At 36.4% G+C, this 67,672-nt stretch overlaps 1 protein-coding gene across 1 annotated transcript; it reads left to right on the forward strand.

Moving 5' to 3' along the window:
* The first annotated feature begins 39,311 nt into the window (after nt 1–39,311).
* Nucleotides 39,312–42,284, forward strand: LOC128555752 (uncharacterized). The gene is made up of 2 exons (XM_053539106.1): nt 39,312–39,464; nt 39,623–42,284. Exons 1-2 carry the CDS (start codon nt 39,461–39,463, stop codon nt 41,260–41,262), a joined length of 1,644 nt encoding a protein of 547 aa, XP_053395081.1. The 5' UTR covers nt 39,312–39,460; the 3' UTR covers nt 41,263–42,284.
* Nucleotides 42,285–67,672: the final 25,388 nt, after the last annotated feature.

Consider the following 67,672-nt stretch of genomic DNA (forward strand, 5'->3'; position numbering starts at 1 on the left):
TGACCTAGTGACCTAGTTCTTGATCCCACCTGACCCAGATTTGAACTTGACCTATAAATAATCAAGATTAAGGTACAGACCAAGTTTCATTAAGATATGGTCATAAATGTGACCTCTACAGTGTAAGCTAACTTTACCTTTGATTTGACCTGGCGACCTAGTTTTTGATCCTACATGACCCAGATTCAAACTGAATTTTGAGATCATTAAGATCAACATTCTGACCAAGTTTCATGAAGATATAGTCATAAATATGGCCTCTAGAATGTTAACAAGTTTTTTTCTTTGATTTGATCTATTGACCTAGTTTTTGACCCCATCTAACCAAGATTTAAAGTTGACCTATAGATCATCAAGATTAACAATCTGACTAAGTTTCATGAAGATATAGTCAAAAATCTGGCCTCTACAGTGTTAACTAGCTTTTCCTTTGATTTGACCTGGTGATCTAGTTTTTGACCCCGGTTGACCCAATATCAAACTCGTCCAAGCTTTTATTGAGGGTAACATTCTGACCAAGTTCCATTAAGATTGGGCTCAAAATGTGATCTCTAGAGTGTTAACAAGCTTTTCCTTTGATTTGAACTGGTGACCTAGTTTTTAACCCCAGATAATCCAATATCAAACTCGTCCAAAATTTTATTAAGGGTAACATTCTGACCAAGTTTCATCAAGATTGAGCCAAAATTGTGACCTTTAGAGTGTTAACAAGCTTTTCCTTCGTTTTGACCTGGTGACCTAGTTTTTGACCCCAGATGACCCAATATCAAACTCATCCAAGATTTTATTGAGGGTAACATTCTCACCAAGTTTCATTAAGTTTGGGCCAGAATTGTGACCTCTAGAGTGTTAACAGTCAAAATGTTGACGACGGACGACTGATGACGGACGACGACGAACGACGGACACAGGGCGATCACAAAAGCTCATCTTTGAGCACTTCGTGCTCAGGTGAGCTAAAAATATATAAACCACGGGATCTACCATTGCTTTTTTTATCGTTACATTTGTTTTATCAGTTGACAGAAGTCCAAACGAAGATGGAATGGAGACCGAGGGTACTTGCTCGGATGATCGTCGTGCCGTGTTTATGAAACTTAAATACGCCTTTCCTTGAATATAGCAAATATATAATACCTTAGATGCAGCCATTGATCCCATCTTATCTGTAAATACACTTTATGTGGTTACTGTCATCATGTTTCCTTAAAAACGTCCTACTTTCGATTTTGTTAATGCACGGGATCCCTCTCGGTCAGCGCAAGTTTGCCTCACAGGATCCCTCTTGACTCTCTGCAGCATGGCAGCTGGCACGGGAATACTCTCGGACAAATTTTCTATCGGCATCGGTGCCGTCTCAATTTAACGTTACTTCAGTATAAGAATAATATGAGATTGTATTCGTATTTAAAAAAGCAGCACAATAACACAGACTTGTGTGTCCGGGCGGACGGGGGTTCCTATATTTGTCATGGTACAGATTTGCCGATGGAATGCCCCTTTAGGCTATTTGATTTGGTGTATTGGTAGCTGACACAAGGAGTACTACTAAGAATAAAACTCTTAGCTTTACATTTACTGACAAGTGTGCAATTCGGGGGTGCATACATCGTTTTTAACGATAGCCCTTGTTACATAGACTAAGGCATATTGTATGTCCGTTCGTATTCACTAAATAAGTGCAATTATAGTGATCACCTTTAAATAACGGGAATAACGATTTAAAATGGACTAATTATTTCATTGTTTTTGTACTTAATATTATAATGGTATTACTGATTGCAATATATACAGTATAACAATGGAATAATCAGTCAATTTTTGCAGAATACTGTTTAAATATGAGTTCATTATAACTGACTTTTAAATTAAAAAAAAATGACATTCCAACACAGTTGGGTGTGCTTTCTAAGTCATTATTCTGTGTCATTAGCTGACGTGGAAGATTGACCTCTCAATTTGTGTCATTAGATGAAGGCATTGCCAAATTGTAGGATAATGTAGTGTGGAAACTCAACTTGATATCAGTTTTCAGTTACTTTGATCAATTTATGGTCTGTTCTAGACGTCTGGGTCGCAAGATTTGCTCGCCCCATATGGTACGTGAAGTTCACATTTGTCTGTACATGCCTTCGTTTTACAGTGCAGACCTATCTTCGGTAAATTAGTTACATCCCAGGAGTAAAATGTACCGATATATCCTGTATGTCACTGTCCCCCGCACCTTTCCTATATACGATGCATTTGTTTATGATGAGCAGCGTTATTTCAAATTAAAATCATAAACACTGGTATATAGAGTGTATATATATAATGCATTTACATGTATTTTGGTATAATATTCTTCTGCTCCCACATTTTGCAAAGTTTGGCATTGCAATCATACTAAATAGTTAAAAAAGAATGATAGTCATATAATATTGTCATATGAGCCGCTTATTATTTATAGATTTCAACTTAATAGTTATAATTTATCAGTCATAATTTATTAGTTAAACATATGTAACCGGCTATATGCACCCAACGCATTTTGGTGGGAAATTGAGTGAGGGAGACGCAAAAAAAGGATGAGTAAGAAGGACGAAAAGCTGTTACATCAGGTTTGTATGGTAGTTTTCCCAAATTATTTTTTACATGTTTTCTTAAGGCTACAGTAGCAATTTCAAGGATCTTTAACCTTTAGCCTGCTGGCGGCAAGTGATTTAGCCTTTGCGACCAGTGCAGACCAAGATAAGCTGATCATGGTCTGCACTGTTCGCTGTTCAGTCAGTAAATTTTCAGAGAACACCCCTTCGAATGATAAATAGTATTGCCCAAATTGAATGATGGGCCAGTCAATTTTAGAAATTTAGCAGGGTAAATGTTAATTACAAGCACTAGGAATGAGACAAAGTGTGAAGACTTTTTATATTTTCTTCGCGCCGTTTCTTCAACAGTATTTCAGTTGTAACGGCGGGTAGTTAAACTAAGCAGTGTTCCTGGATTCTGTAACAGAACAAACCTTTTCTCCGCAAGTAACTGCCAACTTTCCCACATGAATCAGAGGTGGAGGACGAATTATTTCAGACAGAATGTCTTTTCATGATCAAATCGTCTTGCCCGGGGATCGAACTCACTATCCCGCTATCCGTGGATCTGCTCTCTGCCTACGGAGTTAAGCGGGCGGGTCTTTTCTCCACATACTGAGCTGTCTTTAACATTTTCGAAAAATTGAATGGAAACATATCATAAATATTAATCAATTTATATCCCCGTTTGTACCTTTTGTATAATTTTTACTCATAAATCAGATCTCAAGCTTGAAGTTAAATAACCTTTTACTGGTAAATGTAACGAAGCACTTAAAACTATATAATGCATCTGTAAAAATAACTGACTCACATACCATTTCATATTTCATTGTTTTTTTTTTTTTGTTGTTTTTTTTTTTTTTGTTTTTTTTTTTTTGGTTTTGGTGTTGTTGTTATTCTTCTATGTATTGGCGCACTGCCTCTCTCCAGGTTATGTTATAGAGCATACATCAGTTGACTGATAGCTCTTGATGTATACTGCGACGTTCGCCAATATTTGCCAGATTCGGGCTGTCGCAAACTATAAATGACTAGCCTTAAATAACACTGCAATGGGCTGCTGAAAAAGTTCTCACCCTAAATCACAGTACAAGTCCAAATACACAATCATATAGAGTGCGCAAAATTGATGATCAACCCGGTGAAACATTGATGTTACTCAGAAATGCCATGGGCCTTCAGTTTCCATTAAAAAAAATCTGCATGCCGAGACCAACACTATTGGCCATCAGCGACATAGCGCCGTGAACACATTACTATTACCATATGTCAAACAGATGATGTTCACAAGGTTTACGAATCGACAAAGTCAAAATACATTTACATTAAGAACCCTACTTTTCTGACATATTTTTATGTATGTTTTCTACTGCAGGGATACGTTATATTCCTAAATGCTTCATTTCCAAAACATAGCCTTCATCAGCCCAAAATAACACGCAACCATTCTTTATTCGTGTTGATCGACTGGTCCAATAAAACTACATAACTCACACACTCATTATTGAATCATTATTATTTAAACAGGTTTGGGACATAATTATTCTTTGCAGCAATATTGAAAGAGTAAAGCCACTTCCTTCGTTTTAAAATGTGACACAAATTATCTTTACAGTTGTGAGTAAACGTTTATATGATGCCATAAATACCAAAGTCTATTTAAACGAAGGATACACAAATCATTATCTCCACAACATGTCTGCCCTAACTGAATGATAGACCGGTTCATTTTGGAAATAAAGTATGGTAAAGGTTAAGGTATGACAACTATATTCACGATGTTTGCTTGCTGGTTTTTAATTCCTAAAAATATCCTTGCTTGCTATCTTTTAACTCCTAAATATACCCTGCTTGTACTTCTTAGAGCTTCATACATCACATGAATATGAGATAAGACTTCTGACACAGACTTTAAAAAAGATAAAAGGTAAGGGTAGATTTTCCGGAAGCACAGAGCACCCCCAAACACATAGAGCCATGCATCGCAAAGTAGGCCCGCAACATAAAGAAACTGCAACAGGAAATTATAGTAGACGGGTTGCTTCAAAACCCTAAAACTACGCTGCCTTACAGTGTGTGTAGGTTTGAAATAAGGCTTACATACATTACATTTGAACTCAACCAGCATGTCCTTTGTAATCGATACATCTACAATGACCAAAAAAGCAATAAAAACTGCGCCAATTCTAAATGAATGAGACATGTAATTATGATGATCAAAGCTTTATTACCTGTACTTCCTTAAAGAAAATTGAGTCGTAACGTATGGAGCATCACTAAAATAACAAAAGAGAGATCCATTACTCTTAGGTCAAGACCGCAACTAGTGTTTTAGCTTATTCAATGGACAATTCAACTATAATTTGAAATATGACTGCAGTAGCTATAGACAAATAGGTAACCTGTATCTTAATATCTGATATTTTAACTATCTACCAGAAATGAAGCCTATTCGGTTCAGCAAGAACTGATCTTGAAAGATTAAATACATCTCTGAAAGCCGGTATCATATGTCAGAATAGTACAAGCAACTCGGCAACTAGTGTTTTAGCTTATTCAATGGACAATTCAACTATAATTTGAAATATGACTGCAGTAGCTATAGACAAATAGGTAACCTGTATCTTAATATCTGATATTTTAACTATCTACCAGAAATGAAGCCTATTCGGTTCAGCAAGAACTGATCTTGAAAGATTAAATACATCTCTGAAAGCCGGTATCATATGTCAGAATAGTACAAGCAACGCGGGAATCCCCTATTATTCTGCAAGTATCGCTCTATAAAGAACGGACAGGGATTTTAGGGGAACACTCTATAGCATCGAACAAAGACTACTGAATGGCATTATCACGATTTATTGACAAAATCACAAATTGTCTGACAAACATCAAGATTCATTTGGATCTAGAAGTATTTGAAGTAAACCTCTTTTTTTTTCAGAAAAGTAAATTCCGTTACAAAAATTCCGTTACGAAATTCTTCGAAACCAGCATTATCGGTATACGCAGTGTTGTTTTGCATATCAAATTTTCTCTTTAACTCTAATGTAAATTCCTCCATAAATGAATTCCAAGAAAGCGGACCCACAGAAACATATTCTCTCCTGCCGAAATAGAATCAAATCTATAAGAAAACAGCTCACATATATTCGTTTCGGTTTTGCCATTGTCTGAGAAAGTCGCGCTAAAAGGCTGTTGTTGATCTGATAACCTTAGCAAAATGAAATAAAATTATCATCTAAGCACTCGCTAGATATATCCATTTTTTTTACTAGAATAAGCTGCAGTAGGATTTCATTAAATTTATTAACTTTATTTTGTGACATACGAAAAAGTGTTGCCAGACTCTGCAACACCTGTTAGGGGTAATTAATTAATAAAACACTTTTTCTAGTCTATAAGTCCATTTCCTTCCATTAACAATTCATCCGTTGTTAAGTATTTACACAATAAATATAGTCCTCCACAATTTTTTTATAACTTATTTATTGAAAGTTGATATTCCTCACTTTATTGAAATGTTCATTATTTTCTGACATTAATTTCACAGCATTCGTCGTATATTAATTATTTCCTGGAAACGATGTCTTCCAAAGTTAATTATTATACATAAAATGCCGCATTAAAAGAGATGAGTGCCCAAATTAATAACGTTCTTCAGTAGATTTTCAAATTTTGTGGTTAAACACTCTCCCATCCAAATTAAGCCTTATTCCGTTCTTATGTAGCTGGACACTGTACACTTAATATAGACTTCCGTTCTCTCTTTTATGATCTTTAACGATCCTTAAGACGATAATGACAGGTCCTTAGATGGCCTGTTCAATGATAAGACAGTAATAAGTCAGGTGACATCTGACCGTTCTTTCTATGGCTCAAGCATAATAAAATATTCACGTGGACTTTATATTGGAAACGCCCCAAAATACGGTTTGGGGAATAACAAAATAAGTATGATAATTATAAAAGGTTATTTGACTTCTCATTAAAGACAGTTGTTTGAAGTGGTCGGCAAATGCTAAAGCAATTATAGTACTACAGTTATAAAATGAGCATTAATGGCTACTTTATCAATAAATCTTTCAGAAGAATCATTCTAATGATGAAATGAATAAGTTAAACAATGTTAAATAAATCATATATATTTAATTTGTATTTACTTCTCCCCTTTGTACATACATAACATTATGCATTGTATTCATAACTACATATGAATAAAAGCAATTTCTATTTATAGAAATTTCATGTAAATCTGGAGGCGTTCAGCTTTAGAATCTAATGCATATAGCCATTCTGAGAGTAAGAATTATCAGATAGCACTTCCAGTAAGAAACTTAAGCTCTGTAAATGAGCCGTGCCATGGGAAAACCAACATAGTGGCTTTGCGACCAGCATGGATCCAGACCAGCCTGCGCATCCACGCAGTCTGGTCAGGATCCATGCTGTTCAATTTCAAAGCCTATTGGAATTAGAGAAACTGTTAGCGAACAGCATGGATCCTGACCAGACTGCGCGGATGCGCAGGCTGGTCTGGATCCATGCTGGTCGCAAAGCCATTATGTTGGTTTTCTCATGGCGCGGCTCAAATATTGCTTTTCATAATAAGTAAACCTATTTATACATTTAAAAACAATAAAATTAAGAAACTGGAAGATAAAAAGCACTATGTGCGCCTTAAAATACTTTATATCAAGAAATCAAAACCAGCTTTGATAAAATCAAAGAATAAGAAGCAAAGTATTGGCAATATTTACACAACAAAAAAAAAACAAACATTTTTATAAAGAAGCACGTGTGCATTATGTACATGATTTATAAGAAAAAAAAAGGCATTGCTTTAATATATTAAAACAGGGTTTTAGCACATAAGCGATTAGTAAACAATGTAATAAGTTGGTTTGTTTTAGACATTAGAAACACCAGAGACTCCTTCTAGTAAAGGACGCTTTATATCATCAAGGAACAAGTTTTGCATGACCTTCATCCTCAACTACCCGTATGCCACAAAATGGACAAGTACGATTTTCTACACTTCCATTATCGTATGTCCAGTTTCAACGCTAACACCACATCGAAATTTACTGAAAGCTGACCTGTGATTAAAAGGTATTATCATTTTAAAGTAACTTCAAGCTTCGATATTATACGATGTAGTGCGAAGTTAATAGTAAAAACTATTTCATAACATACATACATGTAGGGGGCCTCCGTGGCTGAGTGGTTAAGGCCGCTGACTTCAAATCACTTGCTCCTCACCGATGCAGAGCCTCACTCGAGGCGTTGAATTCTGCATGTGAGGCAGCCATTCAGCTGGCTTACGGAAGGTTGGTGGTTCTACCTAGGTACCCGCTCGTGATGAAATAATGCACGGAGGGGCATCCAGGGTCTTCCTCCTCCATCAAAGCTGGAAAGTCGCCATATGACCTATAATTGTGCCGGTGCGACGTTAAACCCAACAAAAATATACATGTAGTCTGTAAAGATCCTTACATAAAATGGCGGATTACTTTTATAACGTTTATAAATAATATTACAACAGAAACTGAATAGTTTAAGATAAAAAGTAAATGTTCTATCAAGTATGAAAATATTACACGACATATTCTATTTTATACATGCATACTAGTATACAATTTCAATGACATGGTACTATAAAATATAAGTATTTGGTAATATACATAATTTTATGAAGTGTTAATTAAATAGAAAATGATTTGTTAATTTGTTGGGCCATCAAGAGATGTTATCATCCGGAGACACTACAAGCACTTAATTTATTTGGCTTGTAATGAAACTATACATTAAATTTAACATATACACCTTGTGGAGTTGTGATCAGGTATGTAAAGCACCTCGATTTGTGTTGAATAACATATTTGAGCCGCACCACGAGAAAACCAACATAGTGCTTTTGCGATCAGCATGTATCAAGACCAGCCTGCGCATTCGCGCATTCTGGTCAGGATCCATGCTGTTCGCTTTCAAAGCCTATTGCAATTAGAGAAACCATTAGCGAACAGCATGGATCTTGACCAGACTGCGCGGAAGCGCAGGCTGGTCTGGATCCATGCTGGTTGCAAACGCACTATGTTGGTTTTCTCATTGTGCGGCTCATTTGTTGAATTTAGCAATAAAACATATATACAAGTAATGGTATCACTATATGGACTAAAGAGAGACATCATACTGTGTCTACGTATCACAACTTGTTCGTTTTGCAAGAGCTTGCTCAACGTTAGAGGAATTTACTCATAGAAATTTTCATATTACCAAAACAATCACAACAGGTTTACCGGTTTCATAAATTACGGTAAGCTTTTACTAAATTTTACTACAGAGCGTGCAAACGTTTATAGAAATATAATACAAACTTTAAAACACTTCTAAACCTTGGTCTTACACACTCCGTATTCTATGGGGATGTAGTTTATAAAAAAGGTCGAAAGTCTGAGTGTAGTTTGAGTCGTTTAAAGCAGTAAGAAACGAATACAATTTCGAAATCAATCGATCGTCAAAGAGAAACACACTCAGTGAAGAGAGGGCGAGGTGATTCCAATACTTTGTATGGATTCAGTGTTTGAGCTAACTGGTACCAATCGGAAAACCCATTGCCTAAAGGAGAGTCTAATACTTCATTCGCCGTTAAATTTGTTGACTTTTTAAATGCCAAAAATCTCAAATATACGGCAATCCTTATGTGAATACCAAAACTTTTAACCTCAAGTAAGGGATGGACAAAAGTTAGACAACTTTGCTGAACTGGTTGAGTGAAGTGGAAAAAAAGATCAGTAAATTGAACACTACATCTTCAGAGCTGGATATTGTGCCCATTCTTATTTTCAAATCATAGTGCACGAGCTTCTACCTACACTATCACTAAACTGGCGAATCTCTCTTTGCAACAAAGTATGTTTTCCCGTGAAATACAAACAAGCTGTTGTTAGACCTCTTCTAAAAAGCAAGTCTTGAACTAGAGCTTTCCAACTATCGTCTGTGAGTAACTTATCATTTCTGTCAAAACTTATTGAAAAAGCTTTTTCATTACAGATCAAACGAACCTATAACAGTCTTTTGCCTAAGAACTAGTCTGCTTATAGAAAAAAAACACTTCTGGGACTCTTCGCTACTTTGGTTGGCTAACGATCTTCAAAGTAGTATGAAAAGACAGGAAGTCAGGGCCATTATTGCAATTGACTTAAGTGCGGCATTTGACACCATCGACAATATTTTGCTTGTTGACCTTAAAGCAAAGTATGGTGTCTGTGAAACGCGTAGACTCCTACTTCAGGCCTCATCTCATCTACGCTGGAACTCTTTTTGATGTCATCCCCAAATCCATATCAGTCTACGGGTTCGCTGATGACCATAGAAAATAAAAGCTTTCGTCTCACATCTGCTTCCGTAAAATCACAAGCGATCGAAGACCTCGAACGACAAACTGCACATGGACACTTCAAAAATTGAATTTATTATGTTTGGTAGCAGGCCTCAAATGAACAAATGTTTTACAAATTTGATTAATATTGCTGGTGATGATAACAAATGTGTAAGCACCATTAGATGTTTTGGTGAATTTCTTGATGAAACCGTGAACTTTTAAGATCGAAAATGCTGTATAGCCATGTTGAGTTACCTACGAATTAAGAACATCCGAAAATATCTAACCAAAAGCAGCCGATGAAATGTTAGTATTGTCTGAGGCCGCGATCATTTTGAATAGGACAAGTATATAAGTGCTGCGGAAAATTTTTCATGATGGACCTGTGAATTCTTTACTTGTGGGTGAAACAGGTCTCATAAGCGTAAATACGACTAGCTTCTACTGATTATAAAACATACCGTACGATTTGTTGTGAATTAACTGTTGTTGTACTTTAAGTAGTTCAACCGCCACCCTTGTTTAAGAGCAACATTTAAAAAACACGTTTTTTTTCATCCTCAAGTAATAGGTAAGTAGACTCGCCCAGTATAATCTAGACGCATACATAGAGCGCTTACTTCACCCGATTTACATTCGGAACATTTTCACGCGTTTCGGGCTTTATCGTATGTTTAACATGGGATTTTTGAACCGTCCTAAGATGTTGGAAATGTTTGTCTCATTGTTTATTTTTTTTAATAAAAATGTTACTGCTTTCATTTTCTACCACTTTTTTCCACCCTTGCCTGAAAAAACAGTAATGAGTTTGTACACTGTTCAGACAATTGTGCTCTGTTGCAATTTAACCAAACACAAGTTTACCTGCATAAACAGAAGGAAGTGTCTAGGGGTACGGATCCGTACCTCTAGACAAGCCTGTTAGGGGTTTTCTAGGGGTACGGACCTCCTTCTTTTAGAGATTTAGGGTTATTTACATCTTAAATTTTGTTGAAAATGAAATATCAAATAAGATGTTTGAAATTCAGCAGAAAAAAATTAATTAGGCATAATAATAAGCACCTATTTATTTTGTTATTTAACAAAATATAATGATAATCGGCACGGAACTGATTGTTTAATAATCATTTAATAACCGACATTAAGTGAAAGAAACTGTTTGTGAAAACGTTCCTTGTATCTCGTAACGGCTACCAAATGTGTGGAAAACATAAATACCCTAACGGTTAATTATTATTAAAAAATAGGTTTTTTTTTTCACAACATAATTTAACATTATTTTGTTTAATCTTTAACCTTTTTTTCTGCCAATTCGAATCCTCGTGATTTATTTGGTGTTCCTCGGTTATTTACGTTTCGAAAAGAAAATGTAACCAGTCAGGTGACGTTGGTATCTATAAACAATTTAGATCCTAGTTCAAGGTGAATACTGATAAAGTCTTACTTGTTACTCTGGAAAATCTTTAAAAAAGGAAAGAAGACAAGAAGGAAAGAAAATGTTTTTCGAAAAAGGCAACATTAGGACTGCATGTAAAGTATATGCGGCTGCTGCTACATACGACCCCGACATAATTCATATTATTTATCTAAAAGAAACTAAGAATTTTACCTTCAAGAAAGCTTGATTTTATCATTTTCCCCAAATTTAACAGGTTAGTCCATAAAACTGCCCCAGAATGCAAAAAATGAAGTGCTAAATTTCAAAATTTCCAGGGTGGGAAGGTGTGTGTGTGTGGGGGGGGGGGGGGGGGGGGGGGGGGGGCAGGGGATCGGACCCCCTCTGAGAAAATTGGCTGTGTCCGTGCATGGTCACTATACCCGTCCAGTACTGGACATTATGGTAAACGCTTCTTTCCTGCACAAATGACAATTTCGCAACTTCTGTCCGGTTTGTACAAATTTCTGGCCGCGATAAACCATTTGACTTGTTTCACATGTGGATTACTGCAATGTCATTCTGTACGGTGTAGCTAACGGTGAAGTAAATAAGACGCGACGTATTCAAAATATGTGTGTAAAACTTGTCCTTAACAGGAGGAAGCCTTACAGTTTCAAAAAAGCATTGTGTGACCTACATCATGGTATTTGAATTAACAGACAGCTTACAGAGCATGTTCCTAGTAAGCAAGGATTGAGATCGTCAGAAATGAATGTCGTTATCATATGTTGCTCCATCTGCTACACATTTAAATTGCTCGATGTGTAAGAAAAAAAATTTTTTAAATGACATTTGGCAAGATAGGCTCTTAATACTTTCGTCTGGAAGGGAATATAGTAATAACAATCCAGCGACAAATTAAATCATTAACATTCCAGCTAAGATGAAACATCATCATTTTTGATAATTGACTGACGTCACACGCATCATGCATTCGGTCGCAGGAACAGGCTAAATCAAACCAAGTGTGTGAAGTTGGCGAGAAGTTCGACATTGAACATTGGATAAGAGAACGACATCGGACATTTAAAGCGTGAAGTTGGCGAGAAATTAAACATTCGACATTGGACATTCGATTTCAGAACGACATTGGACATTCGGATCCAAAACGACATTGGACAATCGTAGCCAGAATGACATTGAACATTCGAACCCAGAACGACATTGGACATTCGATACCAGAACGACATTGGGCATTCGAAACCAAAACGACATGTCCAATGTCGTTTTGGGTTCAAATGTCCAATGTCGTTCTAGTTTCGAATGTCCAATGTCGTTCTGAAATCGAATGTCCAATGTCGTTATGGTATCGAATGTCCAATATCGTTTTGGTTTCGAATGTCCAATGTCGTTCAAGGTTAGAATGTCCAATGTCATTCTGAAATCGAATGTCCAATGTCGTTCTGGTATCGAATGTCCAATGTCGTTCTGAAATAGAATGTCCAATGTCGTTCTAGGTTCGAATGTCCAATGTCGTTCTGAAATCAAATGTCAAATGTCGTTCTGGTATCGAATGTCCGATGTCGTTCTGGGTTCGAATGTCCAATGTCGTTCTGAAATCGAGTGTCCAATGTCGTTTTGGTATCGAATGTCCAATGTCGTTCTGGGTTCGAATGTCCAATGTTGTTTTGGATTTAAAAGTCCAATGTCGTTCTGGGTTCGAATGTCCAATGTCGTTCTGGGTTCGAATGTCCAATGTCGCTTTGGATTCGAAAGTCCAATGTCGTTCTGGGTTCGAATGTCCAATGTCGTTCTGGTATCGAATGTCCAATGTCGTTTTGGTTTCGAATGTCCAATGTCGTTCTAGGTTCGAATGTCCAATGTCGTTCTGAAATCGTACGTCCAATGTCGTTCTGGTATCGAATGTTCAATGTCGTTTTGGATTCGAATGTCCAATGTCGTTCTGAAATCGAATGTCCAATGTCGTTTTGGTTTCGAATGTCCAATGTCGTTTTATGTTCGAATGTCCAATGTAGTTTTGGATTCGAATGTCCAATGTCGTTCTGGGTTCGAATGTCCAATGTCGTTCTGGGTTTGAATGTCTAATGTCGTTCTAGTATTGAATGTCCAATGTCATTCTGGGTTCGGATGTCCAATGTCGTTCTGGGTTTGAATGTTCAATGTCGTTCTGGGTTCGAATGTCCAATGTCGTTCTAGTTCCGAATGTCCAATGTCGTTCTGGGTTCAAATGTCCAATGTTGTTTTGTTTTCGAATGTCCAATGTCGTTCTAGGTTCGAATGTCCAATGTTGTTTTGGATTCAAAAGTCCAGTGTCGTTCTGATTTCGAATGTCCAATGTCGTTCTGGGTTCGAATGTCCAATGTCGTCCTGAAATCGAATGTCCAATGTCGTTCTGGTATCGAACGTACAATGTCGTTTTGAATTCAAATGTCCAATGCCGTTCTGGATTCCAATGTCCAATGTCGTTCTGGTTTCGAATGTCCAATGTCGTTCTGGTTTCGAATGTCTAATGTCATTCTGGGTTCGAATGTCCAGTGTCGTTCTGCTTCCAATGTCCAATGTCCAATGTCGTTCTGGGTTCGAATGTCCAAAGTAGTTCTGAAATCGAATGTCCAATGTCGAATGTTTAACTTCTCGCCAACTTCACGCTTTAAATGTCCATTGTCGTTCTCTTATCCAATGTTCAATGTCGAATGTCGAACTTTTCGCCAACTTCACACACTGGTTGGCGAGAAGTTCGACATTCGACATTGAACATTGGATATGGTTTTCAACTTTTCTATTTTCATACTATAGTATAGCAATAAAATTATCCAGAACTTTTTTCTCCAGATGTACTTCAAGCTACACTAGAGAGACAAATGACCCGCTGCAGCTCTCATGTAAAAGAATACTAATGCATGTCGAATCGAATCAAGCGTTTGATTTAGGCCTAATTGTGGCAACGTTAAATGTCGCAACGCCGCTAAATGTCGCAACCACCGCTAAATGTCGCAAAATCGTCTGCCGCTAAATGTCGCACCTTTAACGTTAAATGTCGCAAAAATTTGCTCACCGTTATATGTCGCAACACCAACGCTAAATGTCGCACTTCCTATTTGACACTATGATTATCAATTCCTTGTGTATATTTACTTTTTTGAGTGAAGAAAAATGAACAGGTTTATGTAATACAAATAGTTATCTTAATGATAAGTGATGTTACGTATAGCAACAAGAGGGCCCTAGATCGCTCACCTGAGTTCCACACCTTGCTTGAACAATCACGCAAGAAATATATTTGTGAAATTATTTTGTAATAGGGCCAGTGTTTTAGGACAGTAATATTCTGAGGTTTCTTCTAACTAAATACGATTTGGTAATAGTGTTGTATGTTTGTGGGGGTTAGGTATGGGTGGGGAACGGGGTTAATAACGACACAGAAATCTAAGACACAAACACACAGCACCAAGACAATTAATAGAAAATACAAATATTTACATTTCTGAAGTGTGTGTGTGGTGGATGGGGGAAGGGGGGGGGGGGGGGGGGGGGGGTGGCGGGAAAGCAGAGAGAGAGGGTTATGTGTGGGTAGGCGGAAAAAGTAGGATAAAGAGGGGAATGAGACTAAACCAAACAATTTTAAGAGACTAAAAGTAAAATAATATCAAAATTCCCGCTTTACCTGAAAGAATGTACAGAGGGCCACATAGGATCTTTCTCCGCCATTGAAGCTTGATAGTCGCCTTATGACTTTAAATGTAAACCTCCAAACAAAGAAATAGAACCCATGGCTGATTAATAGGAAACTTCCGTTTTCTACAGCTACAAAATACAGTCTTCGTGTCGCGTTGTGTAACAGGCCTGGATTGTTGCCCGAGCCGATTCCCCCACCCCAAACCCCACCCTTGTTGGCTTAATAGTGACTTATACTCATCAAAGTTGCACCCAACTATTTTGGAAATAATATTTTCTCAAAATGTAGACCCAAAACGCCCCAGAGGCGAACATTTTAGCGAAACTGTTAGGCAAAACCTTATTCCTTATTGGATAAAGTCCAGTTCCTTATTTGAATTTTATACCTCTATTTTGACCCTCTCATATCCGTGAAAATTACCGTTTACATACTTAGATTGACTTTTCATTAAAGTAAAGTATACCTGCTTTTAAAAAAAGATTTTATTGCATTTCGAGTATTTTCATTGTTTGTGTTCTATTCCTTATTCGACTTCTGAAAAAAAGGAATAGGGAACCAGTTCCTTATTCCTTATTCGATGTCACAACTTTAATTATCTAACCTATGTAATATTTTCTATATGGATTTTCAGTCATGGTATATATATTTAATTAATGGCATACACTTTCAACACGAAGAACAAAACACCGCTTTATCGTTTCAAACAACAATACTTGCATATCTTAAAGGAGATTTTCATGACAAGCATTTGTTTTAATTTTTGTTATTTTCACTCCTACTTCCGACTGTTGATAAAATGAAACAGGGAACCAGTTCCTTATTCCTTATTCCAGTTTAGGATATTTGTTATTTATTTATTGTCACATTTTCACCAATATGTCCTTTGGTATTCGTATATTACATAGATCAATTCAGTGGCTACTCGATGTTTCGCATCTACATTATGAATTTTTGGACTTCGTATTTATAATTTAAGGGATATATTTTTAGCATCTATAGGTAAACGTATTTGCTTTTCGAAAGCTGTTACTCTTGCATGTTTAAAAAAGGTTTACATGACAAGTAATTGTTCTTACTTTTTTATTTTTCTATTCCTTATTGAACTTTTCAAACAAGGAATGGGGAACCAGTTCCTTATCTCTTTTTCGGTTTTTCGATCTTATTTAAACGTGTTTTGATCTAACGTGTTTATTTTATGCTGTGGAACGTTTGTAACCGCAAGTAAGGATTATTTTCTCACTGCTTTTACCTAGTAGTCTCCGAATAGGGAAAAAGGATTTACGGTAGTTCCTTATTCCATATTTGAAAAGGGAATAAGGATCCATCCTACTTGTCATCCTTTATGATTGGACACGGGGTTTCAGTCCTTCAGGCTAGATCTTACCTAGTTCACATTTGGCCTGCAGAGCGTCTGCAGAGCGTCTGCGGAACCCGTAGACTGGCCTTATCCTCCTTTCCGTGCGGAGACAGGAGGCGGCAGTGCGATTTTCGTACGAATTCACGGGCTCCACAGCCTCTACAATTTTGTTTAGCGATAAGTTATACAAATTTGAAAAAAATCATAAGCCCGTAGCAATTCCACAATTCCCGCACGGGTATCGTTAGGAGGCCGCGCGCTGATCGTGCAGCCAACGCACTAAATTCCTTGAACATGGTGCCCAACGAAATCGCACGGAGATTGTAGACTCGATCTGCTACAAGGTTGCCGCTCGTTGCCCGTGCAGTACCCGTGAAATCGCACGGATATTGAGCAATCATTGCACGGCAACCCGATAGCGGCCGCAACCATTGCCGTGCGGAGGCCTTGATATGGGCAAAACATTTTTCAGCTGCACAATCACTGTATCTTCTCCTCGCAGCCTCTGCACGAAAGCCATAGGGGTGCCGTACGATTTTTGTGGTAAGCTAGCGGAGACTGCACGACAACTGCACAGAAACTGCTCGATTTCCGTATAATCTCCGTGCAGCGTCCATACGGAATTCTCCCGGCCTTTCCCCGACAGCTCGTATATAATGTGAGCCCGTAGCCACCTACGATGCCCCAAAAACCGCAAGGAAAATTGTAGACTAATTTACCGCATGACGCCCGGGTCAAATGTGAATTAGGCAAGACAAATGTTCTTTACAAAATTCAGGAGACAGCATAAACAAAATTTAAAAGTAACATTTTTCTTTAAAAAACTAATTTAAATTTATACATATTTAAAACAAATATTCACCAGATAATGATTTGAATTCAATCTGAATAATGTTGACAAAACTGAAAGAAAAATCATTCTTAGAGGCTTAAAGTTTTTAACAAACGAGGGGTGGTCGGAAAATATCTGGACCTTTTCCTTTTTCTCAAGGACCGTCCAATATTTTTTCAAAATTCTTTTTTTTTTTTAATTATTTTTCAGAGTATTCCCCACCTACGTCTATACAGCATTTTCCATCTTAGTCGGAATTTTTGTATTCCCTCTACAAACCATGAAATGGACCTACTGCTGAGGTACCGATTTACGGCTGAAACCATAGCCGCCCTAGTCTCATATTTGTTTCCTGTGAGCCTTTTTCAGTTCTGTAAACAAATAAAAGTCGCAGGAGGCAGGGTATGGACTGTACGGAGGGTGGAATAACAATTGTCTCCTGAAGCAGTTGATAAGTGGCAGTATGAGAGGTAGCATTGTCATGCGAAAGAAAGACTTTTTTCTGGGATAGCCTGGGACGCAACTTCTGTAGTTTTTCTTTGAGTCTTTGTTTTTCAAAATTACTACTGCATAGTATCTAGCAATCAAAGTTTGACCTTTTAGTATAAAATGAACGAGTATTATTTCAAAACTCAACAAGCATAACATTGCCAGTAAAGTAAGACGGCTTAAACATCTTGGGAAGTGGGGAACCAGCTCGTCTCCACTGCTTTGACTGAACTTCCGTTTTAGCTTGAGCATAATGAATAAACATCTCATCCACAGTGACTTTTCCGATCCTAAACTTATCAGTTACATCTTACAACTTCGTTCGGCCATCTTTGTTGCCAAAAAAACTCAACATTCGCCACCATTGTAGAGGTCACTGCCTCAGCGGGACTTCCTGACCTAAGCTTGTCCCTTATGCTTGTCCTGCCCTCCCTAAACTGTAAAACCCAGCTATAAAAGGTTAAATGGGATATGCAGGCTTTAGAAAAACATTTCTGCAACCTTGTAAACATGTGGTAAGATTTTTTCACCCTCTAAAAGCAGAAATTTTATTACAGATCTCTGTTTCTCGAACTTAGAGTCCTTTGTAGAACTAACACATACCTTGTATAAATGCTCAAAACTTCATGTATACGTACTTCTCAATGAAAATAAAAAATTGACCGATTTATAGACGATAAAATGTAGTTTTCGCTCATTATAATATGTGCAGGTAGCTGCACGTGGAAAGGCAAGAGCATGAAAAGTCTGGATATTTTCTGACTGCCCCTCGTAAAACAGACAACCAGGCAGAATTTAAAATGTTAAAACAAGCTTTTCTTTCTAAACACACGGTAACACTTGTTATATATTCCTAAATATATTTTCTACTTCTTTTATTATCATGTCTGAGCAGCAACATTTTTTCTTTTAATTGTAAAGTAAGGAAAATAAGTATCATATTAAAGTTGATAGTAAAAAAGTACGCTGTGTTCTTTTCTAACTTTTTGATACAGTTATTAGGTTGACTAACAGGTCCGTGCTTATGAAGGGCAGAACTCTCTTGATTAGAGACGCCAACTTTGATTTAGTTTGCAAATCTGGAAATTGCACAAACTTAGCAATCTTTTTTTCTGTTTAATTTTCCTTGATATATATTTTTTTTAATTTCACAGTAGTTTTGACAACTTTTAGAAATCCCACATACGTTTACTTCACCGGTTTGATATTTACACCCCCGTCCCACCCCACCCCCCATCCCCGCCCCCCGACCCCACGTGGGAGGTCCAACTGGAGGTTAAAACATTTATAAAATAATACAAAATGAGGTTGATCCCTGTTCGGCTTTTGAGTACTTTTCCTCCCATTTTTTTTTGTATCTTATAACTAATGTTTTATCATTATTTTGAGTTTAAAACATTTTTTGAGAGAAAAAATATCCGTACTTTTATAAGGCGAATTTGGTGTAATCGTTTTTTTATAACATTTATAATTGTTTCTGTATTAACTTAAAGAGAATTCCTAAAGTATTTTCCTTTCATAGATTTTTTTTCAAATTCACATATATGATAAATGTGCAGGCGTCCAAACAATTTCTAAAACAGCCTTTTTCTGTTCTCACATTTGTTCGTACGTACGAACAAATCTTGAAACTGTATGCATTTGAAAAATGTTTAAACATTCGAACAATTTCTAAAACAGCCTAGGCTGTTCATGCTGAAAAATAATCTTTATGCAAGTTGGAATATTGTTCGTACGTACGAACAAATCTTGGGACTGTATGCAAGAATTCTGAACAATTTCTAGAACATCCTGAGCTGTTCATACGTACGAACAAATGTGAGAACTAAAAAAAAAAAACTGTATGCATTTGGAATATTGTTCGTACGTACGAACAAATCTGGGGACTGTATGTATTTGAAAAAATGTTCAGATGTCCAAACAAATTCTAAAGCGTTTTCAGTTCTCACATTTGTTCGTACGTACGAACAAAATTCGAACCAAATTGCACTAAGATTTTTTTTTCAGTTCTCACAATTGTTCGTACGTACGAACAGCCTAGGCTGTTTTAGAAATTGTTCGGATGGCTGAACACTTTTCTAATGCATACAGTCCGCAGATATGTTCGTATGTACGAACAATATTCTAATTTGCATAAAGATTATTCAGTTTTCAGTTCTCACATTTGTTCGTACGTACGAACAAATCTGGGGACTGTATGCATTTGAAAAATGTTCAAGACGTCCAAACAATTTCTATAACAGCCTGGGCTGTTCGTACGTACGAACAACTGTGAGAACTGAAAAAGATTCTATGCAAATTGGAATATTGTTCGTACGTACGAACAAATCTGGGGACTGTCTGCGTTTGAAAAATGCTCATGATCTGAACAGTTTCTGTAAAAGCCTCACATTTGTTCGTACGTACGAACAGCCCAGGCTGTTATAGAAATTGTTTGGACGTCTTGACCATATTTCAAATGCATAGAGTCCCCATGTTTGTTCGTACGTACGAACAATATTCCAATTTGCATAAAGATACTTTTTCAGTTCTCACATTTGTTCATACGTACGAACAAATCTGGGGACTGACTGTATTCATTTAAAAAATGTTCAAGACGTCCGATTTCGAATTTTTGGGGATTTTGCAACTGACGTATAGACCGGTAATAGATCATTATTTTATCAATTATGACATCAGGGCTCAGTTGTTCGAAACTTTAACCGACTGTTAAACTAACTACCGGTTAAATTTTGTTTCAAAGTATTAAAAGTATAAAACTCTAGTACGATATTTTGATTTTACTGTATGTTCATAATCCTTAACTCTAACATTTGTTTTTCTAAGTCTTTCAAAATGTTGAAATAAAAACGTAAAAGTTTATCGAGCGTAAGCTTAATCGCCTTTTAAAGTTTCGAACAACTCAGTCCTGGACTGCTACATGACGTTCGATTCGTTACTACTCGGATAAATGAAGTCCGGTAGGATTTGTAACAAAATAGTTGAATGAGTGTGCAAGAATGAAAACAATAAAGGCATTCTTTTGATTTATCGTCTAATTTACCACGGTTCATCGTTCAGATGCTTACATATTTAACCACCCGGGCTAACTCGCAGTGGTTCAGTTCTTGCGCATCTGATCTTTGAACCGTGATGAATCTGGCGACGAACCTCTTGAATGCCTAGGTTATTTGATAATTGAATCCTGACACAAAAGTTCTACATTTGTTTAAATTAAACTACGCATTACACAATATTTACGTTATTTGAAATTTACGAGTCAGCAGTCAAAAATGATGACCTCAAGTAGCAAACATTGCTACTCATTTCTTATTAAGTGATGGGTATTTATTTGGCTTTGTCAGTAACAGTGCCGTTAAAATTTAATTTCAAAAACTTAATATTTGTAGAAAATAATCTATTAGACATAAAAATAGTTAACATGTTTTCGTAATTTATTTCTCAAAAAGATATGCAACAAAGCTTACAATTTCGGATGTACCTGTCTTCGATGATTTTCAAAAGCTATTGAATTCTGAATGTCATGACGTAAACATCTTAACGATAAAATATCGTGACGTGAATGTCGTGACGTGAAAAACCGTGACGTGAATATTGTGACGTGAACATCTTGACAAGAAAATATCGTGACGTGAATAATCGTCACGCTGACACTACACTTCTTATTCATGTTATATACTAGCAACTTCATGTTTTAGTTTTGCGTTGTTGTTATGTGGCATTAATCATAGTTTTGGCATTAGACTGTACGAAATTCAAGAATGTTGTGCATGTACCTCAATCAGTATTTCTGTCCGATTTTTTATTTATATTCGGTGTTCACATAAAAACTATATATTTTATAATATGTCTTCATTACATTTCATAAGAGAGTAGGGCTATTTGTTTGTTTCGGTGTAAGAACAAAATATCTTCCAACGAGTGAACATCAAATGCAATATCTTTACGAGTGGCGCCGCCACGAGCGAAAATTTAAAATCGGGAGTTCACGAGTGAAATATATTTCAATCATAAATCTACATTTTCTTTTTACACTTTTTGTCTTTTAAGGTAGTTCTGCACGTTTGATAAACCGGAATTGATGGCGTAACGTCAGTTGTCAAGAAAACGTAGAATAAAGCCTGGATTCGGCGTACGGAAATGAAAATAATTTTATGATTTAATCGAAACCTGTGAGTAAATTTATTACAGTGGCACTGTTGCTATGTTACTAAAGTCAAAATATGATATTAAAATATATGAACCATTAAAAAATTTAAAAAATGTCTTAAAATTAGCGTGAAATGTCCGGTTCAATTCAATCTCGGTCAAATATCTTAAAAATAAGCACACGTACCTACACATTTTATTTCCCCAAATTATAGGCCATATGTTTATTTACGACTGTGAGAAATTTCATTAAAATCTACATTGTAGAACAATTTCTATTCGCGAAAATGTTATGAAAGTTATGATTTTCCCATAGACTTTCATTATGAAATATTGCGTGAGGTCCAAATTTTTCAAATCAGTCTAGCAAAAAATCAAGCACACGACCCTATCTTTTTTATTTGCTGAATTTTCTAGGTATATTCTGAAGTTTTGAAAAATCAGAGTTTAATCAAATTCTACATTGTAGAAAAAATTTCGATCCAAACGTGCAGAACTACATGTACCTTAACATATACCATTTTACATGCACAACGTCACGCGCATTTATAAGGCAACGTCATAGCAAAAGTATGACGTTACAAAATGTTAGTTTGCAGTTTTCAGGTTTCTTCTACAGGTATTCACATTCTTTTTTTTATTTGTGTATATTTGGACAGAATTTCTGATTATCTATAGTTCACATTCTTTTGCGTTCAAATGTAGTTCCGTTACAGTGAAAATAATATAGAGGATATTTGTTTGTTTCAGTGAAATATCAATTTTATTTCACAAGTGAGCATCAAAAACTGATATTTTCAAGAGTGGCGTAGCCACGAATGAAAATGACTTTTTTTTTGGTGCTCACGGTGAAATAAAATTGATATTTCACTGACACAAACAAAAATAATTTTCTTTTTATTTCATGTGTGAAACTCTACTTTTGTTCGTAATTTATAAACTGTCGAAAATCGCGGGAAAGATCAACAGAAAGCATAACACAAATGACGTCATTTTAACGACGTCATCATCATAATTTTATTATATGGTCCCCGGTATTCATAACGCTCGGTATAGAATTTGACTTCAGTCGCGACGGAGGACCGGAACTAGTTTGGCAAAAACAGTGAAAAATAAAAATGATAATCTACTGTTTCAAAACTGTGGATTATCACTTTTATTTCACTGAGAAAACTCTATATTTCACTGGAAAACATAAAATAAAAAATGAAAACCCCATTGTTAGAAACAGTGAACGTTATAAATATAATCCCCCAAAACTACCCCAAAAAAATATGATATAGTGTTTTTGCATTCCATTTTTTATCACATGTTTTAAAAACATTTTTAACTTATTTCGTAATGAAATAAATGTTATTTAAAAATGTAATAATTCCAATCATAGTTACTCAGTTATTTTTCTTATATTTTGTTTTGATCAACATATTTACAACCATGCTTAGATTTATTACCATTCCTTGTTCATATCTAGTTTTTATTAAACTGCACTCTATCAGCATAATGTAATTAGATATATTTTTATTTTATTTTAAATAAATACTTACAACAAATGTTTAACTTTTTGTATGTTTCTCTGTTTTATTCCCGGGAATTTGCCTCCAGTTCTCAAACTCGGAAAATTTGAAGTATTACTTCCTTAAACGCTTATATATGAGAATGTATTTATTTACAGAATTGGGTTTTGTTTATTCTACTACTATTATGACTATGAACTAACTCAATTTTCTTAGCTCAAAACCCTAATACTATCAGCCGAGGTCTCTATGATAATGTATTCTTGGAGAATGTATTGTTATTTATCTAAAAGTGCATCAAATAATCAGTAGCGAATTGTCCAGTTACATTTCGACCATTTAAAAAGACCGACAATATCCATCCCCAAGAACATCTAACACCTCACGGTTCGACCGGGCATTTGCTATGGTAAGAGCAATATACTAATTATGTTGCTCAGTTTCCCTCATCTCAATAAGGTTTGTCTTCTTGTGAATTTTCTCTCTGTGGTGAACTGGTAGTAATCTCTACAGAATGGTCTGCCGTAAAGACTAGATAGGCTGATCAATATCAATATAAAAGTCACTGGTTCTCGTCACTAAAATAACCTGTTTGACATATCTGCAAATGTCTAGATTACTGTTAACGTCTTTAGCAACAGATCTGACAGTCCGTCCTGCAACACCTTGTATTTTTTCGGACGGGTGACATCGCAAAAAAAGTTCTAAGTAAGGTCGGACAGAAACTTATGCTTCTGGGTTTAATTCAATATATTTGAAAGAGGTTGTGAAATGTTAAAAACAACACACAATGTCATTATCTTTCAAAATTGAAACACATATGCTTTTTAACAAAAAAGATATATTATATTTTTGCTCCCAAATTCATAATAAGTGGGGCCGGCATCATTTTACTGAAAAGGTTCAGGACATCGGAAACAAACATTTGTTCACATTTACAAATTAAATTCCTGATAAATATATTATAACGTAACGATTTACTATCGTGAACTTGTGAAATAAGTAAATGGGGCAAGTTGTTACACTGCACCAATCTACCCCGCGCTCAATGTAACAACATGCCCCGACCCTACTACACGTGACAACATCTAAGATAGACAACTCAAGGAAAGCATGTTACCTTAAGAGATTTTACGGCACAAATCATTGTTTAGTCAAACAAATTTTACAAAAATCTAATATATATATTTAAAGTGTGCACATGAACCGAATATGTACGGAAAACTAAACAATTCACTTATGTGGCTGAAAATCACGCTTTTTGGTCTATTTTCCGAATAACTGTTTTCAAGTAAACAGCACGTCCATAAAAGATGGCGACATTGAAAACTAACAAGCACGCATAATCTGTGACTTCATATGATGCGTCATCACTTCACTAATTGCATTGTAACAACTTACCCCGTGTAACAACTATAGTTGTTACATTTTTCATATTTTATGGTGTATCGGATGAATCAAGTAGTCGATTTTGCCCAGCTCATTATCTTTGTAAAGCTCGAGCATTGCAATTTTCGTATGGGTACAGTTAAATCTGAAAAAAATGATATTTCTATGCGATAAAGGTAGCAGTATCATGTTGGTGAAATGTAACAACCCCACCGTTGGGGTAAATTGTTACAGAGTCTGGGGCAAATTGTTACAATATTTGTTACAATTAGTGCGGGGCACGTTGGTACATACTACCAGTTGACCCCAAAGAGAAGATTCACAAGAGAATCTTTATTTGAGACTGGAACAACCGTATTAGACCTTCCTGTTTGAGACAAGGGAATTAGACCTTCCTGTTTGAGACAAGGGAAACCAGAACACTACTTTTGTTATAGTAAATGCCCGATTGGACCAGGACGCTGCATATGGGGATGGACATTGTTGGCTCTATGCTGTAGTTACATTGAATAGTAGAGATGACAACTACCCCATGCGCATACTACTGAAAATGAAGTGAAATGACCATGCCAGTTACTATATGGAGTTTTCAAATGGCCAAAATGTAACTGACGATATCAAGCGCTACCTTATATTGTCGACTTTGTGTAGCTGCCTTGGCACCTCTGCCATCTTAAACCATAAGAGCTCCTCTGGCGATACAAGCATTATTGCAATTTGTCTAGGAAGATGTCGTATTCAGTGGAGATATATATATATATCTTCTCCTGGTTGGTGTGAATAGAAATGAACATTACAGTGGTGTCAATAAAATCTAATACTAGTAGTGCACTAGGCCTGCGTTTTCTCCAGATAAGAAATGCCAATTTAGAATGACTGCTGGATGGCGAAAGCATGTAAAAGAGCTCTTCTGACAGATACGCCCGAAAAGAGTGCTAACATAGTAAAATAAGAATTCACCATAAAACTGTGGAAAATTTGCTAAAAATGAGCAAAACAAGTGCTCAAAACTAAAGAACAGAAAGCAACAAAACAAAAGAAAAATGTAAACATCGTCCTATTTGTCATCATTGTGGATATGATGGAGAAATGGAAGAGATGTTTTGATTTAACCATATTGTATTGCCTATATACATGCAAATAGATACAAAAAATACAAGAAGCAGTTTCAGTAAATAGTAGGGGCCTATAGCATTATTCAGGCTTGCATTAATGCTGAAAAAAAATAATAGAGTATGGACCTGTACGGTTTGAAATTCGCAAGGTTTTGTTTAACTTCCAAGGCCGACTACCAACTCGGTGAAATGTTTCATTTGTGAAATGCAAATGCTCTGTTACACATGTTATAAACAGATTGGAAAGCATTGTATGTTTACTGTTGTGTTGTAAAAATGTAAATTCTTTGTAAAATTGCTTATTGTAACAATTTGCGCCAGACGCTGTAACAATTTACCCCCAACGGTGGGGTAAGTTGTTACATTTCACCAACATGATACAACTATCTTTATCGGATAGAAATATTCTTCGTTTTAGAATTGATAGTACAAATTTGAAAATGGCAATGAATGAGCTTTACAAAGATAATAAGCTGGACAAAATCTGTTAAATAATTCATCCGATACAATATAAAATATGAAAAATGTAACAACTATCCCCGGTCTCCACTATATATGAGTTTGTGATTTTTTTTTTTTTTTTTTTTGGCTATATTTTATAAAGTTGTATTTTCTTGAGGCTCAAACACCAAGTCTTTCAAAATCCATTGGTAACATTTTTTATCATCATCCCGCCCGCTTAGCTCAATATACGGATCGGGGAGTCGTGAGTTCGATCCCTGGGCGGGGCGTATGTTCTCCTTGACGATTTGATAAAAGACACTGTGTCTGAAATCATTCGTCTTCCATCTCTGAATCAATGGGGAAGTTGACAGTTACTTGTGGAGAACAGGTTTGTAATGGTACAGAATCCAGGAACTCTGGTTAGGTTAAATGTGAGAGTGATAACAAATTATTTTAGAATGAACATTCACATTGTACCGCTTTGTCTTCAGCTGAATAAATCAACAGCAGTCGTGCTATACACAGTGCTTTATTTTCAAACTTGAACTCGAATAAAATGAATAAAATTACAGGGAGGTAATTCAGTAATCGAACCCGGGTCGCCGCAGCAATAAACATTTTCCTGCCGTCTTGATCAATTCACCACGCAGTAATAGGTATTTAAATTAGTACTCGTTAAATATAAAGCTTAATAATTTAGGTACTTTACCTCCGGTAACCCGTTACAAACGCTTTTCAATTTTGAATGGAAAAATAGCAAAAAACAAGTTCGTATGTGTTTCATGATAAAAAAAACTGTCAGTAACTAAGTTTCAAAGCCTTCTTAAGAAATATATTATACAAATGAAACAATAATTTTCTGATATCTAAAAGTTTTCCTTTTTTGTTGTTGCACGATCTGGAGGTCAGTATGGTTAAAGGACGTTGACTTTCGAATCACATTTTTGTCCTCTTTGTGTGGTTAAAAACCCGTCAAGTAGGGTACAATTCCTTCAAGTGAGGTAGCAATGTAGCTGGCTTACCGAAGATTATTGGTCTTACCGAAGGCACATGCCAATGCATATAATGATACCCGGTGGATCACCTGGGGCCTTCCTTTACTATTCACAGCTGAAAAAAATGCCATATTCCTAAATTGTTTTGGTTTCCCCCTTCAGTCCCCTTCTATCCTTTCCTCTCCCTTTTTCTATATGTACTTGTTTGATTTTTGAAGCAACTCGTCTATAATATTTTTCCGTTACAGCTTCTTTTTTGTTGTGGGCCTACTTTGCAAATACGTGGTTCTGTGGCTGTGTTTGCGGTCTCTGTGCTTCCGAGAAATCTACCCTTACCTTTTATCTTTTGACATAAAATCCAGCAAAACAGAACTTCGCGGCCCAGTTCTTCAAGATAATTTCATGTTGTACTTTCATGTTTAAGTTTTACATCAAATGAGGACATATAGCAACTTTCTAACTTTAGCTGTCGAGGAAAACTCAACGTGCCACTCCAGACCTTTTTTCAGGCATGGTTGGCCACCTGGTAGAACCGGTTTCCTTCCGCAAGCGACTGGCTGGCTCACATGATGATCTGAGCAGGGCACTGACCCACAGAGACTATGGTCAAGTGGTTTGAAACCAATAACCTTAACCGCTTGGCTAATGTACTAGATGACCAGTTAGGTTGTCAACAATAAAACGTCACTAAAATGGATTGAAAATAGAACTTTCACATTTCTTAACTACGTAATGTAATATTCATTGAATTTATTATTAAAAACTTTGTTAAAAAATATGGTACATGTATAGTAGAAATATAGTTCCCTTGCTATTCTTGCTTTAACTGTTTCCAGTTCCTAGCGCATGCAGTAAATTATTACATACAAAATTTATAAAACGTTCAACATTACCCGGATCAAGTTGAATGAAATATGAATGCAAAAGTGGACCAATGGTTGAGAATTTGAGAGAATAGAATGAAGTACCAAAGTAAGACTCATTAATGATCTGCTGGAGACATTTTAACTAGAAATGACAATATTTATGCATATCAAATTTATAGTAAAACTGCTCCTTTATCTCAGGAATTTTACATAATATGAATACTGACGACACGTTTTATATACAGTTGTTTACAATTTTCCGGTACTACAAGAGGTCAAAGAATTCATGGCACTTTAATTTTGTTCTGCAGCATTTTCTGTTGTATATTCAACTTTTGTTTCATCAGTAAGTCAACATGTCAAGAAATCGTTAAACCAAACTCGTATACATAAAAAGAAGCGATTAATTACCTTACTTACTAACTATAAGGTCTAACAATGTTATTGCCATATATATGGTTGACAAGCCATTAAGCTGGTTTTGTTGAACAGATGTTTAGTTTATCAAGTGGCCATAGGTCCTGCATTTCTTTCTTCAAGAAAAAATGTTAAAAGAAGAAAGCCATATTCAAAAGTTCAAGGGCGAATTTAATACTTAAGTTCTTTTTTGAAACTGCTAATACTTAGCAATTGTTTACAGATAAGGGATATTAAATTCGCCTGAACTCATCGTAATTCAAAACTACTCACCTTGGTATCCCAAGTCATATTTAGTTTGTATCAAACTTCATGTGTTAGCTTTCGGAAAAGTTGTACTCTTACATGTTTAGCGTGTTCTAATTTAAGTGAAAACAATATATAAAGAAAGAAGATTTTCTACATAGATTTGCACTAGAATATTATGTATTTCGTGTATAGAAATCAATACTTAGCTAAAACTAAATATATCCGTTATGAAAACACGTTTTTACCATTTAGAAATATAAACTTATAAGAAAAACAGGCATATTTGAGAGATAGATTGGATATATACGGTACTTATTGAAATACAGTAGCCATTTTGAAATTCAAGATGGCCGCCATAATGTTGGCCGAAAAAAAAGTTACCAATGAAATTCATCATAGGTGTCATATAAGCTTTCAAAAAAAACCCCTAAATTTTTAAAATTCAAGGAAAAAATCAACAGGGTTACAATTCGCCACTGACTAATTAAACTATTACACGCGTGTAATTAAACTATTACACGCTCTGAACAGAAGTTGAATTTACTGCTGAAGTCTTTGTATTTAGACTTTGTCGTAACAGTTTGCATTTTAGATGATACCTAAGCACAGATAGTGCTTAGCTCCGTGTGCATTCTATCATTTCTATAATTGAATTATAATTGAATTGCTGTAATTAATAATATTTCGGTACTTTATGATTTTATTGGGTTAATTTCAGTCATAACTGGTTTTTAATAGTTATAGGGAACCAACCATGTGTTAGAGCTAGTACTCGATGCAGAATACTATGTATGTATTTTGACCAAGCAGAAACAAGTTTTATAAATAGCACCAAATAAAGCAAACTTCGGTAGAAAGCACAGGAGTGATAGGGTATATATAGGCAGGCAGATGACAGTGAGAACATTCTGTATCTAACGACTGATGTAGACACATCGAGAATTCAACGAATAATCTATCCCAGTACCTTAATAAGAAAGCTATTGCAGCTACACTGTCAGAGCAGAAAAAATATTTTATAGAAGAAGTTGCAGTATTGTAACTAAGTTGTCAAAAGCTATGGACGGTAACATGTATACGCTGAGCATCGGAAAGCTGAGACTGAGGCGCATAGTTCGGTAATCTAGTGAGGCAGTAGGAAAGTTACCTATATTGTAATTAAATGCTATATATGATAACATACAGGCGCTGAGCATCCAGGAGTAAGGGCAAACATATTGACTCTCAGCTTCAATTAAGAAGAGATAGTCTGAATTTCTATATGATAACAATTGTATGTTGTTGATTCAAAGGAACCTCAACAAAAGACCAGTCAGGTATAGTGCCTTCAGGAGTTTGAGCTGAAAATCATTAGTTGTTTGTTGTTTGTTTAGACACTGAGTGATTTGCCTGATCCCTGAAATCATTGAGCTCACAATACAAATCATTTACCACAGGGTTCCCACCGGATTTGTGTGTGTGTGTGTGTGTGTGTGTGTGTGTTGGGGTTGGCGGTTATACTCCCTGGGTAATCAAACTGGGGTGGAACTTCAAAAGTAGGGATTTTTGACAGTTCAAACTTTATTTTTACTTGTTTTGATAATAGCTTATCTCTTACCAGTGAAACACATCACGGTCCGACTCAGAATGTTGCTTATCGAGATCTAAGACTATATTTGAAAATTCAAGAGCTTGGTGCAAAACTAGTTATTTCTAATTTGATTTTACTTATAACAATTTTACACAAAGCCCTCGAATTTGATGTTGACTTGTATTTATGAAATACGGTAAACTAATATCAGAAATATTTTCTTACTTTTATTTCGGCTTTGATGCTGACTAATCAGGCTTTGATAAGGATTCAGACGTAACCCTTACACGTTTCGGCCTAGTAGTGGAGCAGCTTAGTGTGAAAATCTAAGGAAATACTTCACTTGATGATACAAGTATGAAATTTACACTAAATATTCATCATATGGCCCAAATTCAAAAATGATCGAGGGCCATCTAAAAATCATCCATTTTCAAGATGGCCTCCAAATTTCAAAATGGCTGCCAGAATTGAGGCATTTTTCATATAATCAGGATCTGTAAGTTTCTAAAATATCATATTTGTTGGGATGTAACATGTTTTTCCCTATCAATTTGTTCCCATAAGCTGAAAGTTTTATTTTTAATGTTGCCTTTTCCAAATATCGACCCATTTAAGAAGGTCGCCATCTTTAAAATGACCGCCAGACTTTTAGATAACGTTCTTATCACGGCCAAGCATGGCAGGAATGGAATGTTTGTGAGTCTTCTACTTTCAGTGCTATAACCATCGACTATTGATTAAATCCTGGTCCCAGATAAACCTGAAAGCATATTATTATGATATTGGCCTGAAATAAGCTAATATGGTTTATATGGACGTCTCTTCTTTTCAATCCCTTCTCTGTTCTATCCTTTATTTCTTGCTTTGTTTCACTGAGAAACAATCTCAAAATCATGACAATACTGAACCATTGCTTATCAGCTGAAACAAAATCTTTAATCAAATGATATGTTTAATGATTATATAGAATGAACTACAAACACTACAAGGGCACACTTATATAGTTCATAATGTCATATTACTCAGCATGGGGTTCAGTGACAACTTCAATACGTATATGTATATAAAAAAAAACAAGTCGTATCCCATACAGCAAAATGTTAAAATATATATTGAAGGCGGTAAAAGGATAGTCCCTTGGCCTTCAAATTATAATAGTACATACTTTGTATTAACAGATACCAAATTTGAATATATCATTGTAAGTTTAAGTATCTGTGCTTTTGTTTATGTTCTATTTCAAACTCTTGATAATGTCGAAAAGAGTTTAATAGAAGACCTCCTAAACTATGGAATAGCTTTCTTAGATGCGTTGACAATAAAACTAAACTAATTAGTTTTCGTGCGGATAAAGCAAGACGTATCACTAATGGTGATGAATACCCCCAGATATCAGCTTATTGTCAGAGGAGCAGGGTTATTGAAAATATGATACATTGCTTTGTATATTGTACAGGGAGAAAATGTACAAAGACGCACAAAAAATGGTGTGCAAAACTGTATAAGATCTCCATACTTCACTGCTGTACCTTAAAAAGAAGAAAGTAGGTCAAGATCAAGGTCACTGAAAATCAGTTTTGAAATGTTTGTTCAAAACTGTACAAGTGGTTCGAATTTTATGGCAATATCTTAAAAAAAGAAGAAATTAAGTCAGTAGGTCAAGGTCATGGACAAGGGACCATGTAATCTGCTTTTTAATCTTGTCTTTTGGCAGTTTCTGTGATATGAAGGCTCCATAACCACAAATCAAATCAAGCCTGCAATATTTTCGTTTATGTCGTGTTTGGAGACCTATGGGTTTCCACTTTTTTATTTTATTATATCACCAAGGGTCATCAACTAGTTATACTTAACATATAAAGTATGTTAAAAAATCCAATGTAACTTTGTTCGTATTTGAAACAAATAAAGGGCAACAACTTAGTCAAAAATCATTCAAATGGAACGTATTTGCACATGCATAACTACACTTGGTATCAATGATAATAGTAATAACAAGGTGTGATAAAAGTCTGGCATACAATGACTGATAAGTAGCGCGGACATTTTTTTCCATATACATATATAGAAAAAATAAAGGGGTATAACTATGTGAAAAATAATTCAAATGGAACATGCTTTGCACATGTACAACTTGACTTGGTACGAATGATAACTGCAAGGTTTAAAAGTTAAAAATGATAAAAGTCTCGCATATGATGACCGAGAAATAGCGCGGACAAAAGTTTTCCATATACATATAAAGAAAGAAAAATAAAGGGCCATAACTAAGTGAAAAATCATCCAAATGGAACCCGCTTCGCACATGCGCAACTTGGCTTTGTACTGATAATAATTACAAGGTTTGATTGAAAACTGGCAAATAATTGCTGAGAAATAGCGCATACAAATTCCGTATACAGACGGACGGACTGGAATCCAGAATAGCCCCTAGATATCTCGGGTATAATGATAACTGTGCAAACCAATAAAATGATCATAGCAACAAAAGGTGCTGATATTGTTTGCAATTTATATATAAACAGAAATGCGCTTGCTCCACGTAATCACGAAGAAGCCGATAATCGTATCTTTGTTCATGCAAAGCATGCCTCATTGACAGGAAACCGAACAATTACAATTATTAGTTAGTTTTTGCTACGGCAGTGTATTGATGTTTTGTGACTTGCTTACTTGGTCCTCACTCAGAGGCATTGCCATTGTTTCTTGCTTTTACCTGTTGCGACACTGTTTCTGCATTTGTCGACATGGGCAAGAAATCTGCATGGCAGGAATGGAATGTTTGTGAAACAGCTATAGTTCAAAGTATTCCATAGTCTCAGTGTTGCCAAATACACAATAACTGAGTAGGAAATGGATACATTAGAAAAAAAATTTAGTTATATTGTATGCTCGATCAAGCACGACATGCAAGATGAATGAAGCTCGACTTGATTTGTTTGCCCGGAAACAAAGAGCGTATAATGCGATTCCACCAACAAAAAGTGCTCTGAAACAATTCATCAAGCGAGCAATTTTTCAGGCAGGCCATGTCTGGGGTAAAGCAACTGTTACCATACAGCAACTGCCGCCTCTGTCAAACTGGGGATGGCTGAAGCAGAACAATGTGTGGATCCCTTATCGGATGGAATTGTCGGTTATATCTGAATGCTCCCAGGTCCTTCAAAGGTGTGGCTGCAAAAAGACTTCCTGTACTGCCACCACTTAGATCTGTTATGCACAGCAATTTGATGTTGCAACTGTTAAGAAAATGACTAAATGCAGTATATGCATATTTTTTTTTTGTTTCGTCTAGAACACGATTTCCGATGTGTATAGTTTCATGGGTATAGTAAATCAACAGAAATAGTTTCTTAAGGTTTGCCTTATAAGAAAATGTTGCTCTTGACTGTGCAAGTGCTCACGCTGTATCCCCTCGTGGTTTATAAGACGCATTTTCTAACGATGTTAATTTATTGCATTGAATGTAATCTGAGTGTAATGTATATAAAACTTATTTTGGTTGGTGTGCTCCAGATTTTATCATTGTTCCAAAACAAAACTGCAAGTTATAAAAACTTAAGTGTTGAGATGTCTAAGCCATGAGCTTAGTTATAAAAAAAAATTGATTACAAATTAAAAGAATATCAATACTACAGATTGATATTCTGTTCTAAACTGAAACGAAAGTGTATAAATAAAACCAAGGAGCTGCGTTCAGTAAACGTTTGATGCCCCCAGTGACATCCTTGTCGGTAGATTTTGCACCTAAGTCCAAAATGAGGTCAAGGTCAAACTGAGGTCAGGGGATGTTTGAAGATGGGGAATGGTCACAGTTTACATCTGTATTTGTATTAATTCATTCTTGTAAGGGGTATTGATGCTAGACGAAAAGGTCCCATTTGGTTAACCAAGAGATGGGCCATGTAAAGCAACCTAAGTCCAAAATGAGGTCAAGGTCAAGGTCAAACTTAGGTCAGGTGATGTCTAAAGATGAGGAATGGTCACAGGTTACATCTATATTAGTATCAAATCATTCTAGTAAGGGGAATTGATGCAAGATGAAACGGTCCCATTTGGTTAACCTCGTGTGGACGAACGGACGGACGAACGAACAAACGAACGGACGGACGGACAGGACAATCACTATATGTCTCCGGCATCAGTAGATGCTGGGGGCATAAAATTGCTATCGTTTTAATGTATTACATGCTTGCCTCAAATAAAGTACTGAAAAGTAAATACAAAATGGCGGCCATTTTGTTTTCGCGGCGGCCATCTTGAAAACGACATTATTTCAAGTGGCCCTTGATCTTATGTTAAAGCGCATGCCAGGTAGTTACTGTCTTGTAAATTTGATGCTTGTATCATCAACTGAAGTATTTTTGCAATATCCTGCTCCACTATAGTCCAAATCATGAGATATGAAATATCAGAATGTAAAATCGGTCTACCTGAGGTCTCATTTTTTAGCCTACTTTCGGTCCATCGTCTACTCCAAATGACAGGACATTTTGGGACAGTGTGATAACTTTTGACTGCCGCTGTCCCGATAGAGGTATGACAACTTTAAAATATCAGATCATAAAATAAGTCATCCCAGTAACAAATTAGTAACCTGGCTACCCATCGGACACCGCCAACCCTCGTTGTCTATTGAACAAGTCTGTCAGTTTTTGCTTTCTCATGCAAACAGCAATTATTGCTTACGTCAAACCATAAACAAGAGGACCATCATGATGTTCCTGAATCGCTCACCTCTTCCCACATGACCCAGTTTTGAGTATGACGTCGTTTTTTCTATTATTTGACATAGTGACCTAGTTTTTGAGCTAATGTGACCCAGTTTTGAACTTGACCTAGATATTATCAAGATAAAAATTCTGACCAATTTTCATGAAGATCCATTGAAAAATATGGTCTCTAGAGAGGTCACAAGGTTTTTCTATTATTTGACCTATTGACCTAGTTTTCGAAGGTACCTGACCCTGTTTTGAACTTTGCCTAGATATCATCAAGGTGAACATTCTCACTAATTTTCATGAAGATCTCCTGAAAAATATGGCCTCTAGAGAGGTCACAAGGTTTTCTATTTTTATACCTACTGGCCTAGTTTTTGACCGCACGTGACCCAGTTTCGAAATTGACCTAGATATCATCAAGGTGAACATTCTGAACAATTTTCATGAAGATCCATTGAAAAATATGGCCTCTAGAGAGGTCAAAAGATTTTTCTTATTTTAGACCTGCTGACCTAGTTTTTGACCGCAGTTGACCCAGTTTCAAACTTGACCTAGATATCATCAAGGTGAACACTCAAACCAACTTTCATACAGATCCCATGGCCTCTAGAGAGGTCACAAGGTTTTTTTTTATTATTTGACCTACTGACCTAGTCTTTTAAGGCACGTGACCCTGTTTCAAACTTGACCTAGATATCATCAAGGTGAACATTCAGACCAACTTTCATACAGATCCCATGAAAAATATGGCCTTTAGAGAGGTCACAAGGTTTTTCATTATTTGACCTACTGACCTAGTTTTTGACGGCACGTGACCCACTTTCAAACTTGACCTAGATATCATCAAGGTGAACATACAGACCAACTTTCATACAGATCCCATGAAAAATATGGCTTCTAGAGAGGTCACAAGGTTTTTCTATTATTTGACCTACTGACCTAGTTTTTGATGACACGTTACCCAGTTTCGAACTTGACCTAGATATCATCAAAGTGAACATTCTGAACAATTTTCATGAAGATCTCATAAAATATATGGCCTCTAGAGAGGTCACAAGGTTTTGTATTTTTAGACGTACTGACCTAGTTTCTGAACGCACGTGACCCAGTTTCGAACTTGACTTAGATATCATCAAGATGAACATTCAGGCCAACTTTCATACAGATCCCATGAAAAATATGGCCTTTAGAGAGATCACAAGGGTTTTCTATTATTTGACCTACTGACCTAGTTTTTGATGGCACGTGACCCAGTTTCAAACTTGACCTAGATATCATCAAGGTGAACGTTTTGACCAATTTTCATGAAGATCTCATGAAATATATGGCCTCTAGAGAGGTCACAAGGTTTTTCTATTTTTAGACCTACTGACCTAGTTTTTGAAGGCAGTTGACCCAGTTTCGGGCTTGACCTAGACATCATCAAGATAAACATTCTGACCAATTTTCAAGAAGATCTTGTGAAATATATGGCCTCTAGAGAGGTCACAAGGTTTTTCTATTTTTAGACCTACTGACCTAGTTTTTGAATGCACATGACCCAGTTTCGAACTTGACCTAGATATCATCAAGATGAACATTCTGACCAACTTTCATAAAGATCCCACAAAAAATGTGACCTCTAGAGTGGTCACAAGCAAAAGTTTACGGACGCACGGACGCACGCACGCACGCACGGACGACGGACGCCGCGCGATCACAAAAGCTCACCTTGTCACTTTGTGACAGGTGAGCTAAAAAAACCCACGTGTTAGACCGTGTCTATAATTCTCTATCTGTAACTTGCGCGTTAGATATTTAATCCGAACCGGTCAATCAACGTCTGACACATCTAAAAATAGACACTTTGGAATTCCTCAAACTGTTTGTTTTTTTTTTCTTTCTTCGTCCGGTATGTTCGCAGTTAGTTTGATTTAAAACAATTTAGCACCTTCCTGGTCGGTAATTTTGTTGCGTGAGATTACGTACATGATCAATTTATTTTCTGTACGTTTCAGGTCGCTATTTATACGTGAAAAACATACATATTTACGTGAATGGGAACCCTGTTATCAGTCATTGGAATACGAATTATTTAGGCGAGTTACAAAAGGCGTAGGCACTTCCCTGGTCATATGATTCGTATCTTGACCGACTTAAAGCTCTATTTAACAGCTAAAATTTAAATAATATATTAAAATAGAAAACGTGGAAACTCCACAGATCGTTCAACACGACAAAAACGAAAATGTTGCAGGCTCGGTTTGATTGAGCCTGTTCATGGACGGTAGTGGAAATGTATGCTACCGTCCACGCCCTCTAGCCCCGGGTTGAGCAGAATTAAGCCAAATATTACCTACTTTAGAGAAAGCATTTGGAGAAGAAAAAATGCATGAATGAATGAATGAATGAGTTTCATTTTACAGTTAATCGACACAAAAAGGCCATACATTGCCGAGAATACGTCAAACTGAAAACACAGATTGAACAAAAAGGAACCATCACTAAGTAAATATCATTCATATGAAAACAAAAACATATTTAGCGTTAAAAAATAGAACTATCGCAGTAAATGCCAATTAAACTATTCAATGTTCAGATTTTATAATAGATGAATTAAAACTGTTACTGCATTACAATCAACACTGTCCGCCTCTAATGTTTTAATTAAAGTTTTTTATGGAAATACCTATAATGCTTCTATATACTCATAGGCTGAAACAAACGAACATTTGAAAACTTTAATACTAAGTTTTTGAATTCATTTACATTTCTACTTTTTGAAACTTGATAAATTGAAAAAACGGCAGATTTTGGTCATTTCGATTATTTTTGCCAAATAAATAACACGAACAATTTTCGTTGGTTTCGCGATTTTGTATAAAGGTCACATGTCACCTTTATGCCACCGTATTATCATATCCCAAACAAAAAAAAAATCAATGACAAATGGTATCAAAATCGTGAATAAATGGTGAACAAATCGGGATTTGCCGATTTATTAACACCATTTGTTTACGATTCATTAAATGAATCGGAAGCAAATCGGGTTTTGCAGAGAAAGTCCCTCCCACATTCATTGCAAATAATTGATTTGTTTACCATTCACTAGAAACAGATATTTTGAGCAGTACCATTTATTACCGATTCATTACAAAGTAAATTTGTAACTTTTTGGGCGGGAAACATGAGTATTGTCAGCCATCTTTAATGCAATTTGGCGGGATAAATGAAATACACAGAGACACCACATCCTCTAAAATACTGGAATTTTAACTGTAATGGAGTAAATACAAATGTTTGATTAACTAATATAGTTGTAAAAGGACATGTTTAAGTACATACATTAACTCTTTACACTATATTTGAAGCTGTTAAGTTTAAAGAAAATAATTACAAAATTGTCATATGTTTTCATGACAACTTTTAAAAAAAAGTACATGTTATAAACAAGATCTAATGCATATGTTCTATAATATGTATCCTACTCTTGAATTTTGCAATTGCTATACTGTACATAGAATCTATATATTTCATATTGTTTTTTAAGTACTAGATCTAGCATATTTATTTTGCCATTTTTACAGTTAATGCTACCCTTTCTAGAGGATTACAATTCGTCATTAAACTTTTTGTACCCATGCTTTCGTCCCGTAAAATAATGCTAAATTATTAGTACGATACATTACCGATTCATTAGCACGACTTATTACCGATTTATTAGTGCCACTGATTTCCAAATTACTTTCATAAATTTCAACTTCAGCATACCCGATTTGTTACCGATTCATTATTTAGCAAAACAAAGACCTGATTTGTTACCCATTTATTAAATACCAAATGATTTAAACAACATTTATTTCAAATAAAAAATGTCTATGTTTAAAAGAGAAAAACAGTTCATATCATCTGGAGATAAAGTACGTCTTTCTTTGATAAATCACGCCGGATCATGTGCATACATGAGTTACTCATATAAAAGATCATTATTAAAATTATTATTCAGATAGGAATACCATAAAAAAATCGTGTTAATTTACAAAGTCTCCTGAATTTATTTTAGCTGGCCCTGTTTTCGTTAAAAATCATGTTTCTACTACAGTTTATATATTATAAAATTCACCAATTTTACCGAGTTTTATTTGTCTAACTTATCAGCAATATACATGAGACGGTTTTGTAAAGTTATAAATACAAGCTTATAACAGGTAGTGCGTAAAAGCTATGCTATCGATTTTTACGATAAAATAGCATGTTATACAAGAGAACGCAATTATGATCTCATAAACGTTGAGCTTTGAACATTTTGCAAGCAGGACATGTCTTAACGGACTTTTTATAAACAATGGGTAAGTGAATAATTGTTTTGATTTTTTATGACTAGTTTCATAACATTGATTACAAGATAATATTAAAATACATTTTTAATTATAAGAATTGTTTTTTTTTTTCCTACTTTCAGTTTCGATATAAATTATTACTTGAATCTTTCTTTGTCAATCAACAGGAAGAAAAAAGAGGATATTACAATGGATCATAGAGAAAGTAAAACAGTTGAAGTGTGGTCAACCAGGCTTCGTTACAACGGTAACACAGCTATATCATTTCCTGAAAAAGAAGTATAAAAAGGAAACAGTTCCCTCAAAGAAACACAAGATCAAAGAAGCTCTAAGATACTTGGAGAGTGAAATGTGCCGAGAAATTATCCCTGATACTAGAGAAAAAAATAAAGCTTCTAGTAAGTTAGGAAAAGAGTACAAAGAAACATTCACAGCAGAGACTGTAACAAAAACTGGATCAAATTTCAAATGTGGTAAAAATACGTTAAGGGAAAATGGAACAACAAATACATCAAATATATCTGGTGACAGACAAAGTAAAACAGGATATTTCAATGCTAGCAGACAAGTGCTGTCCAAATATACAGAGGAATATTCACAGAGGAATAAAGAACTGAAATCTGTATCAGAAATTGACAAAAGTAAGTCAAGTAACTCTTGCCGTGGACAGATAGAATCAAAGAGTTATGAGTCTAATAACGAAGCCAATTTCTTTGAACAAAAACAGGAATGTACAGAAAATAATAAGACAAGTAGGAAAAGCAATGTCATTAAGAGGTCGAATGCAAATGAGGACAAGCAAGACTACAGGAACAAAGCAACAGTTTTGTTTAATAAAATTAGTGGAGTTACTAACAACAAGACTGAGGAGATTGATAAAAAGAAATGTAATGAAACTGAAGAGGAAACGGGAGAAAAATTATATGATTCTAAAGAAAATACTAACAGTAACTCAAGGCTTCAGCTCGAATATATTAAAGGATTTCCAACAAGACCTGGATATAACATAACATATACTAGCTTCGTGGTATGGTGCAGAAATGAGATGGAAAACCATGCAAGAAATATAAGAAATTGTGAAATCAATTACTATATTCAAGCGCTGAAAATATCCAGCAACCAAGGAAGAAATTTGTCTGTAACAGATATATCATCTGATAACACAAAACGTTTTTTATCTTTAGCAGAAGATAGAAAGCATTCTATCCTTTATGATAAAGAAATGGCTTGTTATTCGGAAACTCAGAAAAGTTCTAGACATAAAGCGTCGAATATTCGAAATCGAAAGTATACTATTTTTGATTTAGAACTCATATCAAATACAAATTATCGTATCGAAATAAGAGAGGCGCTAGAATCAATTTGCTGTGTACGGATTGCAGAGCATTTGGGTTTACATTTATCAAACAAGACTACATGGATCAGTGTGTTGAACTGTTGGCAAATTGAGACAAACCGGCATTACAAAGGGGAAACCTCGTATTTGTTTCAAGTATATCTGCCGAATGGCTCGACCCAAACGTTATGTGACCTGAGATCGAGTGGCCAGAACTTGCATATTCAAGTTCTTTCCGTTTCCTCTTTAAAGTCCTCTTCTGCCATAGATTCAAACACTTTAAAAACAATATCTACTCAAATGAACGTGGTTAGGGCGGAGTACTTCGAGAGTGCTATGCGTGAAAGTGCAAGGATTCAGGTTCAGTTGACTTATACTAACATTTACACACTGGATAACCGAATCCCTACAGCGGTACCCATTTACATAGATGGCTTCATACACAGAAAGGACATGTGCCGAAGCCTTTGAAAATACTGCACAAAACTAGCTCAGTATTGACTTGGATGAAATCGGTGATTGTGTAGAAACTGGAGAGTTCGGTGCACGTAAATACAAGGATACAACTTGAGTTGACCTTGATACAAATTCACAAACCAGAAACATGGATGACGGTTTATTGACAAAAGTAGAATATGGACGGCTATGTCATAGTGTAAAACATTTGTTTGGCCGTTGGTCTTATATACATGTAATTTGATGTTTTTCATAATATAAAAATAATCATTATCCCATATGACTGTCTTTAGAACTTAAATGGCAATTTCCCCAGAGCGACTTGTGACCAACAATAATTATTTAGAAGGTGTCTAAAAGATATTTGTAAGTGATGCTATGTATCATAATCTTTATGGCGGAAATATTTGTGTATTGTATTATCATTGTTTCTTTCTTTTGGCATATCTGGAAAAGCAGAAATGCTATAAAACAGCAGAATAGACCTGAACGAATACTATATGTATCTGTCTATCAAAAATTCTAATTACAATTTCTATAGAAAACTGACAAATCTTTTTTGTATGAACTAAAGAAATAATTTCATTAACTTGTCCATACTAGTCACTATATTATCACTTGCTTTTTCATTTTGACTAAGATTTATACAAATGCGACTAACAACAGTAATTTTGCACTATACGGTTTTTTTGGTTTACTGATGAAATTGTTATAGTATGTTACAATCTCAGAATTTGTAAGAAAAAAAAAGAGGTTCAGCATTTGAGCACCCCAGGAAAAGTCCATTGTATAGTTTTTATACTAAGCCTAAGTTTTATACTAGATCATTTCATTTGTTGATCTATGCTCATATTTTGCTAAAGCATAATAATACTTTATTGAAATACTTTCATCTATAAGAAAGATCTGTTAATGGCAATAGATTAATTATGAATAAACTGTATCAGTCCTGACCCGTTAAACCGTAGACTGAAAATAAATCATTTTATTGACGCATGATTGTAACTATTCTGCATAAAAATATATTTTGTCTATTTAAAAAACTGAAATGTCTTTTATCAATATATAACTATAAAAAATATTGGCAACGATATACAACCTGAGATCCATTGTCAAACTGTTATTCTAGCAAAAAACTGCCTGTTCTTGTCACTTTTCGGGGGTGTTTTAACAAAAGAGAAAACGTGTGTTAACAGAGAGTTTCTCGCGATCACGTGCTGTTATAACACCTTTTTATATATACACGTTCCGTGGCAAAGCGCAAACGTATAACGGCCCCAAAATGGATAATTCAGATAGGAAATGACTTTAACGTGAAAAAGACAAACAACTCAGATGTTCCCGCGCATTTCGTGGAAATTTAATGACGTTGGGGATTAGTGTATTCATTTATTAGATTTTTCGCGTTTTATGCTAGAATAGCATTAGCGCATGTTCATTTCGTGTTATAACATTTTCAGAATCCCTCGGGATACGTTGGTACACTTGCCCTGCATGTTGTAAACACGTTAAACGTTCATTTAATACTTCAGCGTAAATCATTCTGACGTCATGTTACCAAATTTCAAGTAAATAGTATCATTAGATGTTGAACAGTACTCCTTTCCTATATACGAGCAATCAAACGCTTCCTTTAAAAATTGCGACGTCGGAAGGTGCCGTAGCCCACCTGAGTGTATTCAGATACAATACGGAATATTTTTCACATATACTCTGAAGAGGTTACAACTTTTTTAAAGGCACCGTAATGCTTCGCAGGTCCTTCCTTATAAGCGGCATCGCAGAGTTTCTAGCATTTAGAAACCGAGCCCACAAGTCAATCGAAAAACTACGGAGATAGTGATATTCTGAAGATACAACCGACAGGAGGCATACAAACGATACCCTGCACTTTCAGGTGTGCTGTAAGTGAAGTGAATCGGGAACGTATTTCACATTTCAAGTAATTGCGCCTGATAGCGTCTAGGCAATATCGTAAGTAGAGGATGAAAGAAAGTATCAATTAGAAACTGACATACTTGAAAAGTGAATCAGGTATACACAATCGGAGGTGAATATCAAAATATTACAGTTACATGTTTACTACTTTTGGATTAGAGTTCATATCAGATAAAAAATAATTGTATTGAGAGTTATATGCGGCTAGAAGCAGTATTTGCGTTCAGATTTCAGAGCGTTTAGATTTCAATTTATCAAACAATGTAACATTATTTGATGTGTTGACTTGCCAGGCTATATATATATATATATATATAAACTTGTATATATATGCAAATGTTGAACCAGTACGAATGTGTAGTACAATTCGGGCTCGTATATAAAGCAGCATCGAAACTAATCTTATTGGGTTAATGGACTTGCTATGGCATGTGCGTGTTCGTTTGTACTGCTAGGCGCATTGCCGTAATTAGTCTGGTATATTGTGGTGGTGATTTAGTTCGTATAAATTTTCTCTATCACACACACACACACACACACACACACACAAGAAGCTGGCTCACAGTAAACAAAATGGAATATTTCTTCGAAAGGAAACACATGATCATATATATATATGACTAATATTGATAGTTTCACTTTTAACAGTTACGAACTTAACACTACAAATATGTTTTATCCTTATTCGGGAACAGAAACTGACATTGATTCTTTGAGAACTTCAATGCCCTTCAGTCCGTTACATACCAGTAGCCCAAGAAATAGATCTCATACTCGAGATCCATCAGCGTTGTCAGAGCCTAGTGTAGTAAATAGTATGAGGAGTAATGTATTATCTAATGACAGTAAAACCCTACCAAAGAAATCAAATATTAGGTATTTAACAGTGAACTGTTGTAGTGTAAAGGAACATAGTGATCGTGACGTGCAGCAGGCACTTATTGACTTATCTGTTGAGCATGGACTCACTCAGGTACATGACCAACCAACTCGTGAGGATAACATACTAGATTTAATATTTACAAGTAATCCATCCTTAATCAAATCTTCGCATAGTATTCCAAGAATCAGCGGCCATGCTATGGTGGTAACGGACTCGGACATTAAACCAATATATAACAAACAAAGACCTAGAAAAATTATCTATATTCTAAAGCAAATTGAGAAATTATCTCAAAACTTTGTGAAAAGCTTTCTAACGACATTGTTAATATGGCAACCCAGTTGCCCAGTGTTCATTCCATGTGGGATAAATTTTAATCTGAACTGCAGTCAATTTTGAATGCAAATGTTCCGTCTAAAATTCTAAAAAAGAAATCTACCGTTCCATGGTTTAATAGAAATTTAAAACGAATGCTAAGGAGAAAAGCTAGACTATATAACTCAGCCAAGAAAAGTAAACAGTGGCAAGATTTTAAACAGTACCAAAAATTGTGTAAACGCGAATTTAAAAAAGGCAGAAATAAATTACATAAATAAAACTATTCAAGAAGGATTTGACCAGAATAACAGTAAACCCTTCTGGAGGTATATAAAATCCAAACAACATGATAATACAGGAACAGCTCCGCTGAAACAAAATGGCGTTCTGTACAATGCCAGTAAAGATAAAGCTCAAATTTTACTAAATCAATTCAGCTCTGTGTTCACAAAGCGGATGGTACATACTTTGCCAAAATTACAAAAACAATTTAAACATAACATACCAAGACTGCAAATTACAACAACAGGCGTCGAGAAACTTCTGTCTACTCTAAACACGTCAAAAGCAGTTGGACCAGACAACATCTCAAATGTAGTTCTTAAAACGTGCTAAAAAACTTGCTCCAGGGATCTGCTCTATTTTCTCAGTAAAATGGTGAATTACCACATGACTGGAAAAATGCAAATGTGGCTCCAGTATTTAAAAAAGGTTATGTTCTCTTGGCGGAAAACTATCGTCCCGTCTCGCTTACGTCGATACTCTGTAAAAACTTGGAGCACATCATCTGTAAACATCTTTTTAAAAATCATCTTGAAAGAAATTACATTCTTACAAACTTGAATCATGGTTTTCGTTCAGGATATTCATGTGAAACTTAACTTTTGGTAACCACCAACCATTCGCTTAACTTAAATGAAGAAGTTTTTCAAACAGATATTATTATATTAGACTTTTCAAAAGCGTTTGACACTGTTCCCAATGAAGAACTACAGTTAAAATTAGAAAGTTATGGTATAACAGGATCAGTTCACACTTGGCTGAGGAACATCCTAACAAATAGGCTAATGCAAGTGGTAGTAGAAGGTGAGACATCAAACCAAGCATCTGTTGACTCCGGTGTTCCACAGGGCACCGTGTTGGGCCCTCTTCTATTTTTGTGCCACATTATTGACTTGCCACTATCAGTCAAATCACAAGTGCGATTATTCGCAGATGATTGTTTGTTGTACCGAAAGATCAGAAACCAAAATGATTATGAAATTCTACAAAACGATCTCCTGGAACTGGAAATATGGGCAGATAAATGGGGCATGCGTTTCAGCGCAAAAAAAAAAGTTACGTTATGAGTATAAACACTAAATCTCCTCATTTCTATTCTTTGTGTAAACATATACTGAAACAAGTACCAGAAAATCCGTACCTTGGGTTAACATTATCGGAGGACCTGACTTGGTCAACTCATATTAACAAAATAACTAAGAAAGCAAACTCTACTTTGGCTCTTCTTAGACGAAATTTGAAAAACTGTCAGATGCAGTGTAAAAAGACAGCATATCTAGCACTGGTCAGGTCATGTTTGGATTATGGCGCGATCATTTGAGATCTTTACTTAAAACGTGATATTCTGAAACTAGAAAAAAGTCAGTGTCACGCAGCTCGTTTCATTAGTGGAGATTATAGATCTAGAGGGGACGGTTTTGTTACTAATGTGTTAAAATCCCTGGAATTACCAACACTTCAGGATCGCCGTACAGCAAGCAGACTGATTTTCCTGTTTAATGTGGCCGAGGTTTGATCCCCTGCCGTTCCAGCATCGGATTTTCTCCAACCTGTTCGTGTAAAGAGGCAAATTTAACCTAGGGAATTTAAGGACTACGTGTCATCTAATCTAATTGAAAATCATGTAGTGTATCATGACAGAGTTTTAAAGTAAAAAACTGTGGAACTGTTCAACTAAGGAACTCTTTCTTCGTAAAGACCGTAGTGGATTGGAACCATCTGGACAGTAGTGTTGTTCGTGCAGGGACAGTTGAAGGCTTTAAGGCAGTCCTTCATTTTGACTAAGCGCACACGCTCTCCCCCCCCCCTCCACCCCCACCCTCCACCCCGGTGTCCATGCCGTAACAGGCCCTACACCGTACTGGATACAGATACAGATACATGACGACCAAATTACTTTGAAGGTGATACCAGCTCAACGAATACGATAGCAGCAATCCATGCCAAGATATAATGATGTACAAATGTGGAAAAATACATTTGAAGTACAATGTCTAATGATTTGACAAGGTTCAACAGGCGAAATCATAGTATGTGTATTTCTTTTACTTGAAATTACATATGTTTTAGCTTGCATTTAATTGTTGCTTATGCTGAGCAGTTTGGCGTTGAACATGAGTCATAAAACTAGAACATTGTGTACGCAGATGAACGTGGTAAGGAATACTTTGAGTGTGCTATGCGCGAGAGCGCAAGGATACAAGTTCCGCTGACCTTCACGCACATTTACACGCTGGACAATCGAATGCATACAGCAGTGCCAATTTACAGAAATGGCTTTATACATATAAAGAGGAGAAGCAGATAAAGTTGACAAGTGTTAATGGCATTTCAGAAAATGTCACAGTGTGTAAAACATCTCAAGCAAAACGATATAATCGTAACATTTACCGTACAGACAGATGCTTCTCAAATAAACAGTTCACCGATTTGTGAAAATGCTGTTACAGAAGTGTTTACCTAATGTTATAAACGAAGACTTTTGGAGATTTTATAAGCGTCTTTGGTCGTTAGATATACATGTGTTATCTTAAAGCGCTCTGCATGAGAGGTCTGCCTTTAGCGATTTGATAATCTTTCACACATTTATTTGTCTAGCATATTAGGTTTGTGAGTAAATATAAATGATCGATGGAACATAATTTCAAGGTTAGTTAGTTCGTTTTCTAATTCTGTTGCAAGCCAAATTGTTTTTCACAACAAGAAGAATATGTACATTATAAGCCATATTTTAATTAATTCGCATTAATGTTTGGCTTGAATTTTGTTAGAAAGAAGTATTCGAAGAAACATTTTTCAAAATGGCGGATATCCTGAAAAAAACGCTCGTATATCTTTATTAATGTGTTACACGATGTCAAAATATTCTTACAGTCAGAACATAATTGAACTTTGCTCTTCTGAATATATTTCTTCTATAATGCAACTTTAAAAATGTTTAATTACATAAAATGCAACAGTTTTACAGACAAAGAAGACATTGTCGTATTACAAAGATGGAGATTTTTAAGCCTCAGAAATTCATTTTTCTCTTACCTTTACTATTCCAAGAATAGGAAGAGCTATTGCAGTCATACTTTCTTCTGCGTCTGGTTGGTAAAGGAATAAGCTTGTTTCTCAGTAACAGCTTATGGGAATGAATTGAAACTTCACAAACTGATCCACTGTACTCATCTGGCTTGCAATGCACAGGTTCCATAACTCGATTTTTGATTGTTTACAAAGTTTTGCCCCTCTTTCAACATAGCAACTTTGATTAAAGTTTTTTTGGGGTTTTTTTTGTATTCGTGATGGTATCTTAGTATAAACCACTAGTTTGAATGAACTGAAAACTTCACAAGCTTGTACACTGTCATAATGTCACATGAAATGAACAGTCTTGTTTTTTCATGAAGTTATGCCCATTTTATGCCCAAGTGTTTGTAAGTAAACTGGTATCCCTTTTAGTATCGCTACAGGAGAGAATTCATCGGCTATTACTTATGTTTAAGCACACTTGTTATCCCATTTTGTATTTCATTTCATAATTCATTACGATTGGTTTCGAAACGTTAAGCGTAACTGCCGCCTGACATGTTTTGGTTTTGTTTGCTGCAATGGGCGTGTTGTTTCGTATACCCCATAATAGTTTTGCAAGCTTGACATTTACTGATTTTAGTTGGCGTTAAAACTGTCAATATATAGAGGTATTAGCCCTTACCCTGCTGAATTCCTATAATGAACTTGTCCATCTTTCAATTTGGGCAATGCCATTAACTGTTTAAAGGGGTGCTTACCACTAATATACTGATTGAATGGCGAAGAGTGCAGATCATGATATACACTGGTCGCAAAGGCAGAATAAATTCAGCATGATAAGGGTTAATTATTCTGTTTCTTGTACAGAATTGTTCAGTTTGAATATAAAACTATATCTCTCTACTATCACTTGTGTCACATGTGCACATGGAGCTCGTCTTGCGATACATCTAATTATGTATTCTGATGAATTGTATTCAGGTTTTGTTCGTTTGTTTTGGGTTTAACGCCGTTTTCAACAGTATTTCAGTTATGTAACGGCGGGCACTTAACCTTATCAGTGTACCTGGATTCTGTACCAGTACAAACCTGTTCTCCGCAAGTAACTGCCAACTTCCCCACATGAATCAGAGGTGGAGGACGAATGATTTCAGACACAGTGTCTTTTATTAAATCGTCACGGAGAACTCAGGACCCCGCGATCCTTAGATCAGCGCTCTCCCTATTGAGCTAAGCGGTCGGGCCTGTATTCAGGTGGTCTGAAATTCGATCGCAGGTACTTAATATCATACATTCGTAAAAGTCGTGGCACCGTTGAATGATCAAGGAATTTTATCAAGTTACGTTTTGCAAAAATGCTTTTATACGTGACGCTGTAGTGGCTGAAAACGTTAAAGTATTGATGTCACGCGAGGTTTTCTTATATATCCGTCTGCCTGTTATACTTTCGATGAGTCCATAGTCCCGAAATAACAGAATGTTAATTGGTATTGTGGTGTAACAACGCTTCAACAAGAGATTTGAAAACTGCCATATTTTGACATGAAAACGTCGATAACGGTTTTAATAAAAATGCGCTAAAATTTTTTAAGGGATTCGAATTTCTGTATTTACATGAATTACAACATGAGCTCCACGTGAAAATATGGCAAAGGCATGCTTTGATTATCACAAAATACACCACCATATTAGATTGGATTTAATGAGTTATGATAAGGCCATACCAAATTGATTAATAGTTCTTCGGAAAATTTTCAAAAAAAAAAAAAAAAAATGGGAGCGAGCGAGCGAGCGAAATTTGTTTCTTTCTCAATTTTGATTTTTTTCAGAGGCGGGTAGATTTTACATGGAGCGAGCGGGTTTTTTTTTTCAGCTTGGACCCTAAAAGGAGGCATAACCAGTTATTATTATACATGAAGTTAACATTTTTTTAAGAATAACACAGAAATCAAACATTTACAGTGTGACTAACACAGTAGATAGCTTTTCTATATGTTTTAAAGACTACATGAATGGTTTTGCAAATAAATTCTTGCCAAAACTCACTGAATCAGTTTGTTTTTATTCTGTATTTATAATTACTAAGGGATGAGTGTCTTATTTTTAATTTTGATTGTTCTACATTAATCTGAAGGCGTGCCCATTTAACGGCAGAGGATGAGGAATATTAAGACAAAACGGGCACCCAAGTGGAAAAACATATCTTCTGAAACCCAGTTAGATGGCTTCGACACGAGCAACTTTGTGCCCCTAGTGAAACTCCAAACGGTAGAGATGAGGGGAAAGTAATAAATCACTTGACCAATGAGACCAAAGGAGTTGGGCACACAAATATTTCGACATTGCTCGAATCCCATTGGAATAATTTCTTAACAGATCAGGCTAGCTTAAATTTTTGTTGTTGTAGAGGTTCATTTCAGTCAAAAATGATAACAGACGGACAAACAATGATCCCAATATGGCCACTCTTAAAAGTGTTATTTGTTGCGCTTTGACTGACCAAGAAATTTTGAGTTGGGAAGGTCTGTTTTTTTCAGTTTCTTTCTTTCAATCATTTCACAGTAATATACAAACAGGGAAAATTGGGGTTACAATACGACAGAAATTATCTTTATATATACACTACTTATTTGAAAAGCTAAACATTTTTTTTAATTGAATATATGCATTTTGATGGAATATCTGACTGCCGTACTAAAGAAGTTATGTTCAAAATGATTTGGGCCCAAGACAATTAAATTTAATGTGATGGATCAGTCAGGACCTGTGAACAAACTTTTTTTTTTAAAGAAAGCACTTTGCTTTGGCTCTAGATCTAACATATGAACTAAACAACTGATAACAAATAGTTTGAAAAGAACTTTTTCTGAACAATATTTCTATGTTTAATCCAAATATTTTTAATTGAACTGAATCCCCGCGCACATCTTACAAGTCGGGCCCTGCTCTTTTCACTGTATTCTGTATTGAACCATTGTAGAACGTGCCTACTTCATCACCTACCGGCACATCGAAGGCCAAGTGTGGCAACATCATAATTCCTGATTTTTTTCCTGAGTTTGAGTCATCAGCTACATGTATTACGAACGCATGAATTCCGATCAATATCACTTTGACGCATTAAACCAGCGATAAAACCTGTTTTGCCGTTATCATTCCGGACCGCGTAATCAGAAGAAAAAAAATTTCGGAGATTTTTACGTACGTGCGGGCGGGTGATTTTTTTTTCTTTTTCTCGGGAATGAAATCATTGATGCGGTAGTTCCGACGAACGACAAATCAATTTGGTATGGCCTAAATATAGAGATACTGAAATGGACTAACGTGATCCGAAAGGACCAGAAAATATAACAACGCAAACTCCAACGCAGTGATCTCCCTTGCCGCTTCGCTCATTGATCACTGCCAACACAATGTTTTTAGCTAAAATTCAGCTAAGTGGACTTCTTTTAGTTATATGATTATTTAGTTATTTTTCCCCCAATGTTTTCGAAGTTTACACTTCTTTTAGCACAGGCGAATGTTCCATAATGAAAAAAATAATGATTCTGAATGAAAATAGGTATTTATTTACACGACCGTTAAGTATCCTAAAACGAAACTGAAAGTAAACAAACGAATATGTCGACGTTAATCTTTGACGCCGTTCACTATTAAAATGCTGCCATTTGGCCCAAGCCGAAACAGATGGAGGCTTTTGAATATTTTTTCTGCTGGCCAAGATATGTTATTGTCAAAAGTTTGGTATATCATATGAATATATAAGTTAATTTTTTAAACCGATCATCACGTGATGAACCATGGTCACGTGAATGTTGTGGTGGCAGTGATCAATGAGCGAAGCGGCAAGGGAGATCACTGCGTTGGAGTTTGATAACAACGCTGAAGTAGATATCTTGCATAGTTCTTACGTCATGTACCGTTCCGGACAAGAAAGCTACGAGAACAAATATAATAATGGGGTAAGTAAAAATGTTGATGTTAGAGTTACAGTTACTGAGCAAAGAACTCCTTGCAACCATACATCTATATTCCAATTTTGATGTCAATCCCACGCTATGCTCCGGGCAAGCAAATGGGAAAAAACGGGCAAACGGTTTGAGTTCCATATGTGGGCTCATAAAAGCGAGCACCCGATAATAGTATTGCTACGAACACCCTTGTAATGTGCGCGAAACGTTTGAAGAATTATGTTGAAATAACTATCCGCACACATTAAAAATCTGACTCACTTCCATCCATTATTTATCAGCCGGACCATCCGGATATGCACAATTAGATGCAACCCTTATTAGGCTTAACACGACTGATTCTGCCTTTGCGACCAGTGTATGACCAGCCTGCACGTCCGTGCAGTCTGATCATGATCTGCACTGTTCGCAGTTCAGTTAGCATTTGTTTGATAAGCACCACTTTTAACAAATATGGTACTGTCCAAATTGAAAGATGGAAAAGTTCATTTTAGAAATTAAGCAGAGTAAGGATTAATAGGTTATAACACACTAAATGGCCACCACTATATATTCTATATAAAATGACAAGTTTTCACAATGCTGCAATACACACCTAGACCCATTTTAAATTTCTTTAACTTACATTTTCTTGTAGAGCAACATTTATACTGTAAAAATATCCAAAGAAAAGTAGGGGTCATGTTTGATGCAAGAAAAATATTTCTGGTCAAACGGACACACTGAAATGACAATCACAATTTAGGGTAGGGGTGTATGAATAAATTTCACATGTTAAATCAGTTTGGAGTCTTTTTACAACATGCAAATGCTACCAGTATGTCAAGTATAGGCATGCAATATGATTTCAACCAATATAGCAATGATTTCATGGAAAAATCCTTCTTCCAGCAAAAAAAAAAAAACTGAGAACTATTTGAATCCGCCATTATGCGATTCAATACCATTTTTTCATAGGTGCTCAGGCTATTTAGTGTCTGTATGCCTAATATCGATTCTGTTGGACAATGTTTTATATCTGAGGATTTCTTGGAATTCCAAAATGTCGGCCGACAGATGGATGCACATACATGCAATTCGGTCATTAATAAGACTTCCTTTCTAGAAGGGAAAGACATAACATGGTTACATATTCAAGCATCGATGATGCTAACAAACAACTCTCTTTTGTCCCAGTATAATATAGATAAAAGTACAACAATATTTGTATAATATTTTATTATTTAGAATACAAAGATTTAGTAATACATGTACATAGGATAAGCATTGATAGAAAAAATTCTAAAGACTACTGAGATATGATCTCTTTGAGACATTCAAGTACAAGGTTATTAAAAACGCATTTCTTAACAGTATGTTTGCGTAAAAATGACAACTGTAAGAGCGATTATAAGAAAAAGGTCCCGATGGAATGATTGGTGATTTTCTACTATGAATATGAGGTATTCACATGGTGTATAATATGTCTTTGAACAGATGATAAAAGTTAAAATGGCCTTTGATCGTCACGTTATTAGAACTTTCTATAAGTAAATAAGTGACTTCCGCTGCACTTGCTCAAAGTTTTTAAAACTGAACTAAAATCATATGAACACGTATTAAAAGAGGTAGGCAAAACTACTGGTTGTAAATAAGTGACTTCCGCTGCACTTGCTCAAAAGTTTTTAAAACCAAACCTAAATCATATGAATACGTATTAAAAGAGGTAGGCAAAACTACTGGTTAGAGCAATAAACCAGGGAGGTAGATAAAACAAAAAGTGTTTATAATCAAACAGACCACTTTTAAATTATTATACATTACATTATAGACAAAGTCAAATCGACCAACATCTGCTATACTTAAAACGTACGACATCAACGTCAATGTAAATACCAAAATTATGTAATGGCTTTATTTCACTTCTATGACGTCAAAAATGTGATACACAATACATGTTTATTTTCAAATAGTAATAAAGGCAGGAATATTGCAAGAAAAACTACAGGCGCATTAAATACCATGTTTTATTTTAGGAAAATTAGTGGTTTGATGTATAATACATGTTCGTGATGGTAATTTATGTTTCAAATTGTGTAGTTATCAAAATACCCTAGTACGATTGAATGGGGAAGAACACGACTTACAATTGGAAAATTTTATCAAAATCAACTTAAATAAAAACATTAGGAGTGTATAAATAACAAGGCAGTCTGAAAGACAGCTAAATCCCCCGCCACTGCTATGGATAGTCAAAGGGTAAGCTGAGACCTTGACCTTGAACTGAAATGGCTGACTCATGAATTCTGCACAATGCCTTGATGAGGTGATCATTTGACCCAAGTTTCATGAAAATCCTTCAAGGGGTTTAGGATACAGAGCTCAAACCTTTGACCTTGAGTTGTGACCTTGACCTTGAGTTGACATGGCTGACTCATGAGTTCTTGATGAGGTGATCATTTGACCCAAGTTCCATGAAAATCCTTCAAGTGGTTTAGGAGATACAGAGTAGACACAAAACGGAAGGCTCAAACCTTTGACCCTAAGTTGTGACCTTGGCCTTGAGCCGGCATGGCTGACTCATAAGTTCTGCACATCGTTTTGATGAGGTGATCATTTGACCCAAGTTTTATAAAATTCCTTCAAGGGGTTTAGGAGATATAGAGCGGACACGAAATGGAAGGCTCAAACCTTTGACTCTGAGTTGTGACCTTGACCTTGAGCCGGCATAGCTGATTTATAAATTCTGCTTATCGCCTTGATGAGGTGATCATTTGACCCAAGTTTGATGAAAATCCTTCAAGGGTGTCGGAGATACAGAGCGGACACAAAATGGAAGGCTCAAACTTTTCACCCTAAGTTGTGACCTTGACCTTGAGCCGGCATGGCTGACTCATGGGTTCTGCATATCGTCTTTATGAGGTGATCATTTAACCCAAGTTTTATAAAATTCCTTCAAGGTGTTTAGGAGATATAGAGCGGACACAAAATGGAAGGCTCAAACCTTTGACCTTGAGTTGTGACCTTGACCTTGAGCTGACAAGGCTGAATCATGGGTTCTGTACATCATCTTGATGAAGTGATCATTTGACCAAAGTTACTTGAAAATCCTTCAAGGGGTTTAGGAGATATGGAGCGGACACGAAAGTGTCACGGACAGATGGAAGGACGGATGGAGACCATTCCTATAACCCCCAACCATTTGTGGTGGGGGATTAAAAAACAAACACAAAATGAATACTCAGTATAATAAAAGGTTAAAGAAATCTATAACAGAAGGTTAATCAATATCAATATTGTAAAGTATTATATATAGTATAATAAAAGATAATTGAGGTCTAAAACTTAAGGTTATTCAACATCAATATTGTAATGTACAATATATGGTATAATAAAAGGTAAGTGAAATCTGTAACTTAAGGTTATTCAATATTGTAATGTGGTGATGCTGTAAGCGGTTGCAAAGTTATGTTAATACTGAAAAAATATGAATTTAAAAAAAGGTTTGTTTTCTTTCACATGTAAAATGCATATATACCTTTAACATTCGAAAATATTTTACAATCATGAAAAATCTACATCTTGTTCACTGGATGAAAAATATTTCATCTTATGGTAAAATGAATCAGGATGCTCCTCTTTAAATGTTAACAAATAAAAAAAATCGATGTTTTACTTTTAAGAGACTTATAAACAACCACTCTCATATTTTTTAACTTTATATTTAAAAGTAATGTTTAGCAGTATGTTTACAGAATGTACATGAGCTGTGCCATTGGAAAACCAACATAGTGGCTTAGCGACCAGCATGGATCCAGACCAGCCTGAGGATCCGTGCAGTCTGGTCAGGATCCATCCTGTTCGCTAACGGTTTCTCTAATTGCAGTAGGTTTTGAAAGTGAACAACATGGATCCTGACCAGACTGCGCGGATGCGCAGGCTGGTCTGGATCCATGCTGGTCGCAAAGCCACTATGTTGGTTTTCTCATGGCGTGGCTAACATTATAACTAAAGAAGATAGCAAACAGGATGCGTAGCATTTTAAAGTACTGCAAAAGCTTTAACAAAATACAAATCTAATAAGAATAGATGTATCAAAATATGTATTTACTAAAAATATAACAGACAACTTCAACATATTCTATCATGCTCAAACTCTTGGAAAATGGAAGTGAATATTTACTCTAAAAGGACATAAAATGCCCTTTATTCTTAGCTTTATTTACATTCACAAGGCACAACAATATGTACTTTGTACTATTTGCATAGTATTTTCATATAAGGAAACAGGAATGCAATCAGTACTAACTAGAGCTATCACTAAAGGTGATGAATGTACCCCCCCCCCCCCCCCCGCATGCACTGACACAGTACATTGCAATTTGACGCACACAAGATTGCATAATTATGTGGACTGTATGTATATAGACTGTATGTATACAGTATAGTAACAAAAAACAAAGTCCCATAACTATGCAGAATATTTATCTAAAAGAAAGTAACATGCACCATGCACAACTAGGGTTGGTACTGATCACTTGTGTGAAGTTTCATTAAATTGTGTGCAAGGGTTCGGAAGGTTAGGCGCGCACAAGATTGCATACGCAGACTGTATGTACATAGTATGTTAACAAGAAACAAAGTCCCATAACTCTACAATTTTTGTCATTGAAAGAACCTAACATGTCCCATGCACAACTACTGTTGTTACTGATCACTTGTGTGAAGTTTCATTAAATTGTGTCAAGGGGATGAGGAGAGATGGTGCGCACAAGATTGTGTCTATGTATATAGTATAATTACAAAAAACAGTCCCATAACTCTGCAATTTTTTTTCTGAAAGAATCTAACATGCCCCATGCACAACTACTGTTGTTACTGATCCCTTGTGTGAAGTTTCATTAAATTGTGTCAAGGGGATGAGGAGAGATGGTGCGCACAAGATTGTGTCTACGGACGGACAGATGGACAGACAGACAGACAGACAGACAGACAACCTGAAACAAGTATACCCCCCCCTTACAACTTTGTTGTCGGGGGTACAATAAAAAAATTTCGGCACTTTTCCATAAAATAACTATCAGCAAAAACAAAAGCATACAAAAATATAGAAGTGAAACATATGTACATTTGTCTTACATAATATGACTCCAAGTTGCAAATGCATTTACTCATGACCCGGAACCCTTGAAGAAATTGAAGACTCTTGATAAAAATGATATGCTACATTGTTGCTCATTTATTACAAACTAACCAACAGTTCAATAAGCAAAGATACTTTGACCAGAATTTCGTCTCTCGCTCTTTAAGCCAAAATGGTTGACACAAAGCGTTAATGAAAATGGGCCAAGGTACGACTGTCAGCTTTCATTTCAAATCTTGAATTGTGCCCATGTTGTTCAAAGAACATTACCAAAAAGTCAGAAGTTTAAACATTCTCTACAAAAAAAAGCGAAAAATAAATATTTCTACAATGGTACAATAAACACGTTTTCTTTATAATTTCAAATTAATTAATCTTCAAATAGATTAATAACAGGAATATCATTTACATCTGTTAAAACTTTTTGTGATAAATAACACATATTTATGAACTAAAGCAAAACAAAATGATTCCATGAAACAAAAACATTCCATTAAAGCAAGAATAACAAAATATTCCTGACGCGTTAGTGTCTTTCCTTGTTTGCTTCTTTGTATAAAACATGTTTGCTAAATGCAGTTTAAACAGTATTTCAGTTTTTTAAAATGACATGGTTGCTGCAAGTAACATATAGATTCCCTTTATTAAGACTTGGCCTTACATTTTGAGAGAAAAAAATTAAACAACACCAAGTTATAGAAAGAAAAGGACTTTTCTCATGAAAGTTGAACAGCACATAAAAACATGTATATTACTCTACGCAACAACTTTCAGTTTTCTTTACCTTCCGCATGCCAGACAGACAGCCTTCGCACATAAAAAAATAATATACACTAAGTAAGGTTTCGAACCGAAGTAGTATAGGGCAATTGATCCAAAGTCAGTGACCATGAAGGTCCCTTTACATTGTTGGAACAGTAATCATAACTTACCACAGAAACATGTTTGTCTTTTCAGAATGACAGATCACTGTCTAAACATACTAGTTTTTTTTAAATTCACCGTGTATTTACCTAAGATCAGCTTTAGTAAACTCTTAAATATAGATATTCAGGTGTACATTTGTCAAAATACTGTTATAAATTGACAAGAGCATTTTATCACCAGTTTTTGTTTGCTTACAATGGTCACAGAATGTGTGTAGTGCTTTAACAGTATATTATGAGCAGACGAAAGTTTGATTTCAATAAATTAATAAATATTTTTAATTTATTGGCTCCAGATATCAATATAAAACAAACGAAAAACATTCAAATACTCTCTGACAGTTCCTGTTCAACTACATTCAGCTAATAGCTTTCTTCAGGTCAAATATCAAAGTTATCCGCGAATATCAATATTTTGGTGTATTTGTGATACCTCTCAGATTATATGGGACAGGGTCATTGTTAATGTAGAAAAATGTTAAAGAAATGTTTTGTGATATAAAATAACTAGCCTTATTATGACTGCAAGAAGACAATTTGAGCCGTTCCATGAGGAAATCAACATAGTGGCTTTGCAACCAGCATGGATCCAGACCAGCCTGCGCATCCGCGCATCCAATCACTACCAGTATAACTCCCTTTAAGACTTCTGTCCGTTTGCTCTGCTGAAGTAAGCATAAACTGGGGATTGACATCACTACTAAAAGATGTCACAGATGAAAACGTAGCACAAGAAACTTAACTTGTTGACGAGGTTTGATCAGGTAATTTAGGCATAGAATTATTGTCTGACAGTATGTAACTGCTAGCCCTAGATACAGAGTCAAACATTTTAGAAGCACTTGAGTGAAGACCTTTAGGAACAACGGAAGCTACTTCGCCTTCAACAACACTAGAAGAAATGTGGTTTTCAACTGTTCAATGATGCATTTGGCTCGAGTGGGACACGTGTTCCTGAATATAAGGAATATAATGTAAATATATTAGACCTTGAGCAGTAACAATTTGAGATATCTGACCTTGAACAGGACTTGATTGGGACACATATCCCAAAGAAGCTATCGAAATAGGAGTGACACTATCAGTAACTGGACTTTGATATACAGCAGAATGAGATGCATATCCTCCAGTTGCAACGTTATCAGCGGTACCATTAGAAGACTTGTGATTGTAAACATAATGAAGTGTCGTATTAGTTTGATCAGAACAAGGAGTAGGAGTCTTAAAATTTGGATCTTTTGAAAAACAGTAACATTGATAAGGAGAAAGATTAGATGTTGAGTGCGAACTTACTGGTGAGGAATTCAGTTGTGAAATATTCGGGCCGGTTACAGGAGTTATATTACCCAGGTAAACATCCGAGTCTTGTTTGCGGGTTTGACTTTCTGATACAGAAACATGTGCATGGTCTGGCTTTTGATGTGGACTGTCATATGTCATTAGGACTAGCATTTCATTTGTTCTCCCTGCCACTAGTGTTCCAGTGTCAGGCAATGTGACATATGTAGTACCGGAGCTTGCCGGCTGTTGTGGAGAAAATTTCTCCGACATATTTGGCATGTCAGTAATCATAACATTATTTGACATATGACCATTTAAATTTAACGGCTGAGATAAAGAATTAGAGGAATTGGACGGACGGCGTGTCACAAGTGTTCTGTTATTTGTAACTTCAATGTAATCACTTTTACTTTTACCAGACTTAGGCTTTACAGGAGCAGATGATGCATCAGCATGTGTCGATGATGAAACAGTTTCTTCCTCAATACTGGATTTATCGCTCTCATCCATACTTCTGGGGCATGTAATACTGGTTAATGGTTGGAAAGAAACATCTGTCGAGACCTCATCAGACTTTCTATCTTTATCGTCTTTCCTTCTATTTTGAATCCCATGCTCAGGTAAATGACATTGATAATTATCTCCTTGTATGTTTGTGCTGGTGGTAGGTGTTTCAGCTGTAATGTAGTCAAGAAAAAACAAAGCATTTACTTTATCTTGTGACGGCTGTGTTTTAACACAGTCCGGTAAAGACCAACACTTGTATCTGCAACATGATCAGTTATATTAGCATTTTCCCGATCGGAAAAGGAACTATCACTACATGAACATTCAGAAAATGCTAAATGCTTTGGTATAGCACTAATACTTGCTACGGGTGTATTTTGAGATGTAACAATTTTGGAACTTGAGGTAATGACTTTATCACTTGACACATGATCAGGTATTTCATCATCCACCCCCCCCCCCACCCCTCCGCCCACCCAACTCCCCCGATTCATTTTTACCCTCGCTTTAACAGCTGTTTTATTAACGATGTCATCTATGTCCACTTCTAGTGGCTCTGTTGGAACAAAAGAAGAGTTATCTAAAGAAGTAAGCAACGATACAAGTTCAGCTGAAGGAGAGCCATGATCTTTGTCAGTACTTTGATGACCATTTTTCACTTTTGCAATGCAGTGGCCATTGGAAAGAACTTGTGAGTCATTCACCATAGCTACATCAATAAACTTAGGATGCTCATCAAAACTGCCAGCCGGTGGTGTCATCAGGACATAGCCACTGTCATTACTATTTTGACGTCCAACCTGAAATGGAAAAAATCACATGTCTTCTGCAATGTGCCGTAATGAGTTTAGATCACTCGGCCAAGTACCACTGACTTTATTCTATCTATGCATCACTAATAACTGGAATGATTTCACATACCAAGTAATATATGAGGTACAGCCCAGTAAGTTGCAATACAATTATTGTTAAATAAAGACAAAAACTGATCAACATAAGTGAAGAAATGGTGTCTTCACAAGCAATGTTGAAAACGGCGTTTTTTTTTTAATTAAGGGGCACCTAACACTCGATCATTCGGTTCTATATGGCCCATAATGAAACCTGGACAAAATGTCGGGGAACATGCTGTCTAACAAATGACCGAGTATTGCAGTGGCAATACAGAAGTCACCTACTGGAGGAAAACTTTGTTAGTGTTCGTTGTTGGCAACAGTGTTAGGACTAAAGTGCTTTAAGGCGTTAAGGAGCTAAGAAACAAAACCTATTTTTACTTAAATTTTAATAGTGACCTTGACCTACACGCATAGATCATGTACACGACACATTGTCTCATGAGGAACATTAGTCTGCAGTACTAGGATAATCCATCCATGTACTAAAAAGTTGTGGAGCAGAAACAACTTGACCTTCAATATTGACCTTGACCTTTGATCGACAACCACGGATCATATGCGCGACACATGGTCTACTCATGGGGAACACTTCCGTGTTGTAATTAAAATTATGGAGTGGAAACAAATTTTACTTGACCTGAAACAGTGAACTTGACACTAAGACAATCTATCAATGCTTATAAAAGTGATGGAGCAAAAACAATTTTTACTTGACTTTCAACCTACAAGTATAAGTCATGCACATGCATTATGAACTTCTTGCCCTATATTCATACGCAAAGTTTTATGAACCTAGCTTGAATACTTTCTGAGTAATTGTAGGATCCTAAATTTTGGACCGACAGACGGGCGGGCGAACGGAGGGCATTCCTAGTCCTCTCTTTTGTGTTCCACTGGTAGGGGACCAAATATTTATAGCACTAGGAGAGAAAAACAAGAGGACAATGATGGTCCTGAATCGCTCACCTCTTCCCACATGATCCAGTTTTGAGTATGACGTTTTTATTATTATTTGACATAGTGACCTAGTTTTTGAGCTCATGTGACCCAGTTTTGAACTTGACCTAGATATTATCAAGATAAAAATTCTGACCAATTTTCATGAAGATCCATTGAAAAATATGTTCTCTAAAGAGGTCACAAGGTTTTTCTATTATTTGACCTATTGACCTAGTTTTTTAAGGCACGTGACCCAGTTTCAAACTTGACCTAGATATCATCAAGGTGAACATTCTGACCAATTCTCATGAAGATCCATTCAAGGGTATGGCCTCTAGAGAGGTCACAAGGTTTTTCTATTTTTAGACCTACTGACCTAGTTTTTGACCGCACATGACCCTGTTTTGAACCTGACCTAGATATCATCAAGATGAACATTCTGACCAACTTTCATGAAGATCTATTGAAAAATATGGCCTCTAGAGAGGTCACAAGGTTTTTCTATTTTTAGACCTACTGACCTAGTTTTTGATGGCATGTGACCCACTTTCAAACTTGACCTAGATATCATCAAGCTAAACATTCAGACCAATTTTCATACAGATCCCATGGAAAATATGGCCTCTAGAGAGGTCACAAGGTTTTTGTATTTTTAGACCTACTAACCTAGTTTTTGATGGCACGTGACCCACTTTCGAACGTGACCTAAATATCATCAAGGTAAACATTCTGACCAATTTTCATGAAGATTTCATGAAATATATGGCCTCTAGAGAGGTCACAAGGTTTTTCTATTTTTAGATCTACTGACCTAGTTTTTGACGGCACGTGACCCAGTTTCGAACTTGACCTAGATATCATCAAGATGAACATTCAGACCAATATTCATACAGATCCCATGAAAAATATGGCCTTTAGAGGGTCGCAAGGTTTTTTCTATTATTTGACCTACTGACCTAGTTTTTCACGGCACGTGACCCACTTTCGAACGTGACCTAGATATCATCAAGGTAAATGTTCTGACCAATTTTCATGAAGATCTTTTGAAATATATGGCCTCTAGAAAGGTCACAAGGTTTTTCCATTTTTAGACCTACTGACCTAGTTTTTGATGGCACGTGACCCAGTTTCGAACTTTACCTAGATATCATCAAGATGAACATTCAGATCAACTTTGATACAGATCTCATGAAAAATATGGCCTTTAGAGAGGTCACAACGTTTTTCTATTATTTGACCTACTGACCTAGTTTTTTAAGGCACGTGACCAAGTTCCGAACTTTGCCTAGATATCATCAAGGTAAACGTTCTGACCAATTTTCACGAAGATCTTGTGAAATATATGGCCTCTAGAGAGGTCACAAGGTTTTCCTATTTTTAGACCTACTGACCTAGTTTTTGACCGCACGTAACCCAGTTTCAAACTTAACCTAGATATCATCAAGATGAACATTCTGACCAATTTTCATGAAGATCCATTGAAAATTATGGCCTCTAGAGAGGTCACAAGGTTTTTCTATTTTTAGACCTACTGACCTAGTTTTCGACGGCACGTGACCCAGTTTCGAACTTGACCTAGGATTTACCAAGATGAACATTCTGACCCATTTTCATACAGATCCCATGAAAACTGTGACCTCCAGAGATGTCACAAGGAAAAGTTTACGCACGCACGGACGGACGGACGGACGACGGACACGCACGATCACAAAAGCTCAACTTGTCACTTTGTGACAAGTGAGCTAAAAAGAAGTTCCTTATGTTAAAATTAATAGATACATGTACATACTTTTCTATAAATCAAGGTCACTTGATTGAAGATAATTGATGAAAACCAGTATGGTTCAAAGAAACCTTTTGATAGCTGCATGGCAACTTAGTATAAGATGTTTAAAATGCACATCCTACATTAAAGAAATTTGCAATATGCTATTACATCACAGCCACGTTGCTAACCATCTGAAGCATATATGAGCTGCACCATAAGAAAACCAACATAGTGCGTTTGCGACCAGCATGGATCCAGACCTGCCTGTGCTTCCATGCTGTCTGGTCATGATCCATGCTGTTTGCTAACAGTTTCTCTAATTGCAACAGACTTTGAAAGCGAACAACATGGATCCTGACCAGACAGTGCGGAAGCTGGTCGCAAACGCACTATGTTGGTTTTCACATGGCGCAGCTCATATTAGAACAAGAGGACCATGATGGTCCTGAATCGCTCACCTCTTCCCACATGACCAAGTTTTGAGAATGACGTCGTTTCTTCTATTATTTGACATAGTGACCTAGTACTTGAGCTTATGTGACCCAGTTTTGAACTTGACCTAGATATTATCAAGATAAAAATTCTGACCAGTTTTCAAGGAGATCCATTGAAAAATATGGTCTCTAGAGAGGTCACAAGGTTTTTCTATTATTTGACCTATTGACCTAGTTTTTTATGGCACGTGACACAGTTTCAAACTTGACCTAGATATTATCAAGGTGAACATTCTGACCAATTTTTATGGAGATCCATACACAAGTATGGCCTCTAGAGAGGTCACAAGGTTTTTCTACTTTTAGACCTACTGACCTAGTTTTTGACCGCACGTGACCCTGTTTCGACTTGACCTAGATATCATCAAGATGAACATTCAGACCAATTTTCATAAGATCCCATGAAAAATATGGCCTTTAGAGAGGTCACAAGGTTTTTCTATTATTTGACCTACTGACCTAGTTTTTGAGGGCACGTGACCCACTTTCGAACTTTGCCTAGATATCATCAAGGTGAACATTCAGACCAACTTTCATACAGATCCCATGAAAAATATGGCCTCTAGAGAGGTCACAAGGTTTTTCTATTATTTGACCTACTGACCTAGATTTTGATGGCACGTGACCCACTTTCAAACCTGACCTAGATATCATTAAGATGAACGTTCTGACCAATTTTCATGAAGATCTCATGAAACATATGGCCTCTAGAGAGGTCACAAGGTTTTTCTATTTTTAGACCTACTGACCTAGTTTTTGACCGCACGTGACCCAGTTTCAACCTTGACCTAGATATCATCAAGATGAACATTCAGACCAACTTTCATACAGATCCCATGAAAAATATGGCCTCTAGAGAGGTCACAAGGTTTTTCTATTATTTGACCTACTGACCTAGTTTTTGATGACACGTAACCAAGTTTCGAACTAGACCTAGATATCATCAAGGTGAACGTTCTGACAAATTTTCATGAAGATCTTGTTAAATATATGGCCTCTAGATAGGTCACAAGGGTTTTCTATTTTTAGACCTACTGACCTAGATTTTGATGGCACCTGACCCACTTTCAAACTTGACCTAGATATCATCAAGGTAAACATTTTGACTAATTTTCATGAAGATCTTGTGAAATATATGGCCTCTAGAGAGGTCACAAGGTTTTTCTATTTTTAGACCTATTGACCTAGTTTTTGCAGGCACGTGACCCAGTTTCGAACCTGACCTAGATATCATCAAGGTGAACATTTTGACCAATTTTCATGAAGATCTTTTGAAATATATGGCCTCTAGAGAGGTCACAAGGTTTTTCTATTTTTAGACCTACTGACCTAGTTTTTGATGGCACCTGACCCAGTTTCGAACTTGACCTAGATATCATCAAGATAAACATTCTGACCAACTTTCATAAAGATCCCATGAAAAATGTGACCTCTAGAGATGTCACAAGCAAAAGTTTACGCACGGACGGACGCACGGACGACGGACGCTGCGCGATCACAAAAGCTCACCTTGTCACTTTGTGACAGGTGAGCTAAAAAGTGAACTACGATATCATTTGTTATATCTATCTCACGTCATGCATGTGCAACTGGATACAAATTATTTCGAGTTCTTGCTGTTGTCAACAATATTTTGGTACATTTAAAACGTTTCAGGGCAATTTATTTATCATGAAGTGTTTTCTCCCTTTAAACATCCTTTAACAGCGGCCTTGATATTCTGCAAAGGTTTGAACACATTCTGAGTTTGGTATTGTTACTGTTAATACAAAAATCACAAAGATAGCTGAAAAGAAATCTAAATTCCTCCCTACAGACCAGAGTGTGAGAGCTTAAATAAAACAGTTAAATACTTACTGTATAATCAAGTGTAAGGGTTAGGTCTTCCGGGATAGTAATTTCTGCTAAACCATTTACAGTCTCCTCTGCTTTCTTTTTACACTTCCTACAATTATGAAAATACTGTCCATAGACTGTGACTCACTGCAGTCCTGGAGCGCTTGTGATAAATTACAGACTTGGGTATATATCAGATTCAAGCGATTTGAATGATAAGTATCTTTAATGTATATATTTTGTAACCATGGTAATTCTAACAGTATATCATACATATTATGCATTAAATGCGTGCGGTCATGCAATAATTGGCGTATTTTTGCCGAGCGCTCCAATTGATAATCACTTCCGGACATGTGCAGAAGACCGCTCCAGGTCTGCAATGAGCAACATCGATTGTCTATAATACCTACCAATATATTCTTTTTAATCATAACTGAGTTTTAAAGATTTCTGAGGAACACCTATGTGCATTTCCTAGAAAACCTCGTTTTCTTGTAAGGCAGTGCTAGTAACAGGCTCGATCCCAATATCTCCAGGTAAGGCAAAATTGTATATAGTGCCCAAAGCGAGGTTCGATATCTATTTCTACAGGTATTGATGCCCAAAAACATTCGATCCCTTTATCTCCAAGTTGAATAACAGAATTGGGATAAGCAGTTGTTTATCTCATGAAAGTATGCTTGATGGGTGAAAAAATACCAACTAGAGCTATCACTAAAGGTAATTAATACCTCCAGATGCTGATTTGATACTGCCTACATGTGCAGTTGTATATGGTGCCAAGGTAGTACTGTCGGTGCAAGTACTGCCTACACGTGCAGCTGTATATGGTGCCCAGGTAGTGCTGTCGGTGCAAGTACTGCCTACATGTGCAGCTGTATATGGTGCCCAGGTAGTACTATATGGTCCCAGGTAGTATTGTCGGTGCAAGTGCTGCTTACATGTGCAGTTGTATATAGTGCCCAAGTAGTGCTGTCGGTGCAAGTACTGCCTACATGTGCAACTGTATATGGTGCCCAGGTAGTACTAAATGGTCCCAGGTAGTACTGTCTGTGCAAGTGCTGCTTACATGTGCAGTTGTATATGGTGCCCAGGTAGTGCTGTCGGTGCAAGTACTGCCTACATGTGAAGCTGTATATGGTGCCCAGGTAGTGCTGCCGGTGCAAGTACTGCCTACATGTGAAGCTGTATATGGTGCCCAGGTAGTGTTTTCGGTGCAAGTACTGCCTACATGTGAAGCTGTATATGGTGCCCAGGTAGTGCTGTCGGTGCAAGTGCTGCTTACATGTGCAGCTGTATATGGTGCCCAGGTAGTGCTGCCGGTGCAAGTACTGCCTACACGTGCAGCTGTATATGGTGCCCAGGTAGTGCTGCCGGTGCAAGTACTGCCTACACTTGCAGCTGTATATGGTGCCCAGGTAGTGCTGTCGGTGCAAGTACTGCCTACATGTGCAGCTGTATATGGTGCCCAGGTAGTACTACATGGTCCCAGGTAGTATTGTCGGTGCAAGTGCTGCTTACATGTGCAGTTGTATATGGTGCCCAGGTAGTGCTGTCGGTGCAAGTACTGCCTACATGTGAAGCTGTATATGGTGCCCAGGTAGTGCTGCCGGTGCAAGTACTGCCTACATGTGAAGCTGTATATGGTGCCCAGGTAGTGCTGTCGGTGCAAGTACTGCCTACATGTGCAGCTGTATATGGTGCCCAGGTAGTACTATATGGTCCCAGGTAGTATTGTCGGTGCAAGTGCTGCTTACATGTGCAGTTGTATATAGTGCCCAAATAGTGCTGTCGGTGCAAGTACTGCCTACATGTGCAACTGTATATGGTGCCCAGGTAGTACTAAATGGTCCCAGGTAGTACTGTCTGTGCAACTGCTGCTTACATGTGCAGTTGTATATGGTGCCCAAGTAGTGCTGTCGGTGCAAGTACTGCCTACATGTGAAGCTGTATATGGTGCCCAGGTAGTACTGTCGGTGCAAGTACTGCCTACACGTGCAGCTGTATATGGTGCCCAGGTAGTACTGTCGGTGCAAGTACTGCCTACACGTGCAGCTGTATATGGTGCCCAGGTAGTATTGTCGGTGCAAGTACTGCCTACACGTGCAGCTGTATATGGTTCCCAGGTTGTACTGTCGGTGCAAGAACTGCCTACACGTGCAGCTGTATATGGTGCCCAGGTAGTACTGTCGGTGCAAGAACTGCCTACACGTGCAGCTGTATATGGTGCCCAGGTAGTACTG

This window comes from Mercenaria mercenaria, chromosome 3 (assembly GCF_021730395.1).
Source record: "Mercenaria mercenaria strain notata chromosome 3, MADL_Memer_1, whole genome shotgun sequence".
Lineage (NCBI taxonomy): Eukaryota > Metazoa > Mollusca > Bivalvia > Venerida > Veneridae > Mercenaria > Mercenaria mercenaria.